This window comes from Nicotiana sylvestris, chromosome 6 (assembly GCF_000393655.2).
Source record: "Nicotiana sylvestris chromosome 6, ASM39365v2, whole genome shotgun sequence".
Classification (NCBI taxonomy): Eukaryota; Viridiplantae; Streptophyta; class Magnoliopsida; order Solanales; family Solanaceae; genus Nicotiana; species Nicotiana sylvestris.
In genome coordinates this window covers 204,847,414-204,899,917 of record NC_091062.1, presented here as the reverse complement: position 1 = coordinate 204,899,917, position 52,504 = coordinate 204,847,414, and the positions used below count along the sequence as shown (strand labels likewise).

The window sequence follows — 52,504 nt, the reverse complement described above, 5'->3', positions numbered from 1 at the left end:
TCATGTATAGCTACTGCATATGCTTGATTAACTGATAAAACTGGCCTTCTATGCAGTATATTGCTCCTTACTTGACTGTAACTCTCATTGGGTCCCATGAGAAACTGCAGCAATCTTTGCCTCACTAGATGTTCCACATAAGGCCTCGATTCTTCACAGTCACAAGAAGGTAATGGGGCCAAAATGTCTTAACTCATCCCACAGATCTTTCATTTTTGAGAAGTATGAGGTAAATGATTCAGTTCCTTGCTTTAGGCTTGCAATCTCAGTCCAAAGTTGATAGATTCGAGTCAAATTATCCTTGACAAACCTCTCTTTGAACTCATCTCATACCTTCTTCGCATTAGAAGCATACATGATGCTAGGTACCAACTCACCTGCTATAGTGTTGCTCAACTAGGAAACCACAACAACATTACATCTTTCCCACTGTGTCTCCAATTCTCCTTTGTACAATCTCTTTACACATGTACCGTCCACAAACCCTAGCTTGTTCTTCACTAACAGTGCAACCTCCATTGCTCTGCTCCATAGGGCATAGTTTCCCCCCCCCCCCTGTGAGCTTCAACGAGATCAATGTTGTGCCAGGTGCATCTGAATCTCGAAGAAAAAGTGGGTGATTGTGCAATTTCATCTGTCGCCATAACTGAGCTCAAAATTCTGCAACTTCAATCACTCCGATCTGCGCAATTACAGCGATCGAGGCTCTGATACAATGTTAATTTGTTGAATCTACACAATGATCCTAGCTTGATAGCATGCAATTGAATTCAGAGAAGAATCATGAAAGATCTAGAAGAAGAAAATGAAGAGAAGACAATTCCATTTTTGCTTCTGTTGAAGAAGAAGAAAGAATACAATTTATTTTTGGAGGGGCACTGTTTATTTAACAGAAACCACGTGCCCCTTCCTACTCTCTAACATTATGACCCTCAACTTATTTTCTTTACACTTAGGTCCCTCAGTTAACTTCCTAACTAACTAACAATTAACTCTAACTAGTGTTGTTGATATATACATAGATTATATATTAACTATGCATATATTATACCTATCGACTATTTTTAATTTAAGGATTGGATGAACAACTATTTGGGTTAACTCTTTAATTTTTAATTTTTTGTAATGTAAATAAAACTTGATCACAGAATTCACTATTACTGGTATGGGTTCGTTTCCCTCGACTTCCAATTCTTCTTCACGATTAAAAACTTTGAACAAAATAGTAGAGATGATGAGTGTTATATTGACACAAATTTTTTTTTCTTTTCTTTTTGGGAAAATAATGTAGGTTGGATGTGTATTGATTTAATTAGTGATGGAACCAGGATTTTAAGTAACTATTAATAAGAGTTTAATGTAAAATTGTTTGACAATGAATATAAAAAAACTCGAGTCGAAAATAGTGAATTCACACACGCACCCATGCTTGCTTTTCTCCCTGAATTTTTCTTTCAATCAAAACGTTTAATTATTTCATTAGGGACATTATATGTCCAAAAGAGTAAAAAAAAATGTCATTTACAATCCAACTTGAAAACGTCATACTCTCAAGAAATTCCATGAACCAAGGAAATAGAAATTTTAGTAAAATTATGTGTAATCGTATTAATCATACTAGGAATATACACAAAGTCGACATGATTTAAAGTAAAAGACATATGCACAGGGGCGGATGTAGTGTGTTAGTGACATATTCAATTGAACTCATAACTTTTGATACTGACCAAAAAAATTAGTATATGCAAAGACATGTGTCTATCACCAACTTCCCACGGTATATGTATAAAAAAACGAAATATGTAGCTATCACCAACATGTGGAATGCCATCTGATGTTGTACCACTTATATAGGAATTTGAAATTGCCTCACTTAAAAGGGTAATAAAAACAATTATTAAAGCATTTATTCCACTTTTTCCTCAATTATTACAGCATTTATTCCACTTTTTTCCTTCTATAGAGGGTAAAAGTAAAACATTTACTTTTCATTTTTGCGGGAAAAAAATTACTTCATTACTGAAAGAAAAGTGAACATTTCGGATGCTTTTTTCTGCTATGTGACCATTATGGCTTAAAAAATGCACACAACCTTTGGTCATAACAATCTGGTCAAATGCACTATTGTTATTTTTAAGTGAAACTAAATAAACACCCCATGAAACAGGCTGCTTACAAGTGGCACGAGGAGAGGAACAGATGGGTGGAAAAAACCTATACTTCCCAGTTCCCACATAATGCATGTATTATTATTATTATTATTATTATTATTATTATTATTATTATTATTATTATTATTATTATTATTATTATTATTATTATTATTGTTGTTGTTGTTGTTGTTGTTGTTGTTGTTGTTGTTTTATTTTCACTACCAAACGTATACTCCCTCCTATCCACAATAAGTGACCATTTTACCTTTTTATTTTGGTAAAAAATAAGTGTTCATTTACATAATCAAGAAGAAATTTTATTTTATTTTTTCCAAAATTTACCCTTATTTACATATTTCAATGTGTCGAAGCAACAATTAATTAATGTTAATTTAGTGAATATATCTTTTTTCTCTAGGAGTTCGTATTTCCTTAATGGGTGTACCAAAAGTAAAATGGTGGTCACTTACCGGAAAGAGTATTATTTTAGCATGATGATGATATGAGTTGAGCATAACAAGAAAGAAGTAAGGATTCATATCGCATACCCCAACTTTATTTGGGATTAAGGCATAATTATTATTGTTGTTGTTGACTTATCTAATACAACAAAGGATGATTTGTTTGGAGGGATTAAGAGCTTGTTTGGATTAGCTGATTGTAATGAATATCATTCTTAATTGCTGAAACTGATTTTTTAAATAACATTTACGTGTTTGGATAGACATGCTGAAACTGATAATAGGCAGTTGATGTGTTTGGTAGAAAAATACGGATAAGTTACTCTTTTATTAAAATTACTAAAATATCCTTTAAACACTTTGCAAAAGATTATAAATTAAAAAAATTCTTTGTAAAGAAAAAGATAAACAATGAATATGGAATGAAAGAAAGAAAGAAAATTTATTTTGGGAAAAATATTTTGTGAATTAAAAAATATTACTAAGGATAAACTAGCAAATACCTTGGTCAAACTAAAAGTGTTTATAAGCTAAAAGACCATAAGCTGGGGGTAACCAACTTATGACTTATGATTGATTTTAGCTTATAAGCACTTGGCTTATATACACTTTGGATATTTACCAAATGCGTAGATAAGCCAAAAGGTGATTATAAAATAGTTTGACAAACTTATAAGTTTAGCCAAATACCATCTAAAAACATAATCACTTTTAAAAGATCATATAAGTAATATTATATTGATTTAATCAATATATATTAAAAACTCGCGCAATGCAATATTTGGTTGATGATATAACAAAAATAATTTCCAAATAGCTAATTAATTTAAATTGCGATATTAGATAGTATTTACGTGAAGTAATGCAGAAATGATATCGCAATTTAAATTAATTAGCTAATATGGCAGATTTCGACCCATACAGAAATTACATACTTTAAAGTTATTTTGTGTATATATAATTTCACAAAAAATTATTGTTACGACACCTAGTTTCTACGACTAGGTAAGCCTAACATTTGCCGAAATGAAATAAAAAACATAAAAGTTAACAATTAACAACAATAGATAATTTAAATAAGCATTTGAGATGCCGCTCGGCATATACAATAATCAACTCTCGAAATATATACAACTCTCCCAAGACCCGAAACACCTTAAGTCAGAAGCTTCTAAGAATTTCTAACTATTCTATACATCAATGTCTAAAGAAATAAGGGAAGAATCGACATAAGGGGATAGAGGAGGACTCCGAGGTCTTCGGTCGCGACAGATATACCTTGAAATCTCCTGAACACCAGCAACCGTGCAACTAAACTCGAGGCTGGTAGGAGGTACCTGGATCTGCACACGAAAAACATGTGCAGAAGAGGCATGAATACACCACAACGGTACCCAGTAAGTGTCAAGCCTAACCTCGGTTACGTAGTGACGAGGTCAGGTCAGGGCCCTACTGGAAGACTAAAATTTAATCGGAATGAAATCACAGAAAGGATAACAGTATAGTACACAAAATAGCAACAGGGGATCTCCCGAGATACCATCTCGTAGTCCCAAACGTAAATGTGTAGGGGGATCTCCCGGAATATCGTTCTGTATTCCCAAAGTAAATGTGCAAGGGATCTCCCAGGATACCGTCCCGTAGTCCCAAAATAAATATGCAGAGGGATCTCCCGGGATACCGTCCCGTAGTCCCAAAGTAAATATACAACTCAAACAATAGAAATAACGGCTACAACACGAAATCCTACAATTTAGACTAAGTACAAGTCAAGGGAGAAGCAAGGAATTCACTAAGCATGCTGCACAGAGTTCAGATAAGCAATTAAGACACGTAGATATGCTATTCTAAACTAAACATGATATATATACACATGCTAGTATAACCCGATTAAAGTGAAACAGGTTATTACTAAGTAAAAAATCAGGATTTTTTTCAACAAATAGCCCATGTACACACTCATCACCTCGCGTACACGTCGCTCTTATATCATAACAATACCAAATCCTAAAGAGATTTTTCCCACACAAGGTTAGGCAAGCCACTTACCTCGAACCAAGCTCAATCACTCGATAACAATGTCTTTTCCATGAATATCCGACTCCGAATGACACAAATCTAGCCAAAATCAATATCATATCTGTCACACCTCCTTTTTCGCCCGCGCCGCCGCAAAGGGGCGTGGAAGGGAGTTTTTCCAATTAAGGGACAATCGAAACGGGATTTATTTATTTATTTCAGAGTCGCCACTTGGGAGATTTGTGGTATCCCAAGTCACCGGTTGAATCCCGAATCGAGGAAAAGAATGACTCTGTTTAACAGTCTGCGCACCAGAAATTCGGATAAGGAATTATGTTAACCCGGGAGAAGGTGTTAGGCATTCCCGAGTTCCGTGGTTCTAGCACGGTCGCTCAACTGTTATATTCGGCTTATTTATCTGATTTTAACAATTATGTACTCAGTGTGAATTATGTTTTTTTTTCTTGCCGCTTTTATTATTATTATTGTTATTTTTAGCAAAGAATTGCAACGTCGTGAAAACGTATCTCGGACCTCGTCACAATCAATGTACCCGTAGTCATAGACACGTTTCGACTCCGTTGAGATTTAGATTTGGGTCACATCAATGTACACCCGCGTTTAAGAAAGTAAATTAATAAAGGCGCGCCTAAAGCGACTAGCGCATTATTATTTTTGAGAAGGCCGTGAAGTCTTGCTAAAACGGCCCATCCGAAGTCTAATTAATTATTAACCTTTTATTGAAGGCCCCGCAACTTGCATTTTATTTGGCGAGGCTCGGCTCATTTATTTTTTAAAGGGCAATCCTAAAGTGACTACATTTCTATTAAGTTTGTCTCTAAAAGAAACGAGAAAAGTCTTAATTAATTACATGCTTGACAAGTAGTTATTGGATTACAGTAGATGATAACGGTAATTTACACTCGAACTCGTAAAAATGGAGAAATGTTTCGTGCCTTTATTCTATAAGTGAACTACTAAAGCTGAAATTACAAAATGCATACAAAATTGTCAAGATATTCAAAACAAACTGACCATTCTCCAAATTGATTTAAACTAACATTCTTAAAATGGATTTAAACTATTGGAATTAACGGCTAGGAAATGTTATCAACACGGATTCGAATATTGGCCTATATGCTGCATAACGGAATCAAACACTGCCTATTTAAAATCTGCCTCAAATGCAAAAGAAAGCTAGAGATGAAATATGGCAACTAATCCCTTAACTTATTTGTTCATTCTACAAATCACATATTTAACTACATGGAATCTGTATTTGACAACTACAAACTATAGTTTAAAAACCAAACAGTTCCAGTTAAATACAAGACTACGTCATGCATTCCAGTTGATTTATAAAACTAAACTATATAAATACTTGTCACATATCTTATTAAACTATAGATACAACACTAATTCATCAAACACCCTAGCATTTCATTTCACTTTCATATCTCACAGCCGCATCAGTATTGATTTGAAAGTGTACCTGGTATTGAAATAAAAGAAAAGGAAGATGAGAGATCAGCAGGGCAATAACAGTGCAGCAACAGCAACAACAACAACCAGCAACCAGGAGATTTAAAACCCAGCAATAAACTCAGAAATCCAGTTGCAATTTCAGAAATACAAGGCAGCAACACAGATATACCAGAAACAACAATAAATAACCAGTGCAGACCAGAAATAACAAACTCAAAAAACCACTTTGGATCCTTAATGAAATCCCAGAAACAAACCAGCAATCACAAACAGAACAGTAGAACCAAAAGTGCAATCAAACAACAAACTTTGATTTCTATTTTTTAAACTCTCCAAGAAAGAAACACTTTGAACTTTTTATTAAACACTAACAAAACTGATTCTGATTTTCAGAAGTGAAAGAAAACCAACTCTCCAACTTTTTTTCTCTCTTTTTTTTTTTTTTAATTACTGAACTTTTAGGTGTTAAAAATTCAGCCTATTCAACTCTAAAAATTACTGAATTCTGATGATAAAATCCAACAGGTTTTTAACTTGAACTATGAATATTTTTCCTTTCTTCAAAGTTCAGCTTCCATTCACTCTTAAACTCTCAAAGAGAAACTGAATATTTTAGCTTTCAAAATGCTGTCCAAGACTGCCTGAAGAACTGATTTCCTTTTTAGTATTTTTCAGAAGATGTTTTTTTTTCTTTCTTAGTCCTCTCTATGTCTCTCCCCTTAAACTTGTGTCAACCTCTTCTTATTTATATCCAAACTTGAAGCACTTAAATTAATCCCATCATCTTCTCCTCATCCCCCTTTTGAATCCCACTACTTAATGTTTTGTCCCCCACTATATTAAACAAATATATTAGTTCCCACTACCACATATCTTTTCTTTATTTAATTCCCTTATTGCCCCACTACCGCATGCTTTGTCTCCCACTATATTAAACAATGTATTAATTCCCACTACTACATGTCTTGTCCCCCACTATGTATTAAACAATGTATTAATTTAATATTATTAGTACTTAGTGGACAGAACACTCAAATTAATCATTTTTAAAAATTTAAAATCCCTAAAATGCCCCTGAACTACTGCAATTTACCATTCTACCCCCATCCCTTTCAATCTGTACCAAAACCATATCAGCTATAACCAATTCACCTAATCAACGATCCAATTAACAAACAAACTCTGAATAAACAAACTCGCCAAACAAACTCCTAATCGACAACATTCATGAATTAACAACAGAGTCAGATTCATATCAACAAACTTATCAGGACAAACAAGTAGATTTAAATCACTAAACTCAACATCAGTTGAACTCAATCAAAAACTAAAGACCAGCACATAAACACTCGACATTAAATCACTTGATGAAAAACTAACGAACTTCAAATAAAGATGAACACGAATTATCTCTAATACAAACAAAGACCTGGGTTCGAATTCAAACCAACCTATCGGAACACGAACATAATCATAGAAAGAAGAAAAGGAGCGGAAGATGAATTCACTGAATGAAAACTAAAAGAAAAGAGAACGGAAACCTACTAGTTTGAAGTCCGGGTTCGAACGGAACCTCGACGAACAACGCCGAACGGGAACCTCAAGAGTGGTTTCATGGCTACACTGTTGTGAATGGGAAGCGGCAGAAGAAGCGACGATGATGGTAAAGCTTAGAGACGACGGGGAAACAGCAGTTGGCTGTTGGTGGCTGGTCGTGGAAGTTGCTACTGGTTTGGGGGCGATGGAGGCGACGATGGTCGTTTGGACGTGACGAACTGGTTGCTGCTGGTTGGGCGACGCTGGAGGGGTCGTTTGGAGGGTGGTCGCCGGGCTTCGAGCTGGAGTTGCTCGCTGGTTGAAGACGAAGGGAGCTTGGCGTTTGGTTTGCTGAAGGTCGACGAGGCAGCGGCCATGACGAAGAAGAAGAAGCAGCAACGTTTGGTTGGAGCTCGACGAAGGCAGCCATGGGAGCTTGAGGTGGAGGGGTCGTTTATGAGATGGTCGTTTGGGACAATGGGGACGGGGTGTTGTTCGTCGTGGGGCTGGTGCTGTGTATGGCAGGTGGTCGTTTGGAGTAAATGGTGGTGAGGGGGCAGCCATGGGACGTGAGGGGGAGCAGAAGCAGCGAGGGCAGCCATGGGAGCTGTAGAGCTAATGAAGAAGAAGAAAAAGCGATGGACGATGGGGAGGGCAGCCATGGGATGGCGAGGTCTTTTGGAGCTGGAGTTGGAGAGGTAGAAGAAGATGAAGGAGGAAGGGGCAGCCATGGGAGGTCGTTGGTTGGAGGGTTTGTTTGGGGAAGGAGAAGAAGAAGGGGGGCGGGTGTTCTTTTTTTTTTAGGGTTTTGGGGTTGGGAAAAATGATAAAATGAAAATGGGGGGGTTGGGATTCGTTTGGGTTATGGGGAAGACTGGGTCGGGTCGACCCGGTGGGGGTTATTTGGTTTGGGCCTGGTTGATTTAAATTAGAAGGTGGCCCAATCCGATTTTCTTCTTATTTCCAATGCTTCTTTTTTTCTTCTTTTATTTTTTCTTAAACTAAAACTAAATTTTAAAAATCTTAAATTATCCTATAGAACTAAATTAATTTATAAAAGTGCAAATTAATTCTTAATAACAATTAACACACAATTAAACAACAATTACGATAAAATCACACAATTTGGACATTAAATGCTAAAAATGCAACGTACATTATTTTTATGATTTTTTGTTCTTGTAAAACGAACTTAATTGCTCCAAATTGTAGAATTAAATCCTAAATGCAAATGCGACATATTTTTATATTTTTTATTAATTTAACAAATAAACATGCACGGACAAATACAAATAATTATCAAAAATGCCACAAAAATTCTCAAAATTGCACACAAAGAGAAATTGTTTTATTTTGAATTTTTTGGGAGTAGTTTTCGTGAAGCAAAAATCACGTGCTCACAATATCATAAATGTGACTATAAGAAACTAATCCAGTTAATGAAATTAAAGCTAAAGCCAGAAATTGAAAAATCGCCCTAAAAAGCCTCTCCGGGCCCACATCTCAGAATCGGGTAAAAGTCACAAAATATGAATATCCATTCACTCACGAGTTTACTCGTATCAAAATTATCCAAATATGATATTAAAATCTCAATCAAAATTCAAAATCTTAGTTGAAGAACTTCTTCCTATTTTCCCCATTTTTTCAACCCAAATCCGAAATTAAAAGATGGAATTAATGATAGATTAGTAGAATATAACCAAAATCAAGTGTAGAATTATTACCCAATCGATGTCTCTAAAAATCTCTCAAAATCTCGTCCAAATCCGAGCTCCCAAACTCAAGTTTTTATAAAATGGCCAAACCCTCATTTTTTAAATCTTATATTATGCGCAGGCAATCCTTCTTCGCGAATACGGTATGTGTCTCGCGTTCGCAAAACATAAAAAATCTTCAGTACAAAACCATTCTTCGCGGATGCAAGAGGCCACTCGCGAACGCGGAAGCTTACATTGCCTGACCTTACGCGAACGCAGGGCTCTCTTCGCGAACGTGTAGGCTAAAGGCCTGGAGCCCCATCTGACAGTGTCTTTACACGAACGCGGGAACTACATCGCGAATGTGAAGCAGAGACTCAATTGGCCTCCCAGATACCTTACGCTAACGCGAGAACTCCCTAGCGAACGCGATGAAGGAAACCGGCAACAGAAACACAAAAAATCTACTATCTTCCCAGGTTCAAAAATGATCCGTTAACCACCCGAAATCAACCCGAGGCCCACGGGACCTCAACCAATCATACCTACCAGTCCTAAAACAACATACGAACTTAGTCGAGCCCTCAAATCACATCAAACACTGGTAAAAACACGAATCATCCTCTGATTCAAACCTGAATGAACTTGAAACTTCAAATTTTTACAAATGATGCTGAAACCTATCAAACCACATCCGATTGACCCCAAATTTTGCAGACAAGTCATATTAATCATTACGGACATATTCCAACTTCTGGAATAAAAATCCGACCCCGATATCAAAAAGTCCACTACCGGCAAAACCTCCAAAAATTTGACTTTCATCATTTCATGCCTAAATGTCACGTCCCAAAATACCCCCTTAGACGTGACTGGCACCCAGCTAATACTACCCGCTAGGCTAACCAACTTATACCATATACTCAAAATTTATTCAAAACTCAACCGAAATAAATGTAAGTTCCAATATTTTGATAATTAAATGCGGATGATTAATACTCCAAATTGTTCCATAAATATTTATGAATAATAACAACTAAATTGGAAGAACAATACTCTAGCCCAAATCCTACACTAGACCATGGAGCATATAAGAGAATTACAAAGACATCATATGAATAAATGATAAAGACTATTTTGGTAGCCTCCACGAACAATGTGATGGCTCACTTTAATAACTGAATCAACTCTAGCGAACTCGTCAGTTACTAGCTCCGTCTTTACCAATAGTATCTGCATAGAGATGCAGTTAAGGAGTGAGTTATACGTAAATATAACCCAGTAAGATCCTTGACCCGCCACTTTAAATATCTATGGAACAAGTGTTAGAAAATACAAATACACCACAACAAGAATAATGTACTAAACACAATAATTATACCATAACACAATATATAGATATTAACAGAATTAACAACAATTAACTAACAAGAATACACATATCTCAAGCCACTACGCACTATGGACTTAACATAACTGCAGTAAAAGAAATTAACCAACACCTCTATAAGTCCACAACGGCACCACAATGCCTCTAAATATATAACGGAGCATACACAAATATATCAAAAAGCATACACAATGTCCCAAATATATCAAAAAGCATACACAATGCTCGAGTGATGTACAAAGGCATACACAATGCCTCAATATCATGGCTCACAGCCGTATCAACTCAACACCATGGCTTGCCTCACAGCCATATCAAACTATCAAACTCAATATCATGGCGCACAGCCGTATCAAACTCAATATCATGGCGCACAGCCGTACCAAACAATATCATGGCGCACAGCCGTACCAAACTCAATATCATGGCGCACAACCGTATCAAACTCAATATCATAGCGCACAACCGTATCAAACTCAACATCATGGCACACAGCCGTATCAAACTCAACACCATCAAACAACTTATAAAAATAAATTTTTTTGTATTTATATTTTTCATAAAATAATATATTTGTGGCTAGTTTAAGACCACTGATTCTGCCAAACGCACGTTTGTCCCAATATATGGACCAGAGAGAAAACATATTTTCAAAACGGGTTTTAAAAAAAAGCATCAAAGTTTAAGTCTCCCCTACCTTGCTAACGAGAAATCCTCAATCTTGCAACATTTAGAACACCAACCAAACAGCCTCCAATGACCTCAATCTGGATAACAATTTTAAGTTACAAGAGATGTCCACTTTTATAGTTTTTGATTTCAGATTACGCCAACTCCACCAAAGACCTCCATAGTTTTTTCTTCCTACTGCTTGCGCCGTCGACTATCCCAAACTCATCTCTATGCTTTAGTTTTTTTTTTCTTTTCTAACCTAGAACTAAGAAATTAATTTCTTTTTTAAAAAACCTATTTACTCTCCTGGACGTAAGAAAGAAAAAAAGCTTGGCCCATTCTTTCATCCCTTCTAAAATCCTAATTTACTTTGTTCACTAGCATGTGCATTTATAAATTAGGCCTACTAATTACTTATTTAATACACTATCTTATATATTATATAATTAATTCTCCAGTCCCATAATAATTAATAAGTATATTAATAATTTTGGGTTATTACACTAAATAAGCTACAGACTTCTAAAACACAATTTGGACACGCCCCTAAGTCCAAAATCATCCAACGGAGCTAACCGAACCGAGGAACTCCATTCCGGAGTCATCTTCACAAAATTCCGACTACGGTCAAAAATCCTAAGACTTAGGCTTCCATTTAGGGACTAAGTGTCCCAAAACACTCCAAAAAATCAAACAAAACCTCCCGACAAGTCACGTAACCAGAAAAAGATACGGGGGAAGTAGTAGATAGGGAATCAAGGCTATTACTCTTAAAATGACCTGCCAGATCATTACAGGTCGAGATGTCGATAATGGTCGGGGTCGAACATCGTTGATGGAGTTGTAACGGCTAGTTTTCGAAATAAGATATTAAAGAGAATATTTGCATTTGTACTATTAGGATTTATTAGAAATATGTCTCATATATATAGAAAGAGGGGCCAATGATGTGGGGCAAGGGGAGAATCATCTGTAAGAACAAACTTTTGGCTAAATATTCTCTCTTACTAAGAAATAAGCAGGACCTTTTCATCAAGATTCTTGTCCGAATTATTCTCTACTTTCCATCAGATCCGAGAATAATTTTAACATTCAAGGATTTGTCTGTTACTGATCATTGTTCATTTATTGGGCGAATCACTCCTTTTATTTACTCAAATGTCATTTATTGTTATTCATTGTTATTAAATGCTTTATTATTTCTCACACTATTTGGAATAATTATTACATTCCAGTATTATATCTCTACCAGATCTGTCCAACGTTAATCACGTTTTCGGAATTAACTAGGTTTAACCCCTTATCATATAAATTTAATTATTTGAACCAACTTTTTGGTCAAATAATTTCTACATAAAATTTTAAGTATTTTTATTATTCACAATACGACAACTACTACATTATATCCACCTCATAACATTCATTTTCGTATATATCTTATAAATACATTTTATATTACAAAACTTTCTTAACTAGCATGCTAATCAAAGACTCATGGTGAATAAAGAAGCTAGATGCGGGTAATTATATTTTGCAGATTAGTACATGTGGGACCCAAAAGAGATGTGACCCAACACCAAAATTTTTGATTTCTGGTCCCGACCGCGATCTTCTGATTGACCCCACTCCCCCTCGCAGTTTGCTAATTGCGAAACCAACGGTCACCTTCTTGGGTTTGTTACCCAATTAAACCTCTCCTTCTCTTTTTAATTCCTTAATTACCCTTCACATGCTTCTTTTAAGACAAGCTATGCCATTTGTAGCCTGTTTGGTCAATTTTTTTTAAGCTGAAAAATATATATTTTTCCAAAAAAAATATTTTTTTGAAATAAAATATATTTTTTTCAAAGTTGAAGTTTTGACCAAATTTTTAGAAAGAAAAAAAGAGTACTTTTGAGTAGAAGCAAAAATAGTTTTGGAAAAACAAAAAAAATAGCTTCTTCTCAGAACTTTTTTTTTTTTAAAAGCATTTTCGAGAAAAATTACACTTATATTTGGTCAATAGTCAGAGGCGTTTAAAATATTACCTTTAGGTGAGTAAAAGTGTCTAAGTGAAATATTATTAAGTACATGGACGAGAATATTAAAATCGAACAAGTAAAGGTATTTATAAGACTACTGTGCGTTTTAATTATTCTAGCAAATCTTTTTATGACTATAACCGTTATTAGCTAGAAAGTCTGTACATTTATTTGTCTTTCTTCATATACGTATAGTATTCGTCTTATTGACAAGTATATGTTTGCAATATTCAATAATAGCCCTACGAGGGTGACATTATATATGATATCTTCTTTGATAAACTTGAAAGCAAATAGACCGTCCGTTTTCACTTCAAATTCTTTATATCTCATTTCTTTAATTAATTTTGCTCCGTAGTTCATTAACAAGGCTTGAGGAAGGTGTCATCTTACCATACCACAATATTCACTTTCTTTAATAATCTCTAAAATTCCTCAAATAAATATTTCAGCAAGGTACAAGTGATTCTTGGTTAAATTAGTTCGGTACTCAACAAATTACAACCGAACAACAATTATTGTGGATGTTGAGGCGGATGTCAAGAAATGAGGATGTTAAGGTGGATGTGGGGCACATTAAAATGGATAAGATTAGGAATGATGATATTGGGGAGAAGGTGCACGTGACTCCCATTGATGACAAGATGCAGGAAGCGAAGCTCAAAAGGTTCGGGCATGTTCAGAGGAGAAGCCCAAATGCTCCGGTAAGGAGGTGTGAGCGGCTGGTTGTGGAGGGCACGAAGAGAAGTAGAGGGCGGCCTAAGAAGTATTGGAGAAAGGTGATCAGGCAGGATATGACGAGGCTTCAGATTTTCAAGGACATGACACTTGATAGAAAGATGTGGAGGTCGAGTATTAGGGTCGTAGGTTAGGAGGTACTTGCCTTACTTCGTACCTTTGTAAGACTAGTCTGGTAGAGTATTTGTCTAAGATAACTAGTGGCAATGTTGTGTCTACTATTTTGCTTTTCAGTGCAGGACCTATTTACTAGCTATTGCTTTTGCTTTGTATCTTTCTTTTGGATTTCATGTTGTTACTATTTTTCTTATGATTTTTGTGGTGATACTAATATTGTCTCCTTTTGTCTTTTTGTTTTCTTGAGCCGATTGTCTTTTGGAAATAACTTTTCTACTCTTTCAATGTAGGGGTAAGGTCTGCGTATACACTACTCTCTCTAAACCTCACTAGTAAAATTTTACTGGATTGTTGTAGCATTGAACGTACTAGTTTGAATTATAACACATTAACTTGTGTACTGTATCATTACATATTAGGACATCTAGGCCTTCCACATACAGATAGGCGGACCTCCCCTATATTGAGAGGGCTCACGGACACCCGTAAATTCGATAACATTTATATATATATATTTTTTAAAAATAATAATATATTAGTAATAGGTACCTAATATACGTTTAAAAGTGCACCCTGACCTTCAAATCTTGAGTCCCCGCAGCACAATCCCAAAAAAATAGCTCTTTAATAACGGTGCGAAAGTTCTTTCTGCCAAAAAAAAAGTCACGGTTGCATTGTCAAGCAAAAGAAATAGTAGTAAGAGAAAAAGAGAAAAGGTAAAGAAGAAAAATTGCAGGCAAAATCTTTGGGATAGACAAAAGATACGATTATATAAGAGGAAGGCAGTCAATGGTAAAAAGCTGCCAGGTAGGTAAATCACTCAGCCAGCTAGTGTAAGGAATAATTCAGACTCAGAGGTACACACTTTAATTTTGTTAAGGAAAATAATTAAGGAACTACCCACTTAATTAATTACTTTGTTAATCAGGATTACACTAACCCACACCTCCTAATTATTATCCAAATGAAAATGGGAAGGAAGTTTAAAAACTTCCTAGCAAGTAAAGCTAACATATAGACATAATAATGAAAAAATAAAGAAAATAATAAAAACATGTTTATTTCATCCAATTGATACAGACTTCGAATCGCAAAAACACTTCATTTCTGTCGTAAAAAAATTAAAACACGAGACATCATTAATTTAACGGCGGAGTTTACATTTTTTTTACCATGAGACTGAAGGATTTTGAGCAACTAAAGAGGCATTACAAGTTTCGAATCTCAAAGAATTAATACGATGTTTACACGTAAAACGGTACTGATGAAGTTGTTATGTGATTTATAGATAAGTGAAATGAATTGATCCAAAATAATAAATAAATTATATATGTTAAAAATAAGACTTAGCGTTAAAATCAAAGAAAATGGCGGGCCTGGCTCCGGGAGCGATTGTTTCCGAGGACAGAAATAAGAGCAATATAAGTAGAAAGTAAAGTTATATTATAAAACCTGAGAATATAATGTAGCATAAGTTTTTTCAGAAATTTCGTCCCCTTATAATGGTTGTTAAAGCTACTATTTATAGTTATACCTAGGACATAAAATCCTAGGATCAAACCTCTCTTAAATGACAACAAAGAAGGCCATTATTGAATATGTAACGGCAGACTAATGTCAAAATTTTCTGCAACGGCTGCATATTTAATACTAAGAAATATTCTTCAATAAATGCTATATGGCGACAAACAATCAACCCATTGGTGGCAAATATTTAACCCGCTCATGTCGATCGCGTTTCCCTCGGGGTCTATCCGGTGTCAACTGCAATTGTTGTTCCCAGTCTTGGTTCTCACTTGATTTGTCTTCCATTTGTCTCCAATTCCACCTGTCACACTATCATTCAATCATTCAATACGAACCAATTTTGCCCTATACATCCGAATAGCCGTCCACCCAACTACTTAAACTAAAAATAGCCGGTTGAGGTATAATATATGCACAATTTATGTGTATAATTATGTATAATTTATGTATATAGCTAATAAAAATAAATAATGAATATCGCCAGCTATTTGCGTAAAAATAAAGAAAATGAGTGTACAACTAGTACTGATCACTCAAGGAGGGATCTGAATCCTTCAACGGGTCGAGTGTAGAGTCGAGGGAGATAAAATTTAAATAAAGAAAGCAAATATATATAAAAAGCATCCCGTATATTCAGCTGTAGAAGTAAATAAGCAGAGTCAGAGTTAGTTTATTGAGCGTTAAAATTATATTTGTACTGAAAAAATCATTAAATATATAAATATAATTAAGTAACTAAGACGAGCTATGGATTCTGTTGCAAATTCAAAACTCATAAATTTTAATAAACTAGATTTAGTGTACGCGCTTGGCGCGTGTAGCACATATCAAAAGAAATAATTTTTTTTAAAAATAACATAAAATAATACTATAAAGATGTATCTCTCTTATAAAATAAAGATGAAAAAATAACAATTTCTTGGAAATAATAAATAATCATATGTTAATTATAGGAGTAATGTTTGATTGAATGGTAAAGTTGTAGTTTCATTTATATATATGGGACCAAGCTAGGAATACATGTATTTATGCAATATTGTGCATTACCAATAATTGAAAAGGTTTTATCCATATTTTACTTATTCTATGAATGTACTAAAATTTGTATCCTTATTCTAATCATGTGTTAGTAATCACATTAGGCATCCCAACTTGACAAATACTAACTGTTATTTTTAAGGGTCTGGATCCAGTCTAATGGTTCTTTTTCCAGTTCGTTTTCATTAGTTGCTTTATTGTATAAAAATATTGTAGGAGTAATATTTGATTGAAAGATAAGGGTTTCGTTTGATTTCAGATATCGGACCTATTTAGGTAATGTGCGTTTATGCCATATTAATTTATAATTATCTGAGTCTGACAATTGAAAAGGTTTTATCCATATTTTCTTAATTTATGAGAGTGCTAAAACTTGTATCCTTATTCTAATCATGCCTTAATAATCACATTAGGTATCACTAACTATTCTGATAAATGATATCCCAATCGTATCTTACTCTACATATGATGTTTTACTAAAGTATTTCATCCACATGATCGATTACATAATACAATCATATCTTATTCCTATTAGTGAGACAAAGAATATATACAACTCTTATTAAAAATAATTTTTTATCTTATATATGTGTAAGGCGGGTACTAAGATTTGCTTATTAAATTGACTAATTAGTTGAATGTTGAGTAAAATTAACTTATATAACTTATAAGCTTACTCAAAAATACTCTTCTTCATTTTTGCCTGATTTATTGGGTCTGTATCGTAATTGATTGGATTAAAAGTAACGACATATAGGACTAAATTTAAATAAAGAAATTAGTAATAGACTACTAAAATAAGAAAAAAATTCAAGGACATGACTAAAATGAAAATAAATAAGTCATAAAATATAAACTAATGAATTAATAAGTCATCTTGACTCTTGACACAACAAAATAATATTCTTGGAATCAAGAAAAAGATAATCTAAGGAAAAACCTATGGCAAAAATTGGAAAAAGAAAGTCACATAAACACGCAGAAAAAACGAACGACAATTATATGGGAAACCGAATAGTATTTGGTTTATCGATTTGGTAAAATCTTATTTGATATTGAAATTCCAATTTTAGAACTTTTTACATAGTTTAAATACGAAAACACTTAATAATTAAAATTATAGTGTATTTCAAAGTCCTAAAAATTAGGAAAAATAATTAAATGACAATTCTACCCAATATAAAATCTGATTTTAAGAGGTAAAAAAGACGAACGACATTTCGCTAAAGGCCTTCGTGCTTTTAATATAGCATATATATAGATTACTTATTACTTCCATCATATTAAAAATAGTAGTTATAAGTATTTACATGATTACTTTATATATGACTTAATTGGTATAAATATTCTTTATATTATCACATTGTTTTCTATTCACTTGCTAGTTATATTTGAATTATATGGTACTAATACAAAACAAATTTATACTATAAATTAATAATAAAAAGATTCTTATACCATATAAAAGGGATATGTTAGTATGATTTATTTCCATATACGATCAACTAAATTTTGAGATTAATAAAAGGACACTTCAATACGAAGAGTCTAAAGTCAACAAATTAAAAGGGAGAAAATAAAAATATCGTTTAGCAAAAGACAACTCGACACAATTAAGGAAGACAAAAGACAGGAAGGGGGGAGTTGCAGGAGGGGGTAAGGGGGAGAGAAGAAAAACAGTTCAAAAATCTCCCGGCCGATTGACCAGAAGTCTCCTCTCTGTATATATATATATATATATATATATATATATATATATATATATATATATATATACTTTTTCAACAGAGAGGAAAAACTTTCTCTGCAAAACGGAGAACAAAATTCTTTATTTTTTCCTCAAACTTTAATTTTGAATCAATTCTCATAACGGATACCCCACCCGACCCGGAACACCGAGACTCAGCATCTTCACTCACCGGCGTTCTCTTCGCCGCCGGCGAGATATGGCCGTTGCGCCACAGCCGTATCGCGTGGATTTTTCTAGAATTTTATTTCGTCTTCGATCTATTATTTCTCGAAGCCCTACCTGAAGAGGAAAAACATTCTCGAATCTCGAACATTCTAGAATATTATTTGGCTAATTGGAATTATGATAATGGCCTCAGGAGGGAAAGGAATGTTGGAGAAGGGGAAGAGATGTTTGAAAATTGTATATTTCATGGTGGCGATGTTAGCGTCGCTGTTGGTACTATCGGCGCCACTGCTTGTGGCAATAGGGGATGTATTGGTACCAAGTGTGTTAATTTCCAGCTTCACGTGCGTTAAATGTTACAGTTTCAAAGAGCATTTGCGTAGATATGCTTTCAAAAGCTCCTTGACGGACATTCCTCTCGTTTCTGTCATGAGATCTCTTATCATCACCTGTATGTCATTATTATTTCTGTTTTCTTTTCCATGTTCAACAATGTATTCTACTTATTTGTTGTTATCTGATTAAATATTGATATTGAGGATTGTATAGTGGATTCTAATTAGTTTGTGTTGTGTTCGTGTTGCTGTGTTCTTCTGATTAATGCATACTTCATGTAATTCTAACGGTTGGTTTTAGATTAAAGCTTGCGTTCAATCTGCATCTGCTTTTATGTCCAACTTGCTTATGTTTTTGTGTGCACCTCGACTATCCCACCGGTACCTGCAACCTCCCACTAACACAGGTACTATGTAACTCCGCTTACCAAGGCTTAGGCGGGTATTTGTGGATGGATATTACTTGGAGCTTGATGTTGGAGTTTGGCTTTGCATCGTGTGGTTCCCTGATGTAACATCTTAAATTTGGTGCTGAATATCTGAACCCTTTTCATGATGCCTCTTTAGATGATTTCTTTTTTCCTTTTGATATGGTAAAACTCAGCAAGGCCCTCCTGCAAACCGACTTCCCTACCTAGGAGTCCAATAGTGGCCTTTCCTGTCTTGATCCAGGGTGACTCGTGGTTGAGGGTCCTTACCACTAGGCTATCTCTCCATTGTCATGTGTTCGGATGACTGAGTTATATTAGTTTCACCTTAGCTTGAGCTTGTTCTTCTGAGGTTTAATGATTTGTCAAGGTTTAGCATTTTAGGTATCTGAATTTAAAGTCTTTTGGCAACTTTTTTGTGCGTCTATTATCTGGCTACTGTTTGCTACAAGACTAATCCATGTTAGTTTCTGGTGATAGGTGTTTATTCTTTGTGCGACGGCCCTGCACTTTCACATGGACCATACCTTGCAACGGTTACATTCTGTTCCATCATTTCCGTGATTCTTCTTTCTATCAAGGCTTGTGTTTTCTCTGTCAATTCATACCTGGAGATTGAAGCTTCATCTTCAATCTCGAGACAAAAGCTTCATTTGAAAAAGTCATGGGGGATGCCCGTGTTGTTTCTTTCTTCGGTAGTCTTTGCTCTTGGACATACTGTAATTGCCTACAGAACAAGCTGTCGTGCAAGGAGGAAGCTTTTGTTTCACCGAGTTGACACAGAAGCTGTAAGCTAATATATGTTCTCTGTTTAGTATCTTTTGCTCTTCTTGAATGTGTTTCCCTCATTTATACTGTGGCCCGATTGGAAAACAATTCTGTAATTTTCATAAAGTGAGCATGCTCTTTTCCTGACAAACTTATTAGTAATGGTTATATATCGATTTACAATTTAAGTGCATATTATTTTCCTAGGAAATTTAGATCTTAGATATTATTTATGTAGTTTGTTTTCTTGATTTATTAATAACCTTTTCGCAAGAAGATACAGTTTACCGGAACCTATAAATTTTTGACAATTGGTTTCCTCTATAATTACAGGTCCTTCCTTGCAAAGTTGTTTTCTCTGCATACAGTAAGGTACCACGATCTCCAATTCCTGCGAGTAAAACTAGAACTGAGAGTGAAATGAGGAGAAAACTTGCAGGATCAGCTCATGAGGAGGGGGAAATCCCTGCTATATTGCTTGCTGATGTTGACAGTTCATTCATTTCTTGTCTTGGGCTCTCTCTTCATTACAAACTTTGCTTGCCTGGCTCACCTTACTGTTCTTTATCCTCCACAACTTCTTCTGCTAGTCCGTTGCATGTTTTGTCAAAAAGTGATTATCGTATTCGGAGGAGCTACAGTAGTCAATTTCATACCAACTCTCTCTATGTACCTCTTTTAGACGTGTCTCCAACTTCCCCAGTCCTGTCTGGAGAAATCCCTAGTTTCAGCCTAGATGAAACTGGTGATGAAGATGAAATTGGTAAGTTGGGGTCTTCACCTCCAATACGAGATGTAGAAGGAAATAATCAGTTTGGAATTGTTCTAGTTCACGGTTTTGGAGGTGGGGTTTTCTCTTGGAGAAATGTGATGGGTGAGCTAGCTCAACAGGTAGGTTGTGCAGTCACTGCCTTTGACAGGCCAGGATGGGGATTGACATCTAGGCCACGTCAGAGAGACTGGGAGGAAAATCAATTGCCTAATCCGTACAGGATCGATAGTCAGGTATTCTCATGCTTTTGATTGTATGTTCTAATGAAGCTTCTTGTCAAATTTAGCATGAAAACCACACAACAGAAATGAGAGCAAGAATGTTAAGTAGCAAGAGCCAGAAAGTGAGAAAATTTTCTGGGTTTCTTGATTTGGGAGATTGTTACTTTTCATTAATTTAGGCCTTCTATTGAACTGTCCTGATTTTTACTTTTCAGGTTGACCTGCTCCTCTCTTTCTGTTCGGATATGGGTTTTACTTCAGTTATACTTGTTGGTCATGACGATGGTGGATTGCTTGCTCTGAAGGCTGCACAAAGAGTTCAGTCATCCGCAAATTCGATTAATGTGAGTTGAGTTCTTTTTTATATGTGAATTAATGTGAGTGACTTGCGATCATGCTTTCTTCTTGGCATGCACCTTTATGCGCATTACTGTTAACAGAACCGCATGAACTGAAAACTTTACGAAGCCATGATTCAATAATAAGAAAATGTCAGCCCCGGTTTTTGCTCGAGCAATTTTAGTTCCCATAGTGAGTTGCACACTTATATATTGTGCTATTCTATTACTCAAAGCACTCTAGAATCAGTTTTAAATTCAAATTGCTGGTAAATGATATTCACCTCCTTTGCGTGTTGTTCCTGAGTGATATTTATCTTCTTGATTATTTTTTGCCTTCTAGGTCCATATCAAGGGGATTGTATTATTGGGTGTTAGCTTGTCAAGAGAACTGGTTCCAGCCTTTGCAAGGATATTACTGCGTACTTCTCTTGGAAAAAAGCACTTGGTGCGTCCACTATTGCGAACAGAAATTACTCAAGTTGTTAATAGACGTGCATGGTATGATGCCACCAAGTTGACAACGGAAGTTTTGGGCCTATACAAGGTATATAATGTGTTCTAGCTGTTGGTATTGATACTGGATTATAATAACTATTCTTTCTGGAATAAAAATGACACTGTCGGGAATGGTTTTAATGCGCTCCATTTAGATTCTCCCCAGTTGGACAGTTTGAATTTCAAAATTGTGAAATGGACAGGATTCTTTTCTGCGCTACTGTTTTGGATAGATGAATTTTTATTGGGCAAAATAATTAACAAGGAGTAGACATTAAAAGGAGCGGAGACTCACTACTTGGTAGAGTCCGTAAAGCGTCTATGCTTTCTTAACTTGATTCTGTAATATATGTACCTAGAGTTGAAACACCATCAATTTATCTTTAGTTGAAACATTTGTAGCTGGATCAATATCCAGGATAAATTTGTCTCCCTTTGTTTTCTTACTTTAAATACTCATGTCAAGTCCGCATTTTCACTCTAGATATTAATATATTATGATATGTTCATGATATCATCCTTTTTGCTTGTATGTGTAATCAGGCACCATTATGCGTAGAAGGATGGGATGAAGCACTCCATGAGATAGGAAAACATTCATCTGAAACAGTCCTCTCACCAGAAAATGCGGCACAACTGCTAAAAACAGTTGAAAGTTTACCACTTCTGGTGATTGGAGGTGCTGAAGATGCACTTGTACCTATAAAATCTGTTCAAATAATGGCATCAAAACTTGTAAATTCTGTGAGTTCTCCCTCTCTCATGATGCTTGATCATTTTAGTACTAGTCTAGTTTATATCATCGTCTAGCTTGTATGGTATAGAGGTATGGAATGCCTAGTTCTTCTTAGATTTTATGTTTTGTGTTTTATGAATTTACAGGTGTTTCCTTCTCGATTTAAAAACATATGTTTTCCTTTACCTCATACTACCCGTTTTATGCAACATATTGTTTCTGATGGGAAACGTGTTGAATTAATTTCAAAAGCTGAAATCTTTTCCTCTAGGCATTTTTGGTTTTAAATTTACTCAATTTGATAACATTTTGTACTGTAATTAATAAAATTTACTCACTGGGCATGTTGTTGTTGATGATATTTTGAACTGTGGGGGCTGAAAACTGAACTATTAAAATGTTATTTTAGTATATCATTCTTGGTGATAAAAAGCTTGTTTAGTTCTGTGGTAATTGAATAGTGATTTTCTTATCTTTGTTGTATTGGTTTCCATTATAGAAGCCCAATTTTTTTAGATAGATCAGTAAGTTATTATTTCCATCCTAATTAATTAGTAATCGTTTTTTAATAACAAACAAAGAGCTTAATATCAAAAGCTTTCATTAGTATGAGAATCTTGCCTCTCCTTATGATGGGATTCCGGAGTTGATTCTTGAATATGAAAATTAGGAAAATCTCTGGGAAACAATATTATAACACTACGTAGAAGGAAATAAAAGAATCATGGATTGAGTTTTTGACTCTAAGCAATAAAAATTGTTGCTTTAAAGCCATAGTACAACTATTGATGCACAAAGCAATAAGTTAGACTAGTTAACAACTTTTGTGAATGCTGATCTCTTAAAGATGTTTTCTGAGATTCCATTTTGTTAAAGTAAAAGAACTTTTTGGTTCTAATGTCAAAATAAAAGGTCGAAGACACAATATTGACATACTACGGAAAAAATGTTTTGAAAATGAAAAGGTTTTGGACAGGTCAGCTGCCATAGCACAAGAAGAAGACACGCAGATGAGTTTTAAAAGGATTGTATTTGAAACATCTTTCATATAAAGAATGTACATTTACTAGGTCTCCACATGGAATCCCTATTGGCCATCTCAGGCAAATAAAAGAAAAGGAAACTACTTTTCAGATTTTCCGTACACAAATGGCACACTGTTCAGAAAGTGAAAAAGAATCATTGGTATTCCAGCTTTAGTACTTGTAATTTCGTGTTATGTCTCAAATGCATATGTTTAATGTTGCAGTTTTGCCACATGTATACTTGCGTTACTACTTTAAGTTTAATGTTTTGGTGCATGTTACGAACAAGTATTCATTACTTGCAACCTTTGGAATGGAAACTAAATTGATTCTGCTCAGCCCTTTTTCCCTATTTTGGAGTCGGAAGAATTTCTAACTAAGAGTGCTAGTTCCGGAAAATACATATTGTATGCTGTTCATGTGCATTAACTGCAAAATTTGAAGCTTATTTCTGCAAATCTGACAATATCTCAACTTACAGAGACTGGTCGCCATATCTGGCTGTGGACATCTTCCACATGAGGAATGTCCCAAAGCATTGCTAGCAGCCATGTCGCCATTCATCAATAGAATTTTAGTGGAACCACAACTGCAACATTAATAGGGCGCTCTATGTCAAGTCACAAGTATTTATTCAACTGAGCTTTTTCCCAATTTTACATATATCTTTTGTAATTTTTCTTTTCTAAATTTACTCAAAAGGTAGAGTCCAAGTCCATCTCTCCTTTTGGTAGCTTTGATTGTGAATTTGCAGCTTGAGTGTTAGAGCAGTTTCAAATGTATCCTTTTTCCTCCCTCCTTTCTTCTTATTTTTGTTTTGCAGATTCTTATGCCCGGTTTTGGTTTCTGTTATTCACCACATAAAGAGTGGCGATAACATCTGTGTACTATTATTTTTTCATCTGAACATTGTAGCAGATTTCCTGCTACAATCTCTCTCTCCTCTCTCTCTCTCTCGTGAAAACCCTGAGGAACTGAATGATTGACTATAAGAATGTCAATTCTTTTTTGTCACACTTATTTCTGTTTGTACGTGCTTGTCATGGATAGTATGCATTGATATATTTGGTTGTAAACAATAAATTAATAGGGCGTTCTGCTATTTTGGTTCATCATATTGTATGATTATGGCCTTTTGCATGATTTCTGAAGTTCGCTTGAGAATATTTCATTTGTAAGGTCCTTTTGAGTATAGGAATTGAGGATTCTCAATTCATAGCAACTAACCATGACTGCGTTTTGACAATAGAGAGGGAGAAGGATTATGAAACTTTGGTAATTAAGTGACTGATTCTTTTTTTTTTTTGGTTTTCCACCCGGTGTCCGGTACCCACATTGGTAATGGCAAAGCCACATATTGATAAGGGTGGTCCCTTTGTCGAAAAATTGCACTGTTTACATAGGTAAAATATTACATTTTAAAAATATATAACACATATTGAACATCCTTTGTTGGAATTTTTTCCACTTCTTTTAAATTTGAATATCCTTGGATAAATTCCTAGCTTGCCACTGCACATTGAAGCCCGACTATATTCGGATTTGTGTCGGGTAGGGCCCCATTTGAGAGGTAGCACTCCCTACCAAGGATCGCTACCAAAAAGGATTGAAACCTCTGGTTATTGGAGGAGCAGCCCCATCTGCTGCACCACATCTATTCTTAAATCTCAAGGAGGTTAGTTTTACGAATCAAAACCTGGAGAGAGCTAGGTCTCTGAAATTATTCCTAAGAAAATTGCAATTTATAGTGTTTTTCATTATATTTTTGAATTTATCTCAAATTTGATTTAAAAGAAAGAATTACTTTGGTCTGATCGAACTCCTATAACTAGTGAAATTTACTCTCAATAAGTGGAAGGTGCTGAACAAATTGGGGATATCTGCTCGTGTCACAGAATACTTGTTCTAACTCGAGATTGGTATTGAAATCCAAATAGTTTTCCACAATAGTTGACTTTACCACCAAAATTCATAAATGTGTGAATTTCATTCTGCATTACTATTTGACTATTTGTTTTAGTCTACTTATTAAAACTTCTCTAAGATGTGTTGATCTGTTGGTAGAAAAGGAAAAGGAGGAGAAGAAGCTAGCATGCCATCTACATAAATACATTTCTAGCCACTACATGGTTAATTTATAGAATTTATAAATAGGACAAAAAGTTGTTACAATTATATTTGTTCTTTAATTAAAAACATCTTGAACTCAAAGAAACCAATCTTTTTATTAAAGAAATTCGAAGGAGTGCACATGTCCTAAGAAAATTCATATACTCCTGAGAATTAATTGGAAGAAAGATTGAAACTCATTTCCTCTAACTTTCTATGGTTCTGGAAAATATAAAAAGTTACTTCCTCTGTTTCAATTTATGAACATGTTTGACTGGGCACGGAGTTTAAGAACAAATAAAGACTTTTGAAATGTATAGTCCTAAACAAGTCAAAAAGGGGTCAAGAATATTTGTGTGATTATAAAAGCTTTTCATTAAGGGTAGAATTGTATGTTTAAGTTAAATTGTTTCCAAATTTAAAAAGGGGTCATTCTTTTTGAAACGGGCCAAAAAAAAGTTAGGTTCACATAACTGGAACGGATGGAGTAATAAAGAAGTGATGATTGAGACTTGAGTCCCCAAATCCAATTAACGAAAAGAAGGAACACATACTATGCTGAACCAAAAAGGTTACTATTTAATTTGATTATTCGAAAACTTTACTAGGTACATGTAAAATGCGACAAATATAATGTAAAAAAATACATAATTTCAACTCTCTTGCTTATGTGACAGGCAAAAGCAACACATCAACTATCGTATTATAAGGAATAACATCTCAATATTCCGTCACATGCATAAAACTTAAACTCAATCAATAATTATCAGACTCAATTAATTAAAAAACCTATGGATGACGGGGATTGCGAACTCCAACCAATCTCACATCATCAACCACAGGACCACACAAAGAGCCAGAGTTATCACTCTTCATATGATAATATGTGCTCAAAAACCTAACTCTCGTACGTGGAGAAATTGCTGTGAACCTAAGCCTAGACCTTTTGACTCCACCTTTGCCTTTAGATTCATAAGGAAATTGCATAGTAATTTTCCCTGCAAATGCTTCTACAAGCATAGATCCTTCACAAGAATTACTAGCATCTCCAATTGAGAAAATAAGATCATATACTTTTCCAGGTCTAGTCCTCACTACTTGTGCTATGGCACTCTCTCTTCCGGCCACGAGCTCGACGGCGCGCTTGCCCTCGGGCACGGTGAAGTGTTCAGCGTCAATGTATTTTACTGCTTTAAGAGATTCAATCATCCATCCTAGCAATGGAGAATGGTCATCTTCAATGTTGGGAGGAATTAGAACACCCCATGTTGTGTTAGGAAATATATATGGACCCTCCTCAAAATTTCCATTCTTCAACATGTTGCCTGCATCCATATATATATCATCAATATGTTAGCAATATGGCATCCTAGTACAACAACAAATCGAGTGTAATCTCACAAATGGGGTCTCGCGAGGATAGTGTGTACACAACCATACCTCTACGTTGTGAAGATAGAGAAATTGTTTTCGATCGTAATGGAAATATATAACTCCCATTTTCGATTTTTAGAATTGAGACGAATATCATCATACTAGTAGTAAATATAAACATATATATATTGTCACGTCACGTACTCCTTGAATTTTTAATTTACATAACACTCAAAGAGTAAAAGAAGTTTACCTTATCAATGTAATTTAACTGAATATAGCAATTATAGGTTATTATTATGTTTTCTGGATTACTATGCCATACTTGTTGGACAAAGTTATTACTTCCACCGTTTCAATTTATGTGAATCATTTGATTGAGTACGAAATTTAAGAAAAGAGAGAAGACTTTTGAACTTGTAGTGTAAAATGAGACACATACAGCTTGTGTTGCTATAAATCATTGCATAAAGGTAAATTTTTTCCAAATAAGGAAAGAGGTCATTCTTTTTTGCACGGACTAAAAATGAAATAGGTTCACATAAATTGAAACAGACGGAGTACTTGTTTTTCAACGGATCATAACTTGAAAAGATAAATTAAAGATCTATAGATTATCAACACACAAACTTAAATCAGAGTAAACTAGTGATTTGGGAAGGATATAATTTATCTTACACCTACTGATAGCGCGAATGAATTTTTACACAATCAGTTGCGCAATTTAACATATTGTAAAAAAATATTTCCCTTATTTTTCAAGTTACTAACTGCACTCATAGTCATGAGTTTTACCTTTAAAGTGCAAAAAAATTATGTCAGTCATAGAAGTTAAATCCACTAGAAAAAGAATATAGATAAGGTTTTTTTTTTAATTTTTAGCCCGCGCCAGATATTATGTACATTTAATAACCGAAAAAGTGTATAGTATTTGTATAATTTTTATATATAACATACAAAATATATATATATATATAATTGTAGCCTAACTTACCTTTTGGTCTTTTAGGAGTTTTCAAAGCCTTAAGAGCAACAAAATCAATGAGTGGACCACAAGCTGGATCCTTTTCCACTGCAGGATTATGAATCACAACATCAATTTCATTAGCCTCAGCCAAGAAACCCCAAGAATAAGAATCCCAACCATCAGAACTATACATAGTTTGCATAGGCAACATTCCCCAATCATTTGGCTCAGAATTAGGCGATACAGATACGTTGAGTTTCTCTTCTTGTGCACAAGTCCTTGCAAATACAAATGAAAGAGAATAGAATACTCCTTTTGTTACTTTTACTTTGGTTTTTATTGAAGCATCTTCCCCAAGTCTAACTGCATAATCTCCAACAGGCACTGGAAGTAACATGTCACCTTGTGTTTGGCCTGATTTAATGTACTCTACGTACCCTGATATTTCCCAGTTAGGAATAGCGTGACGGTTTACCACTTTTGTGCCTTTCATTTGGGATGGTTTTGGACCTAGCTCGAAATTGCCATTTGGTAATATTCCTGATCAAATAAACAAGAAAATGGATTATAAAATGAACTATTGTTACATATATAATGTTAACCGCAGCCCGATACACAAGGCATACAACATACTCATTCAGAGGCGGATCCGGGGTTTTAAGAGGATGGATGCACTGTTGTGAAGAGTTGGATCTAGAATTTAATTATATTTGACTGGTTTAACTTTAGTTTCTTACCATAAAACCACTGTACTTTTGAAATTATAGGTTCAAAATTATATTCTTCTTAAAATTTTAGTTATTTTGAAGAAATATAACATTATTATACATGATTCAGGGAGAGGAATATGGGTTCATGGGACCCATATACATCAGCTTGGATACACCTCTGACATTCACGCAGGGTTCGGGAAGAGTCGCCACCACAAGGGGTGCGATATAAACAACACATCCTAATGCAAGCATTAATCGTTACTTACAAGGCTCGAACCCATGATCTATAAGTTAGAGGGAGACAACTAAGAATTAAATTAGATACATTGACCGTGTAATTATTTTTTTTAGCTTGTGATGGGCACATGATTGTGTAAGAAAATTTATACCAGTGTACGTCAAACTATAGTACTTATTCTCAAAAAGCCTTTAATCTAACTACTAGTGTAGATCTTGTATCAACTCGAGGGATCTAAGTTTACATGGATTTACTAAAGTAATATTTAAGTGGGAAAAAAGAGCATGGCCTGTTGGTACAACCATCATATTCTCTTTAGTTAAAATCACATGAAAAAAGCAAGTGCAGAACGTGTATATTTCTCTCTCCTTCCCTTATTCCTTTGGCGAAGCTATATGTGATCACCCTTCGTCAGAAAATTACATTTAATATATAAGTAAAATATTAGATTTTAGAGGTATATAATATATATTGATCAACACTCTTTCTCGGAGAATATTTTTACTTTTTTAAAGTTTGAACACCCTTAAGTAAATTTCTGGCTTCGCCACTGCGGCTTATTCATATTTAAAGTTTGTTCATAGTCCGATTTGATGCGATTTTATTTACAAAAAATCCAAATCAATTACTAAATCGGTTTCCTAATTTCCTAGCTGTTCATATTACCACTACTCCTAGGAAACTAGGACATATAGTCAAACCTGTAACAACCTTATTTATTCCGAATATTTTTGGATGCTATAGCGAAATGCTGTTATAGAGAACATATTTATAACATTATAACATGAAACTTAGTTTCTTAAAAACTTGGCTTTTATAGTGAAGTGGTGTTATATAGAGACGTTATAGAGTAGTATGACCATATATACTACTACTATATAGTTTGTGCTTCGCACAGTCATTTTTATCGTGAAGAATATACTTCAGATAAGATTTTACCAAACACTATAGCCTGCATGATCACGAATACAATTTAATTCCATAATTAAATTTTCATAATATAAACCATAACAAGTTTTAGTATCAATGCGCATAAAATGAAATGGAGAACAAGAATTATAATGATCAGATTGAAAACACAAAATGAAAACGGATATTAAAAGAATAAAAACTTACCATCCTTTTGAGATGAACAAACATGTATGGTGGCACAGAGCAGCACCAAAAATATGGCTGCTTTCTTCATTTTTCAAAGATAGTCAGACTCAAAGAGAAAGAGAGAGAGTGAGTGAAGATATGCTGGATGAAATTTACAAATGATCAACAGGCTTTTATGAATTTCTACTCGTCAAATTACCCCTAAGACAGAAGGAAATTACAGTAACTGCCACTATTTCTCTTTCCTAGTTGATACAGTAAGGAAGCAAAAGTGCACGTGCAATCCTCGTGCTGAGGGACAAAGATTTGGAATAAACCTAATTAAATACTAATATGCCTGTGAAATTCATTATCCTGTAGTAAATAAACCTAAGCTTACATATATATAATACTCTCGTGGGCATAGTGGGTTCAAGATTTGAAGGCAGTGAATGCATGGTTGATGGGTGCACTCGATCTTAATGAATATATATATATTTTACGTATTAGATAATTTATATACATAATACTGATATACACAGATCGAATTAATATATATTTAGCCTACGAATGATCGTCGTCTTCCCTCCGATCATCCTCAAAATCTCAGGTACAATGAATTATAGTCAGACAAAGGTCGTATCTGCAAGTCAAGATTTTGACCAGCTAGCGGCGATTGGACATGCTCTTCTACTAGTAGTTAGCTGAGAGTAACGTAGAGGAGCTAAGAATTTTTATTAAGGAATATCAAAATATAAAGAAATAAACTCACCAAGAAGTCAAGGGATGACATTACATAGTATATATACATATTTTTAAAAAGAATTACCGAGCTAAATAATGTAAAATGTCAACGAAGGGTATCGCCTACTGACACCCTTGAGTGCATGTGGCTCCGCCACTGTAATCATCTCATTCTGCTACTTTTACTTCATTCTTTTCACGTACAAAATTCAACTTTCATTGCAATGGTTAGGATAACCAACGACGACAACAACTAGCCTTAGTTCCAAATACGTATTATTATTATTTATATACTTTCACTAGCTCAAACTATTATGACAATATTGTTACGTTTTCTTGGTAAATTTACCATATACTGCTACTACTCTCTCTTCATCTTTTTCAAAAAATGATTATATCTTGTAAAAGCTAGTCCAATGATCAGTTGGAATGGACAATTAACTAATGGGAGTATATAGTTGAACCAATCACAGAGAATTCCAATACTAAACTTTAGATGACATACTTATAATTATATTGCCTTAAATTTTATCTAACAGTAGATTATAACTAGATTAAAACAACGTATTAAAAAGGAGAAAAAACATAAGAAAGATGAACAACACTTATGAATTTTCTCTACATTTTACTAATGAGAATTTTAGTTTATTGAGCATGTAGTATGATCCAAAAAGAGTTTAGATTTACAACCGACGAATCACAAAATGTTAGCCTGTCATGGGCACATGGTTGTGACAGGATAATGTTGGGTTTCGTTCCTTTTACAACCTAGGTATTGTACTCCAAGTTTTTGAAAGAGAGAATGACATAGTTATCCTTAAGAATTAATATCGATTTTACAAAAGGTACCTTGAAATCAGACTATTAAAACTAATGTAGAAGAGACATTCAAGATCTGGTACTGAAGCAGTCCCATGTGCAATTCAGTGCATTTTTAATTTATTTGTCTTACTGTCTTTTGAGAAGGAAAAAGAAAGAAGAAAATGAGAACGGTTTTGGCAACTCGTTTGTGGTGGGCAATAATTCGAAAATGTTTAATGAAGAGAGCATGTGCAATTAGTGAATGGACAAGGAGTAAGGTTTGCAGGTGTCACTGCTGCTATAACAGCAAGCATGTGTACAGTTCATTATCCATTCTTACTAATTAGTATAATGGGGTAGGGGTGACAAACGGGCGGGTCGGGTCGGATACATTACTAGAAATCCGGAAAACAAACGAGTCGCTTACCGGTTAAAAAGCGACCAAAAAGCGTCCAAACAGGCTTGGTCGTTATTTTGCTGGTCTCTAAGGTAAAAGAACCAAATATTCCGGGTAAACAATATACCGACCAACTTTGGTCGCTTTAATATTTTAATAAAATAAATTTAGCGACCAAAGTTGGTCTCTATATTTAAATTACATTTTTTATTTATTATTAATCAAAATATGGCGACCAACTTTGGTCTGTAAACCAAATATTATATTTTAAAATCTGGAAAATAGCGACCAAAGTTGGTCGCTTTTTTTTTTTTTTAATTTTTTAAATTTTTTAAACATAAGCGACCAAAATTGATCGCTAATTTCAAGAATTTAATTATTTTTTAAACATAAGCGACCAAAATTGGTCGCTATTTTCCAGATTTTTTTAATAGAATAGCGACCAAGGTTGGTCGCTTTTTAAGAAATCTAGGTTAATTAGCGACCAACATTGATCGCTATTGCCCAGAAAATATTTTTTTAAATAGAAAAGCAACCAACAAGCGACCAAAGTTGGTCGCTTTTCTGGGTATAATTTCGGCAGAAACTACCTGTTTTGGTAGCTACACCACCTGCCAGCATACCAAATTCCCTATTACAAGCAACAACAACAACAACAACAATACCAACAACAACACAACAACAACAACAACAACAACAACAACAACAACAACAACAACAACAACAACATTAACAACAACATTAAAACCAACAAAGTATAAAGTTCAATAGAACTAACACATTAAGCTAATCAAACTAAGTTAACTCTTATTACAAGCTCATTCGAAAATCGGTTCTATTTGTCTAGTTCAAAGTGTATAAAAGTCAAGGAGTATTTTGTACATCATTATCATCAACGTCTGATGAATTTTCATCACCAAGACGGTATCCAGAAGGGTCTACTTGTCGAGGACAGGAAGAACGATCACGAGGAGGACGAGAGGAACGAGCACGGGGAGGATGGGAGGAAAGAGCACGGGGAAGTCGAGCCTCTGGTGATGACTCACGAGACGGGGGAATCAGAAAACCTCCAGAAGCTAGGAAATATTTGAGCTGCTCTTGCATGTCCTGACACTGAGCTTGCATGCTAATGTACTGAGCATCTCTAAGCTTTTCTCTTTCGTTGGCCGCTTCTAGCTCGGATGTGAGCTTTGTCACAGTCTCCCGCATAGCGGAGAGGCTCTCCCCATCAAGTTGCTCGCTTGCGAGGAAGTCTCTATTCCTTGCATTCGACACTTATAGCGATGGAATTTCTTAGTAGGAAGCCCATATACCTTCCCCCATTTTGGACCGCCAGCAGCCTCCGTCCACATTCTTTCAGCATCCTCGTCCGAAGGTTGGATTGGCTCGCCCGACTCATTACGTGGCTGACTGCGTATGAATTCATCCACTTCAATTGTGAAGCGACCTTATAAGAAAATTACATTGAATTAGTATTTCAAAATTTATATAAAAGTAAATCAAAATACTTAATAAAAAGTGAAAACTTACATGTACAGTCGAGGCTCGCCCCTCGACCCACCTTTCTTGATCCATCTCTTTTTTTTTTACAATATGAGTCTCGTTGAATAGCTCATCTTGGTTCATCGGACGCCCCAACTTCTTTTCCTGAAAACTCAAAATTTTTAGTAAATAAGCAGAATAGATATACTTTGAAAATTAAAATAAATTAAGCAATTACGTATCATTCTTCTTTTTACTGTCTCTAGGCTGATCGCACCTCCAGTGTACAAGGATCCTCCCTTCTCAGATGCGCGAGCTTTCTTTCCTTTTTCTCTCTTCTCTAAGAACATTGCGGTAAGCCATTGCCTTCGCAAATCCTCCCATAAATTCTGAAGCAACCAGCCAGGCTTCTGGTTCAACTTTCTAGCTTTCTCATTTTCAGTGGAGCAATTGGGAGCAAGTCAAAGAAAATGAATTTTCGTCCAAGTTTGGCATGTCGGAATAAAATACGGCCGAGCGGTAATACCTGATATTTATGAACTAGTACCATACAAGGTACCATATGATCATGATAGTATGATATATAAAAAGGTATATTAAAAATAAGTAGAATTTTAAATAAGGTGAATCAATTTTTAATTATGCGGGTAATTGGTTAATTATCGGGTAACAGGACTAATTACCCAATAAGCAAATTAAAATTAAAATTCTCACCCCACCCCACGTGGAAGCAAGCCCCTAATCAAACCAATGACTCTTGGTCATTTGGGATTAGGTGGCAACCAAGGTTCAAGACACATAGTTAGATCTTTTACAGGTTTGAGAATTCTGTGGCCTACATAATACTAACAGTCTAACCATTAAACCAAACTCTAACAAAATCTTTGCTCCAACATAGTGAAACAAAAACATCACCAAAACAACAATGCACTGCCAAAGAAGAAACTTGAACCCAAGAATTACATGACAATAAAAGCTCAAAGCACAAGTTTTTCATTAAGCTATCCTTGTAAGTTTGTGAATAGGGAGAACGTGATTTGTGATTGAAATTGTCATTTGTGATTCTCATAAGTCTTATGGGTTATTTGTGAATTGGATTAGAACGTTAGCTAATGCCAATTTGCCACACTAAAAAACGTGAATTCTTGCAACGAAAAGAAATCCAACGAGAATTATTAGAACCTTAGCAACGTAAAATTTTGCGGTTCTAAAAGAGTACGGTGCAATATTTTTCAAGAATATATACGGATTTTTTTCTACTCTAGGTATATTAAGGCTAAGTCTTTCCTTCATTTTGGCATGATCTCGTCATTACACAAGTTTGATAACGAGACATAAAGAAAAATTCATATCCCGGAATTTATGTATATTTTTCTAGTCTCGCAAGTTACAATATTTACTTTATCGGGACTTCATATTCATTTGAGTATTTCCTTCTACCAGTCAAGAGAGCAGAGAGTCTATATATATATATACAGTATCACAGTATATTCATTACCATCGAGCTAATCGATGGTCAGACCTTATTGGGCAACTTCAGATCAGATGGTAAGTTATATACCGAGCCTACTGTGAACGAGCGCCTATGAGCGAGCCTACTATGGCAGAGCAGTTATATATATATATATATATATATATATATATATATATATATATATATATATATATATATATATATATATAGCCGGACAACTATTTTACTTACTATATTGAGACAGTTAAGTCAGTATCAACAGGTAAGCATATATTCAGATTATCTTTGACTTCCAGCTACTTTCAGTTATTATAACATCAATTCAGTTTCAGCTTTCAGTTATATTATTGTCTTGCATACTCGGTACATTATTTCGTACCGACGTCCCTTTTCTGGGGGCGTTGTATAGGTTCAGACAAACAGATGAGTAGACCTCCTCAGTAGGTGTTGCCCGAGTTTATCTTTATCGGTAAGCTCCACATCCTTCGGAGTTTCCGGGTCTAGAGTTTTGTATTCATCTTGCGTATATATGTAGATAGGTTATGGGTAGGTGGGGGCCCTGTTCCGATCACGGTACGCCCATCAGTAGAGGCTTGTAGACATATCTTATCAGTTAGTGCAGTATGTTGGGCTTGTAGGTCCTCTATGTATATTTTATTGGCTTGTCAGTTACAGTGGTTATGACGGTCTTACCGGCCCAACTTTATATTGGTATTTCGTCAGCGTTAGTTTACATTCATTTTTATATTTTGTTTCGCTAATTGACTTGCAATGTGACCCCTAGCCAAAGTATGACATTATATATCCAGAGTTCTTGAGTCGCAAGTTGGTACGCAAGGATAGATGAGGCACTGGGTACCAGTCCTATCCCCAGGCTCGGGGCGTGACATTTTCGGATGTGTTTCCTGTTGTTGGTCATGTCACCGGACAGGGTTATTGATTTGGTGTTGGGCACTGTATCGTATGGCACCGGTGGAGTTAAAGGAGTTGAAGGAGCAGCTTCAGGAACTCCTTGGTAAGGGGTTCATTGGTAGGCCAATATAGATGTGTGTTCTAACTCGAGTTGGCTTGGTTGACACCGAGTTTTATTGTTGAGGGATGTGTTGATTCGATTGTTATTGAGTTTATTAGTAATCTGGGGATATCTATGAGTTATCTTTCCGTGTTGCGAAGCATAAGGATTTGTTGGTTATATGCACATGTGGTGCGGTTTTATTGTGACCTCCCAGTGGAATTCGAGCGGGAAGAGTATTGGGTATTGCTTGGCGGATGGCATATCGGTTGTGTCTTTTCGGATTTCTGTAATGTTATGTCAATTGCTTCGTCGTGGCTATGATGATTTGCTTTGGTTCTAGACATCAAATTGCGTGTGGTTGTCGATTTTAAGCATAGTGACTTGAGGTATTTTATGTGGACCAGTATTTGGATAGGGTCGCGCATTGCAACGAAGTTATGTGGATGTATGACCCTTCGGCTTAGATTCGTGTGTTTTGTTTCTATAATGTGTGACGAGTTCTCAGCATTGTGTGCAGTGGTACTGGTGAGCTTACGGTACAACTATCTCATTTGAGACATTTTCATGATTTGAGTATGTTCAGATTGTTGCTTGTTGATACGCCGATTGCACGAGTTATGGCTTTAAATTTTATTGATGTGTCATGTCACCAGAGTAGTTGGGTTGGATTAGATGAGATCGTTGGGATCCATAATGAATACAAACGGATTTGGTTTCAACATGTTGGAAGGATAATATCGATGTTCAGCTCAGAAATTTGCTATGGTCCTTGCCAACGGAGAAGTGGCTTCACGAATGGTTGATATGAGGAATGGTTATGGCTTTCTATGTGTTTCTTTTATCATTGGCAGTATACGAAAGTGTTAGAAAGAGGCTTTATTTGATAAGAGGCTTATTATCGAGATTCGGATGTTTTGAGCAATTGTTGTGATTAGAAGTTATCGCTACGAGTGTTTGAGTTATATGGTATATCATGTAATTGGATTTGAGGCTACAGGTATGGTTTATTACACCTTGTTCGGGCTTATTCAGAGTATAGATGTGAGATTCTGGTCTTGTGGATGAATTCAGAAGTGGAAATGTGGTTCTAAGGTTTATGAGTTAGGTTGGATGGTGAAATTTTAGTTACAAGGTGTTAGCGGACATATATGAGATATGTTGACATGGGATCACCCCCGGGTATGTGCATGGTAAGGTTACTCAACGATTGATGGTTTTCAAACAACTCTGGGCATGTTCGAGGACGAACGTATGTTTAAGTGGGGGAGGATGTAATGACCCGACCGATCGTTTTGAGCTTTTACATTTTGCTCGCCAATTCTCGGGCAATACCAGCCCCGTATGATATATTATGACTTATGTAAATCGTCGGTTTTGGTTTTCAGGGTAATCGGGGTGGATTTGAAAGAATAATTCTCAGTTTGAAGCTTAAAAATTTGAAAGGTTTGACCAAGTTTTGACTTGTTAGTATATAATCTCGGATTTGAATTTTTATGATTTGGTTAGCTCCGTTATATGATTTGGGACTTAGGAGCGTGATCGGAATGTGTTTTGGAGGTCCGGAGTAGATTTAGGTTTGAATTGGCGAAATTGGAATTTTGGCGATTTCTGGTTAATAGGTGAGATTTTGATATGGGGGTCGAAATGGAATTCTGAAAGTTGAAGTAGGACTGTTGTATCATTTGTGATGTGTGTGCAAAATTTCAGGTCATTCGGACAAGGTTTGATAGACTTTTTGATCGAAAGCGGAATTTTGGAAGTTTTTGGAATTCTTAGGCTTGAATCCGATGTAATTTTGGTGTTTTGATATTGTTTTGAGTATTCCAAAGGTTGGAACAAGTTTGAATGAGGTTATGGGATATGTTGACATGTTTGGTCGAGGTCCTGAGGGCTTCGGGTGAGTTTCGAGTGGTTGAACGGATCATTTCATGTTGTAGGAAATTGCAGAAAAATTATTTTTGGTGTTGCAGGTTTTTGACCTTCGCATTCGTGATGGATGTCCCGCGTTCGCGAAGAGTTAGGATGTGAGGCTGTAGAGTTAGCCTTCGCATTTGCAAAGGTGGTCCCGCATTCGCGAAGGGCTGAGGTGAATGGCCACGCGTTCGCAAGGTTTATGCCGCATTCGTGAAGAGGAAGTGGAATAGCTGGGACCCCAAGGCATTTGTTCTACGCGTTCGTGTAGTAGAGGTTGCGTTCGTGAAGAGGTGAGTTCGTTATTCATCGCATTCGCGTAGAAGGAATTTTGGTTAGTGAAGCTTTGTGCTTCGCGAACGCGAGGGTGTTGTCGCATTCGCGATGAAGAAAATATCTGGGTAGACAGATTATATTTGGAAATCGAGGGTTTAGGTCCAATATCACAAAAACCATTGGAGAGCTCGGGAGAAGGTGAAATTGGAGGAGATTTTCAGTGGAGCAATTGGGGTAAGTATTCTTCACTCATATTTAATTTAATTCCATGATTTAGTCTTGAATTTCATCATTTAATTTGAGAAATTAGAGTGGAAATTGGGGAAAGCTTGAAAAAAAGTTTGAAAATTTCTTTTGGGGATTTGAATGGACAATTGAGGTCGGATTTGGATGAATTTGATATGGATATATTCGTGAGGGAATAAGGATTCTAGTTTTGTGGTTTTTATCAAATTCCGAGACGTGAGCCTGGGGGCGGGTTTGGCCAATTTCAAGATTTTGGTGTAAATTAAATATTTTTGAGTGAGCTTTGTTCCCTTAACATATTCTGATGGTATGAATCTGCTTTTGGCTAGATTTAGAGCATTCGGAGGCCGAGTCGAGAGGCAAAGGCATCGCGGGCTAGAGTTTGGACCATTTTGAGGTAAGTAATGATTGTAAATGTTTGTCCTGAGGGTATGAAACTCCGGATTTCACATCGTTGTGCTATTTTGAGGTGACGCACAAGCTAGATGACGAGCGTGGGGTCGTACATCGTTGGGGATTATGACTTAGTCCATCTTGCATGACTGTTAATTCGCGTATTTGATTGAAAATGTTTGATATCATTGTGTTTAAGAAATTATTATCATGTTTTGGGCTGAATGCCATATTTGGACTTCGTGCCAACTGTTTTGGACCCTTGAGGGATTTTTACTACTACTCCTTACTGTTTTGACTTCATATTTGTACTCAGTCATGCTGTATTATACTGTTTTCATAACTTGGCCATATTTATTCCGTTTTGACATTTTTAAATGATATTTTGGGCTGAGCATCATATTTTTTTACTGTTTGCCGAGTGGCTTGAGAGATTTCTGACTGAGTAAGGCCGGGGGCCTGTGTTATGAGGATATTATGGGATCGGGCTGCGCGCCGCAGCAGTGTGATACTAATTTATGATTAAGAGGCTGAGGGCCTGATTTGTTACGCTACAAGGTGGCTTGATATGAGGTCGAGAGCCTATTTGATTATGCCACAAGATGACTTGTTATTGTGCTTGGGCCGTAAGAGGCCCCTCTCGAAGTCTGTACACCCCCAGTGAGCGCGAGTACCCAGTGTGAGTAATATGATATAGCCCGAGGAGCTGTTGTTGTTTCATATTATTGCCTGAGAGGCTGTTCTTGATCCATGTTTTGCCCGAGGGGCAGTTCCTGATTTATGTTATGCCCGAGGGGCTGATTACGAGTGATTGTGAGGTAGCCCGATGGGCTGGTTCTGTTGATATTGTGCCCTGCGGGGCGGTTTATAGTACATGTTTTTCCCGAGGGACTATTTACGTTTCTATCATGTTTACTCACTGTTTTATCACTCGTTTGAAACTACTGAAAATTGTTTTAAAAGGTTTTACCGAAACTGAGCATGATTTACGAAGAAAATAATTTCTGTACTGTGTTGGAAATATCCTGCATTTGTTGTAGCGTTTTGACGTGGTTTACATATTTTCTTATTTGCTCAGCTTTCAGTTACTTTTATTACTTACTAAGTTGTCGTACTCACATTACTCCCTGCACCGTGTGTGCAGATTTAGGTATTTCTGAACTCGATAGCGGGTGTTGGTTGCTCAGTGGCAGAGTCATCGGAGTTAGCAAGGTAGCTGCCCGATGTTTGCAGCCCTACTTTTCCCCCTCTTGTCTTCCTTACACTGTATTTAGTACATTTTTAGACTCTTCGTTGTATTCAGACCTTAGTAGATGCTCGTGACTTTGTGACACTCCGATGTCGGGCTTGTGTATTTATTTTGCACTGTTCATTTAAACTTACATTAAGAGATATTTGATTAATTAAAGACTTAAAAATAATTTTTATTGATAAATGGTTAATTCGGGAGTTGTGTCGGCTGACCTAGTTTCACGATAGGCGCCATCACGACCGGGTCGATTTTAGGGTCGTGACATTGTACGAGTCTAACTGAATTCATTACTTGTAATTCAAATTATTTATATATGTACAAAAGTAAACTAAAATATATTTATATGTATAACAAAATCTTATAGTACAATTTATTCTGAATTCAAATACTCTTGATTTGAAATTCGTCCTTGCACCCATTTGATTTTTTATACGAATTTTTCAGATATCAACCTTTATAAATTTTGTCCCGAATGGAGTCTTATGCGGTGAATTTGGAGATAATCGGGCTCCAATATTGATACCGAATACCGAGTGAAGAAAAAAATCAAGTGTGATGGTTGATGAGGGAATGCTCTTTATATAGAGGCGAATCCATGATCATAACTTGATGGTTTCGATATCTAAATTTTTAGCAATAAACTCATTCTACTTTTAAAATTATGAGTTTAAATTTAATTTGTTAAGATTCTATATATATATATATATATATATATATATATATATATATATATATATAGTTAGTTAGGGGTGTTCATAAGAACCCGAAAAACCAAACCAAACCTAGGTTTGGTTTGGTTTGATTTTGAATTTTAAAACTCGATCAAATTTGATTTAGTTTTGGTTTTAATAAAAAAAATAACCGGAAAAAATCGAACCAAACCGACTATAAAAGTAGGTATTTAAATTTATTATTACACCTATGTATATTTTTATATAAAATTTCTAAAATTTTATAGTACATATTAGTCATTTATATTTCTAGTCTAGTTCTTTGCTATTTGATAATCTAATTCTTTGTCTTTATATTCTAGTTTGATTGGTAGTTTTCTTTTGCTAAGTACAAAAAAAAAATTATTTTATGTTAAAAATAATCGATTTTTAATTGAGTACTTAAATTATTCATCACTATTTGATTTAATTATCATCAATATATCTTGATAAATGGTAGATTCCTCAAAAAGCAATTGATTTGATAGTGTTATATTGAAAATATAGTCGCCAGAATATGTGCTTGGTAGTGTATGTCTCATATTTAAGAAAAAAATCGATGAAAACCCGAAAAATCGACAAAAACCGAATCGATAAAACACTGACTTGATTGATTTGGATTGGCTCCAATATCTAAAAAACTGACTTACTTGGTTTGATTTCTTTTTCGGGAAAAATTCGATCCAAATCGAACTATAAACACTCCTAATTTAAGTTCCTCCTTGAAGTATAGTGCGGCATAAAACCACGCTATATATATAGAATGGTCACTCTTTTTTTTACACATATTTATGTCACACTTATCCAAAAAAATCACTATTGGGTTCCGGATTCGGCTACCTCCGCCCATGTAATTCTATTTAGGTTGCAGCTAAGCTCCAAAGTAGGAACAGGTAATTATTGGAGCTAAGTCCAAGGTTGCCTCAGTGCATTAATCCCAACAGGTAAGTTAATTTGCCGAGGACTCTCAATAAAATTACTCAACAAAGTTAAAGATTAATTGGGCGTTTGGACATCAGAATTGTAAAATTTCAAAAAAAGTTAAATTTTTTTCAAAGTGAAAATGATACTTAAAAATTAAAGCTGTGTTTGGATATGAATATAATTTTGGGATGTTTTTGAATTTTTTAGTGATGTGATTGAAAAATTTGGAAAAATAGCTTTTTGGAGTTTTTCAAATTTTGGAAAAATTCCCAAATTCATCTTCAAGTGAAATTGAAATATTAGGATGTTTTTAAATTTTTGTGAGTGATGTGATTGAAAAATTTGGAAAAATAGTTTTTTGGAATTTTCAAATTTTCGAAAAATTCTAAAATTCATCTAGTGAAACTGAAATATTTATGGTAAAAAAGTGAAATTTTTTCGAAAAAGTTCTTAAGTCTCACTAGGAACAAATTTTTATAATCATTAGATCATTATCATCCGGTACAAGTTGAGGTAAATATTTAAAGGAAAGTGGTTCACACGTTGTAAATTATGTAACATTGCGTATTTTTAAGGGGTTCTAGGTGCTAAACAAGAAGGGCTTTTAAGTAGGGGTGTTCAAATCGAACCGGAAAACCGCATCAAACTGAAAAATTAAATTAAATCGATTAAAAAATCCGACTAGGTTTGGTTTAACTTGGTTTGGTATTGAGTAAAAAAAAAATCCGAACTAAACCGACCTATAAATATATAAATTTTATTTATATTTTAAAGACTTTATAGTGAATTTTCTTTAGATAATGTAGAAATATTTGGGATCCTCTCATGTATTAACCTTGAAAGCGTAAATTAACGAAAAATTATTGTTAGACGACTAATAAAATAACTATCATGTGTTACAAAAAAAAATTCTTCCATTAGAATATTTTAATAGATCATATGTTTGTCAGTTTTTTTTCCATATTTACTAAACATATATTCACTTATCAAAGTTTTATCTATAATTTTAACAAAGTAAGATTGAAATAATATTCATGTAACAAAAAAAACCCGAAAAACTCGACAAAACTGAATCATTCCAAACCGATATAGTTGGTTTAGTTTGGTTTTGATAAAAACGGAACCGACACAGTCCATGTACCCCTAGTTTTAAGTGAAAAGGTAAAGAACAAATATCTAGTGCTCAAGGGGGTACAGATCAATTGGAATTATGTGGTGGAAGCGGCTGTATTTTTCCTCACACATCATCTAATCAGTAAATTTAGATTCATGGTTAGCTGAACATAAAAAATTGTTGCACTTTCTACTGTCAAATCTGTATAAGAAAGTCTCTGATTTTTAACCTAAAAAGTTCATTTGTGTCTAATACAATAATCTGTTACACCAATGTGCAATGTACTCTATACAACCAATAAATCTATTTGTAAAAATCTATAAACACACACCCACCGAGAGACAGGCACACATGCTATCTTTAGATCTTTGATTATTGCAATAGGACAATGATCCACTATTATTTTATTGTCATTATTGTAACATTCTATCATGTTACTAGTCGTCGCTGATCATCTTTAAATACAAATATTCTAAAAGTTCTAAGGTCATCCAAAACTATTTTTATCCGTACTGTGGCAATTTCTCTCTGCAGTACCAATCACAAGCCAAATTCTTAGAAGTTTCACCAGCTGGATGTAGTGTTTACGGGACGTAGTTCAATTAAACTCATAACTTTCGACGCGAAGTAAAAATTTATATATAAAATTCATTAAAATTACAAAAATAGTAAATATGAACGCATAACGTTAAAATATTAATGAGTTCAATGCTAAAAAATTTAAAAATTAAACTCATAGGATTAAATTTTGGATCCGCCTCTGCTACTCTTAACAGTTAAAAAACCATAGATTGAGAAGTGGTCCCGTATAATTTTTTTTTTAGACGTCATTATTATTAGACAACTTCAGAAAACTCGAACTTACAATCGTGACTGAATATCATAACTGCCTGATTTGTTCTGTATTTTGTTCAGTTACGTCTTATCTACATTTATGAGTAAAGCCTTCTCTCAATGAACTGTCAATATCTATCTGGGTATGTGTTTCACTCACCGACTTGCAAGCTTCTTATCCCAGTGTTGTTGTGTCACTTAATTAGTTTGTGAGCGTGGCTACATAACAAGCATTCGGCATGTGGTATGACATTCTCTTGTGTGCTTGAAATTTAAGGTGAAAACCAATAGTGGTTCAACCTCAGCAGTCGCACTGAGTGCCATCATGATCTATATGAGTCCTACTTAAAGTGAAAGGTAGTTCTTTAGTTAAAGCAAGAAGAGCAGAAACTGAGGGGAAAAACCTATGTTGTTACGCGGGATGGGAATAAAGGCTACTAAGAGCGAGTACTAAAGTTCTGTTAAAAGGCACTGTTGTCTTCGCATTTAGTTTCTGATTTGAATGTTAGAAACCACAATTAGAATTAACCCAAATAGCTTTAAAAGAATTTATTTTGGAAAATAATTGTGTTTAGATTTGCCTGTTTTCAGAATTTTTGAGATATTTTATTCAAAATCTTCAAAAAGTAAAACTAAGACACCAAAATATTTTATACATTCAAAATGCTTTAAAATGATGAGGAAATCTGTGTAAACCTGCTATCTCATCGACTGTTATGCCACCGGTTGGGGCACCGAGTAAACACTTATTTGCCACTAAACATATTTCAAACGTCAGTCCTCTAGTGGCTTTCAACAAATAAGAAAGAAAAGGAGCCCATAATTGGCATTCTCAGGTTCCAATATAGAGTTCTCATATGAAAGATACGAGTACCATAAATAGTTGATAGTTATTTATTTACCCCTCAAAAAGAATACCTGCAGAGAGACAGTTCCACTTGCAGTCTATTGTCTAAACTAAGATGTATAACCCCAGCAAACTTAAATCATTTGGCAAAATGACCGGAGTAATATTGTTCTCTACGCCCTTGCACCTGCTTAGTATGTGGAGAAAGAAATCCTTGAGATTAATTGACAACATCAAGGACCAACTTGCGAGATTTGAGGACAGACCATCTCAAGCGACGGTAGTAAGCTGCTTGGAGAAGTGCAAGTGATAAAACAAATATCCATTTGAAGCCCATCTGTAGGAATAAAAAATGTCAGAGAGTCAGAAATCCGTTTTATAGTACTTCGTATAGGGTGATCAACTGACAGTGAGGATCCAACATGGGGTCAACATGCACACAAATCAGCTACTCAGAATGTGATAGTAAAACACTAAACTTGGTAATAAGTGGGATTCGCTAAGCAAGTTAATTTCTTTCAGGCTTCAAGCGGCATACAAGCACATATAGACACTTTTGGAAGAACTTTAGTACAAAAGGATGCCCGCAAACTAATAGAATTGGGATTGATATGAATGCAGGATAAGGAGAAAGGAGAATTCATTGCAGCTTACCAGCTTTCTCTCTTCCATTTCTGGCTCAGCAGCCCATGACAAGAATGACACGACATCTTTTCCCATCTGTTCAGTGTCAGCACTTTAACTTCCGCAACAATGGTTCAATATATAAAGGAGAAGCAAAGGGAAAAAGGATATATTACCTGTGCCTCCGTTGCAGGGGTGCCATCCTCATACTCAACAGCACCATCGTTAAGCATTTTAGGCATTGCTATAGCTCCACCAGGGAAGTAAGGATTATAGTGAAGTCCTTCTCGAATCTACAATGAGATGTGAGCAGCAAAATGAGTCTTACCAAATGGAAGAATTATGACAAACTGGTATCAAAGGACGGTCACGACACAATGTCAACCAACTATATTAGAATGTGACAGTACCCATATCTCCTTGCAACATCTTCAGATGCACTTCATCTTTCTTTTTTTATTATTATTTTAATTTACTGGTTCCTCTACTCTAAGCAAAAGAGAAACAATCACAAAGGAAAACAGTCTGAGGCAGAGGAATTACCGAGACGCCAGCAGGAGGGTCGCGGTAGCCAGTTAGAAGAGCAAAAACATAGTTTTGACCATTATGACGAGCCTGAAAAGTGGAAGTAAATCAGGCAACGCATATGAAATGTTTGTCAAACTTTAGAAGACAAACAGTACCTTAGTAATTAGACTAAGATCAGGAGGATAGGCTCCTCCATTAGCAAACCTTGCAGCTGCTTCATTTGTGTAAGGCTGAGGGAAACGATCACTCAGCTTCCCAGGGCGGGTAAACATCTCACCTTCGTCATTAGGCCCATCAACCACCTCAATTTCTGCTGCCATAGCCTTGGTCTCTTCCTCAGTGTATGCGACACCAACAAGATCACGATAAGAAATTAGAGACATTGAGTGGCAAGATGCGCACACTTGCTGGTAAACCTGGTGACCTCGACGGATACTGTATCAAAAATAGAGGCACACAAGCTATTTGGATTTCCATCTCATTTGAAACTTAGTGTACAAATTAGCTCTGGAAAAGCAGAAAATTGATATACATTCTATGGTAAGAGACTTAAAAAATAAGGCTACAGAGCAAGAACACCAACTACACCTACACCAACTCTGATACAGGGGAAAATGCTGTAAGAAAAGGCTGAATCACCTTTGTCTGTGGGCAAATATTTTCATACGGCATATAACAACTACGTGAAAAATTTAATGACCCAGATCTTTACCAATAAAAAGGGAGTATAAACTAAGAAGCTTTAACAATCATGTAGCAACACTTAAGTACTTACGAAGCATGGTCATAAGAACTGAGAATGCCTTCGTGAGGCCAAGGATAGCTGGGACACTCTAGTCCATGCTCCGCCTCATCAGAATAAGCAATTGTTGCAAAACTAAGGAGCCCAGAGACTCCAGCACCAATGACTGCAAGTGCTCTGAAAGACTTCAAGCCAGCAGATCCAACTCCATCCAGGCCATGCTTCAAAATAAATAATAGAATTGTTTGATCAGCTGAATATTATTCCATGCGCTTTTATAAAGCATCGGATGCAAATGTTAATTGACTTAACAGAACACCACTATAGCTGCCATTTGCATAAGCAAAGAATTCTTCTAGGAAAGGATAATCAAATGAACATAAGGCTAGCTACTTTGAAATATTGTATCCATCTCATGATCTAGAAGCAAGAGCTTCATCTCTTTGGTGGTGTTATACCATAACACAATCTAAGCGTTTGTCATGTCCTCCATTTTCCAAAGTAAGCACAACCAACTTCAAACAGTGTATGCAATTGACATCCTTGTAGATGAGCAATTGCTCTCCTCAAAGATAATATAGCTGGCACAAGGCATAAAGTATATATTGGCACATAGTCAAAATCAAATTCAGGTATATGGCAGCAATTCTGGGGCACATAATATTTTCCAATGGTTTTGTGCCAAGAATTAAATTAGAATAAAGTTTATGAGAGGTTCAATTATATGGCACTCTTCCAACAGGCAAACAGCTCCCTCAAGAAAATGCAAATATATTGGAATACCATAGATGCAAAGGGAGGCTTCCATGAGACCTTCGAGTATCTCCAGCTACGCATCTTTATTCTTCCTTATTGGAATAAAAAAGAGCATTGTTGGCAAGACAACAACTGTCTTCCTCCCCAATTTGTTTGAGGCTGAGGCCTCACTGTTGTTGAAGTATTGGAAAAAAGAAGCCTAATGTCACGCCCTGAACCTGGGCCTGGATGTAACACGGCACTCGGTGCCTGACTACATGTGACCGAGCGAACCAACTGGCTGGCTGAATCAACATGTGGCATCATAACATACTGAATGCGGAAGATAAACTAACACATGCTGATAGACTGAAAGTCTGGATGATATAAATCAAAGTGCAGAAATACTAATACAATTCTGAAACATATTTGTAGCCAACATATTTAATATGAAAAGTCTGAGACTCTGTCTAACTGTTACTCTAGTCTATGAAGCCTCTAATAAAGTAATGTAAACACTAACTGTCTGAAAATACTGAAGGCTATAGTAATGATAATGCCCCGAAAGAACTGGGGATCACCAAATAGCTGGTACGAGAATCCTAGTGCTCGGAATCATCAACTTGTAAATCATTACCTGCATTGTGAGATGCAGGCCTCGGGCAAAAGGGACGTCAGTACATTTGAATTGTACTGGTATGTAAAGCAACTGAAAGAAAGAATTATAAATGCTGAAACTGAAACTAAGCTGATAATTGAGAATTTATAATTGATAACTGAAATGATAACTATTCAAACTGAAACTGAAATGATAACTGATAACTAGTAATTGAACTGATAACTAAACTGGTAACTGATAATTGAATGGTAACTAATAATTGAACTGAAAGGAAGTAAGGATATGAATACTCCTTCTTCTGAATGATGAACAACCTGTTTATTTGAATATTAAACTGCGGCCTCAGGCTCAATATATATATGTGCACAAGCTGCGGCCTCGGGCCCAAGTATACGTATACATAACTGCGACCTCAGGTCCAAAATGCATAAAGCATAAACTGCGGCCTCAGGCCCAAAGATGCATAAAACATAAACTGTGGCCTCAGGCCCAAATACAAGTGTTCAACATTCAGAAATTTAAAATCAGGAACTGAGAATCATACTGCAATATATGATAGTGAAATACTGAATCACATTGAGTTACATGATACTGGAATACTGGATCACACTGAGTTACATAATACTAGAATACTGAATAGGACTAGACTGAGACATGTATTCTTGAACTGATTGTGAAACTGAAATTTCAACTGTTTATGGCATACTGAGTAATCTATATTAAGACTCAAGGGCATCAAACCCAAGTCTATATTGAATACGCACTGAACTCACAACATTCAGAATGAAAGTCATAAACGAGTTATGAAGCTAAAGAATATAAGTTCTACAACGATTCAAGGAACTAGGCTTAACTATATTTCTGAGGCAATTGATACGTCATAAAAGAAACGTAATGTAGGGAGAGTCATTAACATTCCCAAACATAGAGAGTTAGCCTCACATATCTTAACTTCCTGCTCTTGAGCGTAATACAACATTCGCTAACTCTTTCAACTTTAATCTATATCAATACAAGTCAAAGGGATTCCATATTAGCAATAATTCTCATGTTTTGGTTACTTAGGCATTTTCTCAAACACTTGGTGAGAATAAAACTTCATAGTCCTTATTAATGGTTCTACACACAATAACCCATTCTCTTGGTCCTAGATAAATTCTAAAGTTTCAAATGGTTATAATCAACATTATTCTTTATCACCCATAAGGTAAACAACACCCTTAACCAATAATCAACAATCAACACCCCAAACCTATAATCGTTCATACTTTTCTATTAAACTCATCAACTCATATCTCATGAACTAGAGTCTATTATCATTAATCCAATGCTAGAATCAATTAGAGGGTGAAGACATTACCTTTTTGAAGTTCAATCCCTTTGAACTCGAGTTCTAGGGTTTCTTCTCTCAACAATGATGTCCCAATCGAATATCTAACGATATGGAGGGTTTACCCATGTTAATAAGATGTTGGGGAATTGAAATAAACATAGAATCACCATTAGAACTTACCTTGGGTGGTGGAGGGACCTTTAAGGAGTTAGATTTTTTAGAGTTTTCCTTTCTAGGGCAAGTTTTTATGTTTTGGGGATGTAGGGGACGAAATAAGGCTAAAAAAATGACCTCCCAAGTCGTCCACCGCGTCCCGGTTGGCGTGACCGTGGTCCCGACCTCGGTAAATCGCTGAGACACTGCCTCGCCACCGCGGCCGCGGTAAAACGCGGCAGGACCGCGGTGGTTGCACACCTCTATGTAAAAGGGGCATAACTTTTTGCACAGAGCTCCGTTTGGGCTCCACAATATATCGTTGGAAAGCTATTTCAAAGGCCTACAACTTTCATGCTTTGAGTTTTCCCAAATTCCTTACAGATTTTCACTAAAACCTGCTGGAATACGAACCTTCTGCAAACTTAGTCGATTTTGTCAAATCTTATGCACCTCACTTTCCATCTTGATTTTGAAACAACCATTTTCACCCATAATCATCCTGATGGAACTTCACATGTTCAAAATATATCCTTACTACTCCTTCAACTCATTCATACCTAAGCCGAATTTTTTTTCAGGGTGTTACACCTAATTGGTAAGACGAGTCGTATTAATATATAGGACGGGAAATAAAGCCAATGCTAGCCAACTTCCATGGTTGTGATAGAACCACCTAGAAGAAAGGAAAGAACATAGTTTTGTGTTTTTTGGTGTAGTGTGTCTTCCCATATGCTGCCTACTAGTGCTAGTTGAATAGGATTGGTCTATAATACTAAACCTCTAGGCGTAACCTTTAGCTTAATGTTAGAATTGAGAATTAAAACATAGCATCTGAGGTTGTATTTATAGAGGATACACGAGCAGAAGGATTTGACTTATTTCCAAACTCCACCTTCAAAGTGTAAGTTACTAAAATTTTCTCGAAACGTTGTATTTCTCCTCATACAACTGAGAGAAAATGAATACATGTGAAATAGCAAAAATTAAGCTTCTTCTGTTTCATGTGGGGTACTGAACGTATTCAAGATGCTCCAGAGCAGATGCTTCATACTGAAGCTTAAGAAGCAAGCAAGGTGGTCAGTCATACACTAGCTTGGAAATGCAGTAGCTGTTACAGTGGGGAACACAGACTACATAGACCTTGAAAGATATTGGTGACAGGTTCAGTAAAAACCCGTGAAATATGCTTTAGCATTTCAAAGGTTACTCTAAAATAAGCTATCTTAGGAGGTAGTCCCTCCTGTTCAAAATTTTAGATGGACACTATCGAACAACTCCATTTTAGAACCAGGTCTAAAGAGTAAAAAGAAACTGACTGTGGGAGAAGGCACGGGAGAAAATATGATATATTGATATTGTATGTGATGCAATACAAGAGGTGCTATTTATAGCTACTCTATACAAAGGGGATACTATTCCTATTCCAATGTGGGACTATTACATAGCTATCTCTAACACTCCCCCTCAAGACGGAGCATATAAATCATATGTACCGAGCTTGTTACATATATAATTAATGCGAGGACTAGTGAGGGACTTGGTGAAAATATCTGCAAGTTGATCATTCGATCTCACAAACTTCGTAGTAATATCTCCTGAGTATCTTTTCTCTGACGAAGTGACAATCAATCTCAATGTGTTTAGTTCTCTCATGAAACACCGGATTTGATGCAATATGAAGTGCAGCTTGATTATCGCACACAAGTTCCATCCGACTGATTTCACCAAATTTCAACTCCTTGAGCAATTGTTTGGTCCAGACTAGTTCACATGTTGCCATAGCCATTGCTCGGTATTCTGCTTCTGCACTAGACCGAGCAACTACATTCTGTTTCTTACTTTTCCAGGACACCAAATTTCCTCCTACTAAAACACAATATCCAGACGTAGAACGTCTATCAGAAGGTGATCCTGCCCAATCAGCATCCGAGTACCCAACGATCTGCTCATGACCTCGATCCTCAAACAGTAATCCTTTACCTGGAGCCGATTTTATATACCGGATAATGCGGACAACTGCATCCCAATGACTATCACAGGGAGAATTCATAAACTGACTTACAACACTCACAGGATAAGAAATGTCGGACCTAGTCACTGTGAGATAATTTAATTTACCAACCAGCCGCCTATAGCTTGCAGGATCGCTAAGCGGCTCCCCTGTCCAGGCAGAAGTTTAGAATTCGGATCCATCGGCGTGTCAACAGGTCTGCAACCTGTCATCCATGTTTCCTCAAGAATGTCTAACACATATTTCCTTTGAGAAATAACAATATCTGAGCTAGATTGAGCAACCTCAATACCTAGAAAGTACTTCAATTTGCCTAGATCCTTAGTTTGAAAGTGTTGGAAGAGATGCTGCTTCAGATTAGTAATACCATCCTGATCATTGCCCGTAATAACAATATCATCAACATAGACTACCAGATAAATACATAGACTTGAAGCAGAGTGGCAATAAAACACAGAGTGATCAGCTTCACTACGAGTCATGCCAAACTCCTGGATAACCGTGCTGAACTTACCAAACCAGGCTCGAGGAGACTGCTTTAGACCATAAAGTGACCGACGCAAGCGACATACAAGGCCACGAGACTCCCCCTGAGCAATAAAACCAGGTGGTTGCTCCATATAAACCTCATCCTCAAGATCACCATGAAGAAAGGCATTCTTAATGTCCAACTGATAGAGGGGCCAATGACGAACTGCAGCCATGGATAGAAAAAGGCGAACTGATGCCACTTTAGCCACTGGAGAGAAGGTATCACTGTAATCTAGCCCAAATATTTGAGTGTATCCTTTGGCAACAAGACGTGCCTTAAGTCGATCAATCTGGCCATCGGGACCAACTTTGACTGCATAAACCCAACGACAACCAACGGTAGATTTACCTGAAGGAAGAGGAACAAGCTCCCATGTACCACTTGTATGTAAAGCAGACATCTCGTCACTCATAGCCTGTCGCCATCCTGGATG

General features: G+C 35.7%; 3 protein-coding genes across 4 annotated transcripts in view; 1 reads left to right on the top strand and 2 right to left on the bottom strand.

The window, feature by feature from the left end:
- The first annotated feature begins 18,631 nt into the window (after positions 1-18,631).
- Positions 18,632-24,913, top strand: LOC104210874 (uncharacterized). Its single transcript, XM_009759845.2, has 7 exons — positions 18,632-19,223; positions 20,016-20,323; positions 20,637-21,308; positions 21,512-21,640; positions 21,978-22,181; positions 22,676-22,876; positions 24,375-24,913. Exons 1-7 carry the CDS (start codon positions 18,950-18,952, stop codon positions 24,492-24,494), a joined length of 1,908 nt encoding a protein of 635 aa, XP_009758147.1. The 5' UTR covers positions 18,632-18,949; the 3' UTR covers positions 24,495-24,913.
- Positions 24,914-26,558: 1,645 nt separating this feature from the next.
- Positions 26,559-30,836, bottom strand: LOC104210873 (BIIDXI-like protein At5g11420). Its single transcript, XM_009759844.2, has 3 exons — positions 30,411-30,836; positions 28,371-28,883; positions 26,559-27,327 (listed from the first exon to the last, which is right to left on the bottom strand). Exons 1-3 carry the CDS (start codon positions 30,478-30,480, stop codon positions 26,792-26,794), a joined length of 1,119 nt encoding a protein of 372 aa, XP_009758146.1. The 5' UTR covers positions 30,481-30,836; the 3' UTR covers positions 26,559-26,791.
- Positions 30,837-44,526: 13,690 nt separating this feature from the next.
- The window catches only part of LOC104210872 (cytochrome c1-1, heme protein, mitochondrial), a 12,774-nt gene continuing 4,796 nt past the window's right edge, over positions 44,527-52,504 (bottom strand). The window contains exons 4-10 of one of the 2 annotated variants that reach the window (XM_070147824.1): positions 48,058-48,129; positions 46,719-46,906; positions 46,099-46,378; positions 45,959-46,030; positions 45,592-45,708; positions 45,446-45,511; positions 44,527-45,128 (exon numbers count right to left, since the gene is read on the bottom strand). In XM_070147824.1, coding sequence (XP_070003925.1) covers positions 45,012-45,128; positions 45,446-45,511; positions 45,592-45,708; positions 45,959-46,030; positions 46,099-46,378; positions 46,719-46,906; positions 48,058-48,129 — 912 coding nt within the window. In that variant the 3' untranslated portion in view covers positions 44,527-45,011. The remainder of the gene's footprint in view (positions 45,129-45,445; positions 45,512-45,591; positions 45,709-45,958; positions 46,031-46,098; positions 46,379-46,718; positions 46,907-48,057; positions 48,130-52,504) is intronic. The other variant, XM_070147825.1, reaches the window with a different exon arrangement.

Excerpts from the sequence above, each read along its gene's own strand:
- LOC104210874 (XM_009759845.2), top strand. The coding sequence starts at position 18,950 with ATGATAATGGCCTCAGGAGGGAAAGGAATGTTGGAGAAGGGGAAGAGA. Across the intron at positions 19,224-20,015 it reads GAGATCTCTTATCATCACCT|GTGTTTATTCTTTGTGCGAC; the intron begins GTATGTCATTAT and ends TTCTGGTGATAG. Across the intron at positions 21,309-21,511 it reads CGTACAGGATCGATAGTCAG|GTTGACCTGCTCCTCTCTTT; the intron begins GTATTCTCATGC and ends TTTACTTTTCAG.
- LOC104210873 (XM_009759844.2), bottom strand. The coding sequence starts at position 30,480 with ATGAAGAAAGCAGCCATATTTTTGGTGCTGCTCTGTGCCACCATACAT. Across the intron at positions 28,884-30,410 it reads TTGTTCATCTCAAAAGGATG|GAATATTACCAAATGGCAAT; the intron begins GTAAGTTTTTAT and ends TTATTTGATCAG. Across the intron at positions 27,328-28,370 it reads AACTCCTAAAAGACCAAAAG|GCAACATGTTGAAGAATGGA; the intron begins GTAAGTTAGGCT and ends ATATGGATGCAG.